At 38.1% G+C, this 72,089-nt stretch overlaps 1 protein-coding gene across 1 annotated transcript; it reads left to right on the top strand.

Moving 5' to 3' along the window:
* Positions 1-31,317: 31,317 nt before the first annotated feature.
* On the top strand, positions 31,318-71,841 carry NOX3 (NADPH oxidase 3). Its single transcript, XM_013958959.2, has 13 exons — positions 31,318-31,362; positions 32,015-32,110; positions 32,319-32,429; positions 34,286-34,370; positions 43,708-43,853; positions 46,890-47,071; positions 49,784-49,913; positions 53,022-53,114; positions 54,315-54,568; positions 58,078-58,240; positions 66,006-66,152; positions 69,310-69,434; positions 71,715-71,841. The coding sequence occupies exons 1-13, from the start codon at positions 31,318-31,320 to the stop codon at positions 71,839-71,841; spliced, it is 1,704 nt and encodes a 567-aa protein (XP_013814413.1).
* The last annotated feature ends 248 nt before the right edge of the window (positions 71,842-72,089 follow it).

Below are 72,089 nucleotides of genomic sequence, written 5' to 3'. Positions count from 1 at the left end.
TAAGTAAGCAAAATCCTCTGCAGGGCCAACAGCAGCCTTCCTTGCTTCCAGCTGTTTGTTCCAATAATTAAGCTTTCAGACTTCTATTAACCCTTCTCTGCTAATGCATCATTAATAGATCTTATGAAAGACCTAATGGACCTAATATGAAAGACTGTCCTGTAAAAAATAAGAAAACAGCTGAAATTAATAGCTGAGGGGAATCAGAGAAGCAAAGAAATGCAGAGAACGGGCTACCAAGACTCAGCTGGGATTCACAAAACCCAAAGTCTTTGGATTTGTGTTTATAAGAAGGGTATGAAATAAATACCATAAGATTGGGAGGAGCATACGGCAGAAGCCATTCACACACCACAACAGAAATTTCAAACACTTGGCAAAGTGGCAGATGTATGATAGAAGTTAGAGGAAGTAATTAGATTGGTCATAAACCACAGCATAACCTGAGAATTATAAAAAAGCCAAACACGCCAGCAGAGTAACAAGGAGCAAAAGCTCTATCCTAAGAAATACACAACTTAAAAGACAGAGCGAAGGATGCTATATTATTGGTTGTGTTACACAACAGGCAACATGACAAAAGGGAAGAAACATACTCTGCCAATCTGTCGCTATCTGCAGAGTATCAAATAATATGTGCGGATAAGTTTTTTAAACAATAAGAAATTTAGGTTTTATTCACAGTGACACATTCAGTGGCTGAAGACATCTATCAGCTAACTACATATTTGCAGAACAGGCAGTATAAAACTCATTATCTTTGGACTCCAACAGCAATCAAAGACACTGATGAGCAAAAGAGCTAACTCCATCAAGTCATCAGTAGACATAATCAACAACCAGAGTCATAGGTTTGGCCATCAAACTGTAAGTGGCAAGAGAAGATAAAGCACCCATTTGTTACAGTAATAATGATCCTGTAGTCAATAACAATGTTTCAAACATATAAAAGTTTAGTTGGATTTCACCAGCCTGCATCTTCCTTAGATATTTTGTTTCTGGATCATATTTAGAAATTTTGACCTTCCCTATTGATTAAACGGCAATTTCATATGGCCAATGATTAAATAATCCAATCTCATCTGCCAAAAGTGATCAACTGTATATGAAATAAAGGGCAGAAGTTGTGGAATTTACAATACAAATGAGCTGGTTCCTGTGGCTTTGATTAAATAAAACAAAAAAATTAAATTAAACAGTGATCAAATTACAAGGGTGGCACTGTAACAATTTTATTTTTTCATGATTCATTTAATTTAAGACAGCACTTAGCTAAAAAAAAAATAAATAAATAAGAAAACCCTTTTTACTCTTTCCTTCTTTGAAGTTAATTAGCCTTACTTAAAACTGTTTCTTGAAATGCCATGGTACAAAACATTGAGAACTAGTTTCAAAGTCATCCAAGTGTCATTTCTATACCATATAAAAGTGCTGACATCATCCTTGGTGACAAATTTAACTTGAGAATAATGCTTCCACACTTTATTAAAGATTTTCTTCAAGCTGCTTCTGTCCGTTCAAGAGAAATTGCTTCCAGCAGAATATCAAAAAGACATCTTCAAAGCATCAGCTCAATTTATTGTGTTCTACAACTCACAGGGGAATTCAGCCCGGAGAACTTAGATCAGCGATACATAAGGTTTATTTAACCTTTTCTGAATGTCCACTTGATCTCCCTGTCAGGGTACAGGAGGACAGCAGCTGCCCCGGGACACCCTAACCCTGGAGCAAGGAGAAGGTAAACATATGCATGGTCATATACATGTGTTATTGCTGGAGATCTCCACCAGGCAATACAGGCAGCACATACTGGTGTTGGCAGCTACGTAAAGCATCAGGAAAGCCATGTCCTCACTGCCACAGGCATTTCTGGAGATGGACAGGCTACAGCTGTGCCTATCAAAGCATGGGAGGGAAACAACATGGACTTGTTTCCCCACAGCATGCACTGTTAGACAGCTTTGTGTGATATAGCTGTTTTCCACAGATATGGGAATGAACATTCCTTGACTAGAGAATTCATATCAAGCTCCTACTCAAAATGAAGCTTTGAGGAGTTCACTCATTTTTAGTAAAAAGCTCAATGCCAAAAAAGTAACAAGGGTGTCACTGTGCCTCTGATACCCAGATTAATATGTAAAATATACAGATGAATACACACATGGTCATTTTTTCGACAAGGTAGAGTCAGAAATAGAGGAAAAAAACAGTTACTGTAAGTATGCCATCAAACCCATACTGTGGACAAACTGGAAGACATGTTCTTTCTGGAAATAATGTCAGTGAAAGTGTGAAAGTGTAAAATGGGATGAAAATAAAAGGAAAATGATTGAGATGTATTTGATACAATCTCTCTCAGTGTTATTTGAGAGATGAAAACAATGGTATAGAGCTAAACAATGGTTTAAAAGCAGCCTATTTAAAAAGAAAACAGCTAAATGGAGGTGGTGAAGATATCACAATTTGATTTAATAATCGGTTTCCATTATAGGAAACATGCTCATTAGAGAATGTGTGTGTGTGTGTGTGTGTGTGTGTGTGTGTGTGTGTGTGTAGGTATGGAGAACGCAAGGTTTTGAGAGGTTGCTTTGTAGTTTTGTTGTTTTACTAACACTGTTCTGCATACCTCCATGTGCAGTACTCTATTCAACCATTCTGAGCCTGAATAATTAAAAACTTTAAATTCTAACTTTCTGAATCCTTGGCTCAGGTGAGCTTCTCCCCTCTTAAACACTTAACTGAGTTTTAGTTGTCCAGGTAAGCTGCTGCATCAAGAAGTGGCATGAATAAGAAGAGAGCTCACTGGTCATTTCTTGAAGTTCTTCTGCAGGTATCTGTTTTGGCAATGAAAGAGAGAAATAATGATTTATATCAGAACAATGTGGAATTGCTTTGGCCTATTAAGCAAATTCTTTTTTTTCCCTTTGGAGTAAATGTTTTTTTAAGTTCCAGCTATAAAATAAATCATTTCTAAAAGCAATCTGTATGCAAGATGGTCAAATTCCATCACAAAATATTTAACTTTTAAGCTGTGTTTCTCGGAAGGAAATGGGTCATAGCAGAATAGGATCTATCTCCCTGCATGCCTCTTTGCGCCATCTCAGTAGCAAAATAGGTCCCTGACAGTCTACACACTATCTTCAAGACAACCTTTGGAGAAAGACCTCCCCACAGGAAAGTATGCTTTTACCAGTGCCAAAATCTTTCCATCATTCTAATTAAGCTGCTTTTTCTCTGACAATGACTAAAGAATTGATGCTGTTGACTCAAACATTATGGGCAATACTGTGTTGCTTTGGTGCCATTGTTTATCTTGGATTGCTACCTCAGAAATAATAGGAATAATATATATTACAGGAATAATATACTATACTCCTAATATATTAGAATAATATATTAGGAAAAGCCTGAGACACTGAGCTATTAGACCTGTATTGTAGGTAAAACTGGACAGATGGCCACCCTATGTGTGTGTGCATAGACAGTGCAAATTTCAAGACCTATTTTTCCTCATTTCTCCATGTCTGCATCAGTGCATTGTCCCCCAGATAAATTTAGGGGCTTTGATACTTTTAGTACCTTAGCAGGTTCTCAGTTACGGGACGCTGCCTTCCTGGCACCAGGAAGGAGACAACAAGGTGGATAAAGATTAATGATAAAAAGTAATTACTCAACACTAAAAAGGAAAGTGTAGCTTTGCCTTATTTGTAACCATTATTCACCTGATGAGCTCTAAAATTTCTGAGCTTTTGAGCACACAGTTGAAATTCAGTAAAGGGATACCACTTAGGTGAGAGGATGGATTTTTTGGGGGTGATACTCCTAAGCACCTATGCAGATTTAGTCAATTTACAATCCTATGAAGTTCCAGTGCTCTGAAGATCCATGAATATAGATGCTCTGAGTAAATTGGATAGTGATCTATGTGATGTCAATACAGTTGCATATAACAGAATTTGTTTTTATAATCACTGTAAATAACGTACAAAAAGAAGAAAATTACAGTCGCAAATTCAAGCACATCAAAGGTGATGCATTCTTAAATCAACTCCCATTTATTATATATCATGATACAGTCTTTAATGGCATGATCACATACCCCCTACCTCATTAGCTGTGTGGAATGTGCTGTGATTAAAGGAAGAATGTTCTACAGCAGGAAAAAAAGCACCTTCTGTTACAGCACATGATGAAAGACCCAGTACGCCGGATGCACCCGTGCTTCTATCACAGACTGCATATATGATGGCTATAAGAAGGCAGATGAAAAAGGGTTTGAAATATGACTGCATGGCCAAACTCACTTCTTATACTTCCTAGTTTCTGAATGCTTGATTTTTCAGAGGTGCTGTTCTCTTAACACCATTCTCTACATGAAATATGAGTTACGTGCAAGCAAACTTCAGCAAAGCTATGAGATGCTCATCAAGTAGTTTTCTGCTGGTGAGGAATTCTTTTTTATTTCAATAACATTAAAATATAACAGCTCTTAGGAATAGTAAGCTAGGAAAAGTCATTTTCACCACAATGTGATTTAAATTCTAATAAAGGACGGCAAACCAATGAGGAAATTAAAACATTCTTGCCATTTTAGCTCATCTGATACAGATTTACTCATTAAGTTATGAAACAAAGGAAGCTTACAGTATTCAAAATACAAATGTGATTAAATATTTGATCTGTCCTGACAATGCTTTTCTGTACAAGGCATTTTGCTGGCACATAGTCCCACTTTACACAAACAAATTTCAATTCTAGACTTAAAAATATCCCGTTACAAATGAAATAGTGCCTCACACAGCTAAGTTGTTGTAGATTTTCTTCAGCCAATTTTTCATTAAAACACTTCTTTTCATGTTTGTTTTCAAAGTATTGCAGAACCCATTTCTGAAAGCCAAGCAGGAGAAGGCATTATTTCAGATGTAAAAGATATTTCTTATACTTAAGAAGCAAGGTAAAGAAGACGTTGAAGAGTAACTAGTGTACCAAATGGTCATAATCATATGTTAAAATGCATAGAAAGTGATAGATGCATCTAACCTGAAAGTTCATTTCATTTTAAAGAAAAATACCTCATTTTATACAGGAATACTTTATATATTTTACAAAATGTTAGCTAAATTGTAATTGGCATTTGAAACAAAAGTTTAGTGAAAATAAAAGTTTTCAGCAACTTCTAGTGATTCACAGTCTGAAGATGAGAACTAGTATGGAAAATATGTAAAATACAATAAAATGCTACAAATAGAGACATTATAAACCAGAAAAATCCATGTGGATTAGAATTACATTTCACCAACAAACTCCTATTGCTTCCCAAAACTTAATATTAGTTCTCAAAGTCACCTCTATTTTTTATGTAAGGTAGACTGTACATAAATACACACACTGTTTACAAATCAGAAAAAAATAGATGTTTTCAAAACCAGAATAGCATGGTTTTTTTGAATGTTGAGGAAATCTTTTTAAATAATACTGTGAAAGGCAAAAATCCAACATGGAAGAAAATTAGAAAAACACACTGGAGTTTGTTTCTGATTTGTCAACTCTTTTGGGGTAATATGATGTATGTATGACCTGTGAGGTGCAATCATTAACGCCCAAAGATATCGATCTACCAGTAAGTATTTTTGATTCCACTTAAAATATCCTGGCTGTTTCTGAGTTTGATACCAGGTTTTAAAACTCATTTGAGAATAATGCTGTGTATTTCAGTTATTTAAGCCTTATTTTATAGCCCTAAATACCTCTGATTATCTTAGGAACTTAATTCTACATAAATAATAATTTAAGTCAACAAGAAGGAAGGAACGCACTTTGAAATGTGGAAAAGAATGTAAAGCTAGTACTCAGCAGATACATTGGTTGTACGCTGTTAATCATTCACCTTACTTTATGTGGACTTCCCAGGGTTAGTAATGTTAACTTAAATGTTGAGTTTTCTGTATTTCTGCAAAATGCAAGGAAGATTTAGCACATCTTACAATATGGATTTTAACATAAGGAACACAAGAAGCTATTCAGTATCAATTTATGGAAGAACTTAAGTGGAAAAAAAAAGGCTAATCTACATTGTTATTTCTATGGAACAGGTTGTTTCCCTGCTCTTAACCATTAGCTAGAACAAGCCAGATTCTCTGTTGTTGCACTAATATCACACTGATTTATCCCCTTTATTTTCCCAGGTTATATAAATTTCAAATTACATTTCATCAGTTATACCATCCTATGATGATTCAAGTTCCTTGATTTAATATTTACAGTGACATGGGAATTCAGGACACTTTCAGAGCTGAAGAGTGCCTGTTAGAAGACAAAAAGCAGTTCATTTTCTGAGGATGGCTGAAAACAGACCAGAGGTTCCAAAAATGTTTTTAATGTATACCTGAGGGGACAGGCTCATATTAAGCATTTTTAATTTGTGGATCAGGAGTTAGGTTCCATGGAGCTATTTCTAGCACTTGTTCCAGCTGCTTGCCCTGCTTGCACAGAAAGCAGAAAGTAGCCAGTTGTAGCCAGCAACTCTCAGCACTCCTTTTCCAGCCCCCTGCAGTAAGTGTTTCCAGGAGAAGGCTACACACTGGAAGGCACCTCTCCCTAGCAGCTGGATGAAGCAACGCAGCCACCACTTGTTTCTGGGTTCTGGGCACAGCAGGAACAGTATATTTGCATCCTCCCCTGTACTCTACATGAACACAGCTGAATCAAATTAGAGAATATAGAGGTATATTGTGCATGTGTGCATCCCAGACACGAGCAATTACTTTGCAATGCAAGATGCAAAAAACGCATGAATAAGTATTGAGAAACAGAATGTATAAAATGAGACTTTGGGAACCCTTCTAGCATTACAATTGTCTTGACTTTCTACAAGGGATTGTTAGCATCACATATTTTTTACTCAGAGAACCCATGCTCATTCCAAAATGACAGGGAGCCCAGTGTTCCTGTCCCAGCATCTGAGGTTGTAGCCTGAACAAGCTAAACAGTAAAAACTATTCATTATTAGGTAGGCTGGTGGGGATCTTGATATTTTTTTCCTTTCCAGGCTTCCTCTTGTACTGAACTGAACATCTGCCAATCTTTAGATGAGCACCTGCATGACAGAAGGTTTCTATCTGAATGCTGAAATTATCCTTAGAAAATGTTTGTTTAAATCTTTCATTTTTAGTAGAGCTAGTTGCTCTTGATTGCTAAATATGTCTATATAGTGACTCTTCACCCAACTTATGCCCAAAAATTCTCACTCTTAAGATTTGACCTATCCAATTTTGAGGATAGATCAAATTTTTTTTACTAAACATTTTAATAACTCTTCTGAGTTCATGCCTCTGTTCAACTCAAACAAGTGAAGTGCTACAGGAGCCCTGATATCAAGAAGCTAACCCATTATATTTCCTGCAAATATGTCAAAACACATAGAGTAATGCCCTTCATTAAGTAAGGTGAAGTCAGGGAACTTTCATACCACTTTTCCTTTAAGGTTACAAAAGTTGGTGCTCATATCCACAGTAACATGTCTGTGTAAATACTGAAATACATACAGAAATTTGCAGTCAAAGGCCATCCAGGTATAAACTAATTCCTAGATCCTCAAAGATAGAAAGTTCCTGAACTTCCATTGATTCACAAAGACTCTAGTGACCTAAACAGCTATGAAGATATGGTTAAAGAGACTTCATATTTTCTTTGTCTTTACCTCAGTCCTCACAAAAAAGTGACTATTAAAATGTGCCTGCCCATAGTGAGGTATTACTGCTCAATGCAAAAAAGAGAGTCTCAGGTGTAAAACTTCATCTCTTAGGGAACCAATGGGAGGAGGGCCATCCCTTGCCTGAATTTGTCACTGAGGTGAGCCCTTAGAGTTAGCAGCAGAGACTGGCTGTAGGGAAACCAAAACTGGATCTTTGCTGCACAACCAAATCTAGATGCATTAATGCCTCTGCTTGTGCAAGTGAGACAAAGTGGCTTTCAGTGTATGCAGAGATCTGAAGCTATTGTTTCCTTATTAAAATAAATATTCCTAAATTAGGGAATGGACATGGTTCCTTGTTAGACAGCCTCATATAACCAAATAAAAACATGTTTAATGGCATTCTGATCTAATGGAAATTCTCTAGGTAACAGAGAAAATTAGGGCAATCAATCTATTTTTATACAAAGGGCAGAAATAACTTAATAGCACATCTAGCGTGTTCTGTATAGAGAAGTCATGATAATTCTTTAAAATAAAATAAATAGGAAAAGCAATCAATAAAACTATGCCTATATTTTGGATAGACTACTACATTATATGCATGAGATCACCTCCTTCTGAGGTACCAGCTACTTCTTTTGACTGATTAACATACAGAGTGTCTCCAGACGGAATACTCAAACAAAATGCCATATTTCAGAAACTCCTAGAAAAAATATTTAGTGAACAAATAAAAAAGTTATGAAGCTATAACTATAAATAGAGCTTAGAACATTTTACTTTTAGCTCCTTTTCAGCGATCAAGCAAAGCAGTTATTAAGTGCAAAGAAATTACTAGTTTTCAAATGCAGTTATTCTGAGTACACTTACCCAGTAATAGCTGTACTACTTAAGTTAGAATGCATACTAGTAAAATGACTATGAATTGGTAATAATTAACAGGAAAAGTATAAAAGTAATCCCTTACCTTTGTTAGTGAGCTGATCATAAATAGTTTTTATATTTCAAATACATGTATTCAGAAACAATTATGAAGCAAATTTTAGGTAAACCAGATTATAGAAAAATGCCAAGAATCAGAAATATGCACCAGTTTAATCCTTTACTTTTTCATTGGACCAACACAGGAATTTGTTTTCACATTAAACATTTTACAGTGTACTGCACACAAGAATATTTTAAATTAAGTGCTGAAAGATGACAGCTAATGATTTAACTTCTCGGATGTGATCTGCATTTAATAAAATTGACAGCAACATCACTAGCAGCATTAGGAGAAGCAAGATTAGACTGCTAGCTACAGGAATCAGATTTCCTCCAATTGCCAGGAAAATTAAGGTCTTAGAAACCTGCATCCAAATCGGCTGAAATTTGTATAGAGCAAGTCCTAACCACCCCATGTCTACATATCTATATGTCTATGGGCAAATCTTGGTTCCAAGTGCAGAATTAGCTCCCAGGTCTCAAAGATTATTTCTTTTTGCTGAAGTAGAATTAGTAATGACTGGAAAATGTGGGAGCTCTGAAAATCTAAACTGATAAGGATATTTTGGAGCAGAAGAGTTCACTTGCCATTTTTCATCTTCCATGAAATTCAAAGAAAGTGAAACAATGGGAAAGATATATTTCCTCTTCCCCATCAAAAGCAATATGCAAGATATTTAGTACTATCTTTCACTGAAATCTGGACAGCTCCCCATTGTAGAAAAATACAGTTTATTCTTTCAAAAACCTCTCAAGAAAGCTTCTCTCCTCAGAGACACTAGTAGCTTTTCTGCCAATGAAAAGACTTATCATTACTAACCCCACAGTAGAATGGTTGCTGGTGCAAAATATTTGGCCCTTCCTTGTTTGCTCATATAGCTCATTACTGTGTTGTAGAAGTACTTGAATTATTTTACCAGTTGCAGAAGCAAAATGGACTTAAATCTACTACTACTCCACTGATTCCAGTGCTTCTTGGCGATGTTCCAAGCATATCCCCAATCTCTGCCCTCTTCTCCATGCAATCCTTCTGCAGAAGCACCAAGACTGTTGACAGAACTGGTTCATCTTTTCTTGACCTTCTTTCCACACAGAAAATTTGCAGAGAAGTAGGATTCCAGTCCGGCATTCTTACACCTAAAATGTCACGCTGCGAATGCATGGTCAATAGATAGATTGGACCTATGACGGAAAGCATCTGAAATGATGCCATGGCAATGTTGTTATGGAAGTGCCTAATGTAGGAAGCCATATGACACATTAATTTTAAACACACCTTGTCTGAGAACTAAAGATGAATTATCAGTTGCATCACCAACAGACATATGGCCTGAAATCTGTTCTGTGAATTAAGACTTTTGCCAATGGAATATATAATTATTTTACAGATTGGATTAGTTATTAAGGTATTATATGTGATTTGTTCATATTTACTTTAAATCCTGGCAAAGAAAACAGCACTATTCAGACTCTAAAGAAACTTGTGGCTTTTCCACAAATCAGCCAAAGTGTGACTTAGAGGTGCTTTGTAACAGCCATTTAAGGAAGTGAGTTGTTATTAACAAGAGGCATTTTGTGAATGCAGTTGCTGGTATCAACTGTCTATGGGATATAGGCTGGCCATTACTGAAGCAAAAGTCACCGTGTGGAACCCAAGATGAGTTACATAAATAATGAAGTATACCTAGGTCACCAGTGTGAGATATATGTTTCCTGTCCACTTTTTCTGAAGTACAGAGGTGGATGGGTGAGAAGAAAGAAGCAGTGGCAACCCTTTCTGAGCTATTAGTAAAAGTAACAAACCTGTTGCTACATGGGGCATATTCATATGTATGTTCTGCAAAAGGGATGAAGTTAGAGGGGAAGGAGGCAGAGACCGTGACTCAACTTATAAGCATTATAGATTATTTGTAATACCACTCATCTATTGTAACTCCTGTCTGGGAGTACTTGAAAAAGGTAAGCAAGGAGCCAGAATAAAGCTCTCTGTAAATCTCAGCAAGATTCTGTCATAACATCAAACCTGATGTCTGAGGGGACCCATTTCTGAAGTGGGAGAAGCAGATGAAATAATTTCTCTCTTCTGAAATGCCAGCCTCTGCATAATGCTGGTCCATGGATCTTATGTTTTTGGTCTTTTATTAGGAAGACACTTGAGAGGTAAAATGTTTCTTTCTAAATGACTGCATGTATAAACATAGAGCACTAAAGGTAGATCTACATTTTTTCAGGCAGTGAAATGTCTCAAGCTTATTCACAAAAGTGTTCTTTGGCATCAAAATTTAACTGTATATACCACAGTTGTCTTTTTTTTTATTTCTGGGTATCAGTGATAGAGAAATTCAAGATTCCTTCTCACTGTATTTGGCATTGATCTTACTCTTAATTTGTAGCATGTGGTGCAAGCTAGAGATGTCATTCTATGATCAGTTGCGTTTTTAACAAATAGATCTAAACTTTATTGTAGACACATTATCAGTAAAAGTAACCATTTAATTCCACTTCACATAGACTTATTCACAGGGGCAGCTTATCATAGCAAATTATCAACTTTTCCAGTTATTGGAAGTGTGAATCATCCAAAAAAACCAGGTATAACCTCTGGATTCCTTCTAGTTTGGGTACACTGTAACTGGCTGCTGTATCCCTCACGGACTATAGACTACAACTAAAAGGAAGCACAAGCTCAGTAGAAAGGTGCTGGGTAGAACTTTACTCTCCTGATCTGCAAATTTCGAGGTACCTATAAAGGCAGCTAAATAGCTTGAATGTCCTGAGTAAGTTTTGAGAAACTCAGAGTAGTTTTACCAGTCAATAAGGATATCTGCAAAGTGTTGCAAGTTTATAATCCTTTTCTTACATCATACTGAAGACAACCTACAGAGTTTGGCATTTTAATAATTTCTCAAAAGCACTGAGTGAACAGCTTAAGGCAGTGAGTTTGATGAAAAGCAAAACTGGATACTGTTCTCATTGTTTTGTATCTTCTTCCATCAGTATCTGGTTTTTCTTTTTAATGGATTCACCTTCATGAGGGAAAAGATCTTGGAGGCTCCCACACAAAACATTTATTCTAGACCTCAAATATAACACGACATCTGACTCACAACCTAAGGCTGCAGAGCCCAGTTCAACACTTACTTTGCAGCAAAGCCCGTATCTGAAAACAACTTCCTCTCGAATTGGTGAACAGTGCTCTGCCAACAAGCAGTCCTTACTTCCTCTCCTGCTCCAGAGGTCAAACCCAATGCTCTCCGACTTCATTCTTTCCCAGACTGATAAAACATCTCATTCTTTTCCCTTCACAAGATATCAGATATCTCAGAACCTCATTTTAGTAACTCCAAACCTTTTCAGAAAGTACAGTCTATTCCTGGAGCCTTTCACAAGCTCCAAACAACCTAGCTTTTTCCCTAGACACAACAGTGTTCCCCTGGAAATTCCCAAAGTGCTTCCATTACTAGAAAACATTTGCAATTAGCACATTTCTATACACTGGGGAAAAAAGTCTGCCTGGACAAATTTTGTCAATCTCCCACTGTTCAATTCAGGGAAACTAATGCCAAGATAGCAAATTGCACATTTAGCCAAAAAGCATACACAGAATTCATTTTAAACTAAATATTTGAATATTATCTTAACTAATTTATTCAGATATTTATACAGATTAACATTACCTTAACATTAATATTAAAGAACAAAGAAAAATGAAGTACATGAATAAATGAAATACTTAGGAATAAGCTCAGTACTTTTATAATCCGAGTCTCCATATTGCATTAAAGTATTAAAGCTATATGTGTATGTTTTGTTGTTTTAGTTAATATTTTCTTTCTATTTCAGCAAGACATTATTTAGTCTAAAGATTTATTATCTTTTGGAATATCAGGAATGCCAGAACCAAAGTATAACATGTGGCACATATAGTATGAAACAGAAAGAACACAGGCATAGCCTTATCTACCAGATTTATTCTGTGAAATAGTATGCAACTGAATTACCTAACTATCAGATTCAAGAGATGCTGTAAAGTACCTTTTAATTTTACTGTGGTTGCCTCTTTTCTTGAAAGAATTTGCAGTTCAGCAATAAAGAGGCTTACAAATATCACTTCTTATATTTTGGCTTTTCTTTATTGCTATTGTTTATAACGAATAGGGAAATTGTTGCTGTTTCATAAGCAATTTCTTTAGCAGCTTCATATAATTCTGCCTCCTCTTAAAGCACAGATACTTTCATAGCAAGTAGCAAGTCGCTGGGTGACATCTTTGCTCTGCTGAAGTTAATGGTAAAGTTACCAGAATTTCAACAACTATCTGTAGGGATGTGCTTCTAAATTCAGTGTTTGTATTCAGTAGCTAGCAGAAATCATAAATTGACCTATTTGTGATACATAAATCATGTGGATAGTGATACAATATTACTCATGTTAATGCAGAGTGTCTCTTGAAGGTCCCTCTGCACAATTAAATTGTTGAAAGGTTGTGAGGCAAGTTCTGCTCTTTTATACTGACAGATACAGCTTCCTAAGTCAAGCTTAAAGTAAGTACCTTGCTCTTTCAAATATACAAAAACTTATTAACTAGACTTTTAGCTTTAACCTAATAATTGAATTCAAGTATTTGGCCCACCATTAACTACAAATTTCTTTTCTTCCTCTTCTGCTTCCTTTCTTCCCCTTCACCACTTCATAATGCAGTTAAATTATGAATGAAAAGGAATGCCTCTGTTCTTTTATTTCAAAAGTCCAGAAAATAAAGCTATCATAATGAAATCAGTTTTGAGTAATTCAGTACCCAAGCTAGATTAAAGTACTGTGAGTGGAGAGCTTGGTGCTAAATTATGCAAACAATTCAAGGTTGATTTGACATCTTTATTGTCACAGTATTTTTCTCCCATTATTTAGAAATTACATCCTGTTTTGTCTGCCAGATAAGAAGTATAGGTCATTTTGATTCTCTCCCATGTAAGCTGTAATGCTAAATTAACAAAACTTAAGCTTACCCACCTAGTTCTGCTGCTTGTCCTTTAGTGGAATTGTACAGGGTAGTATTTCTTCAAAACATTTAGAAGCACTACTACATTGGCACTCAGATGGTACCAAAACCCAGCAAAGTCAGCAGTGTTTATTTGTAGTTAGGCCTTGCAGCTTGTATATTGTTAGGTTCATCAGAGAATGAACAACTATATTTACTATGTGCTCTTTATCACAATGTACAAAGAATGAGAGGTCTTTCTGTGATTATAAAATCAGATTATAGTGTTTACTAAAGAATTTAATTCATGTGGACAAAAACCTGTCAGTTACATGTATAGTAGCACAAATCATAGGCGTGTTCTTTCCCATCTGACTTTAGCCATCTAAGAATTAGATATTTATTTCATGTAGAGAAAAAAACATCTTCATATGTCTAAACTTCTAAAATTGATTAGGCACTTACAATGATCAAAGATCACATTAGATGATTAAACTTAGGCAAAGTGAGTCCTATCTCTAGTGCATGACTGGCTCCAAAGCCCTGAACAAAAATTTTGGTGAAAAGACTTCTTGTTTTACCTTACTTCCACAGATGTAGTGGACTACTGTGTGTAGTAGCAAGAAATTCCATAAGATTCTTTGCTTCCACTTTTGTGGGTTTTATTTGTTTTTAGCTGCAGCAGACTACAAAAACCACCACAACAATACCAGATATTTGTCTCATATCCAGAGCTACATATTCTACTTTTACTTTGTAGAATCCTGGAAAATTGGGTGAAAATATTTAATTTACTAATTTACCAAACATATCATGTGAAAGTTCTGTTTTGATAAAAATCATATATGAGCTCATATATTGTCTATAGATACCCTCAACTGTCCATAGAGCAAAAGTATGAAATACAGAGAGCTGCCTATTATTACTCACTTGAAATGAAAAGAAAGAACATACTGACTTTTAGAGAAATTCACTAAAATAAGATTTTCTTACCATTGTATCTAATTGAAAAATGCAATTACACTTTGTTTTAAGTATAGTTAATGATAAAATAAAAACCTTCTGAATAATTTGATATGTGAGGCTAAAAGAATCAGTTTCCCTATTAGAATTCATTGAAAATAAGAGTTTCAGTGTTGTTCTCAAGCATTATGAGTTCTATAATCTTTTTCTGTGAAAAAGAAAAGTTCATTTAATGGTCATAAAACAGCTTTTTAAAAGTTGCATCAGCAATACTAATTAGAGAACAACTTTGATATCTTTCCATCTTCCGGTGTCTTGCAAGCAAATAATTTCAGCTCTAGTTGCTGTTATGAGCTGAGGAATGCGCCAACAAGTATCCACGGGCCATCATCTCCCACAGAGATAGAGAATATTAGGGGGAAAAAATGAATGATGCAGCAGGCATTTTTAGCAGGTCAAGCTGCTGATGTAGTTTGGTTTCATTAGCTACTTTACAGCTGGGTGGGCTGAACCATTATCCCTCTTGGGGCTTGCTGTTAGACTAAGTTTGGACAGATTTTCTGTTTCCTTTTTATTCTGCACAGCAAACAACTGGGAATAGGGCAATATAATCGTCAGTGGTCACCAAAACAGGAATGAGCTCAGTATTAATGCCATGGCTCTAGAGGAAGCAGGTTCTGCTGACAGAGACGCACTGCTAGAGTGACTTTCCCTTACCAGTACAATCCAGCTGGTTTCTCCTCTTTGTTGGAGGCTACTTTCAAAGATATACAGAGGATATTAACCGTGCTGCTCTGCCTTAAACTAGCTGAATTTATGGTGTAAATATGCTCCGTTACTAGAAGAAACTTCTTCAATTGTACAGTGTTCATTAGTATACAAAGAGTATCCAAATAAAACAAATACATCTTATACAGAACAAATGAAGAAAAAGAAATTTTTCTTTTTAACCTAATAGATCACAAATCAGTAAATAACAGAAATATTTTCTAAGAAGTAAAAATTTAAAACAGAGAAAAATACTGATGCTCCCTATATTTATCATTCAAATAAGCAGTTCAAGATGCCAGCTGACATTATGCAGCTAAATTATTTCCAATTGCTCTTACTTTAGAGTTCTGGAGCCTGGAAATAAACTCAAAGAGGTTCACTTTTCTCATTATCATTCCTCTTGCTTTTTGTGAGAAGGCTATGCCGTCTCAGGATATTTTATTTGTTTTGTGGTATGCTCTAGTCTTTAGCATTTCCCAGAGACACCTGAAATTTCTACAAAGATCCAAACTTTATCATGTCAGTGGTAGTTATGGAGTATTATAGTGCTTCAGCCTTCATTTCTAATCAAGGTAAGTTCACAGGAGAACTTGTGCCCAACCCGTGCTCTGATTCCTCCATCATGCACACTGCCAGCAGGCTACACTGGCACTTCGTCCTCTAATTGTGCCTGGGAGCTACCCTCGAATGAGTCCTGAGACTACCCCTGAGGCTGACAGACCAATTGCACAAAATCTGGGGTGGAGAGGCAAGAAGGAAAAGCTTTCTCAGCCATCATCACTGAATGTACCAGCATGGAAGATCCTTGCCAGTGCAAAGTCAGGCAGGGTAGACTGAGATATTGTTTAACCATTTTTTTGAAGCTTTGGATTTCTTCAAGGAGGAATGTTTTCTGAAACATTTTTCCCCTCTTGTGTCTGGCACCATGAAAAAGAATGATGCTGTTTAGGGTAAGAAAAAAAAAACAAACTTGTAGTTGGGGACAAGGAGAAAGGATTTAAAAATAGCTTGGTTAGGTAGGAGCTTCCTATTGTGTTAGTCATTATTAAAGGAACAAAAGAAGTAAAATAATTAGAAAGATCTGGGGCCACTCAGACAAGAAAATGATTGTACATAAACTTAATGACTTTCCTTTACTGATTACATGAGAATGCTGAAGATATATCACGGGAAAATATTCATAAAATGCAGTTCCATTTACGCACCCAGCATGGACAGTTTTGCAAAATGACTTGTTTGACCAGATTTGGATGTAGGACAAAATTTAATTTCAAGAGCATCTTGGCAAGTAGACCAAGATTTCCAGAAGAGGCCACAACAATTCTAATGTGGGACAGGCTATCAATATTTCTGCATTAAACTATACTGGTTGCAACTAAATTAGGAGAGAGCTTTAAAAGCTTGTTTATTGTATTAAGAGCTTCATGGAAGCCATTAGTAAAAACTGTTTTCCAAAAGTAGTAAGTCATATTTTCATTTCCTCTGCTTGTTTTCATTTAAAAAAAATACTTGTATGAAAATTTCTTTTGCTTAGGAGTACATTTGTTCCATAGGGATTTTGATTTCAAGTCAGAAGAAAGCAGCAGCAGCAGATAAATTCCTATGTGTGCATTTTTATGCCACAACCTCTAGTAATCAGTAGGGAAAAGTGATAAAAAACATATATGCTCTAAAAATGGAATTATTTGTATATGAAATGTTTTCAAAATTTCCCGTGAAAAGACAGTGGTTTTAAAAAGTAAGTTGCAAACACCATTCCTAATCTGAAGAAAAAAAGTATGATAAGTTTTTCACAATATGTTTATGAAAGGCATAGAAATAAAGATTAAAGGATGCATGCACTGTCAACTTTGGAAACGGTTCCCATTGATTATGTGCACATTTCTAGATATTGCACTGAAAATGCCTCTGTGAAAGCATCTGGTTGAGCACTCCTTGTCAGCTATTCACCAGACTACTGGCAGAGTGAGCAGCTACTGCATCACCCAAATATTTTAAGCTTCAAGAGCCTCAACAGAGCCCCAGCACTGGCTGGTGTTTTAGTGGTCCAGGTTCACTCAGGGGATGCTGCCGTGCTCTTTTGGTTCCTCCCCTGAGTTTCCTCTCAAGGGACACTCCTTGTCTTCCTGTCTTGTCCCTTGCACCTTGTCCTTTCTATCATCCATGCACCATAACAGAAATTTGTCTGGTTTGCAGTTCAACTCTCTAGAAGGCACATCATAAACATACTCAGTAAACAGGGAAATAAATAGAGGTAGGTATAGCTGCACCATAGATTGCCCTAATGCATTGCATTTGCTTGCATCATTACTTTTTAGTTAGAAAGAAAAAGCACCCAAGTCATTCAAAAACAAACTTCCAGAAAGCAGTGCCGCTCAAGCTGCTTTATCCTTCTTGATTTAGCCATTCAGGTTTAGAAATATATGCAAGAAACTCATGGTTTTTCTGCTTTGCCTTTGAAGAGACCTGCAGCTTAACAAACACCCTTAAAATTAAAAGAAGGTCAAACCTTCCCTGTATGGTCTGTTCCCCAGTGTGTATTTAGCTAAAATATTTTCTCGTCAAACCCAATAAGTCCTTGGAAAATTCTGGAATCTTTGGAAAGAGAGAAAATAGTAGGCAGAAATTTTAAGACCAATTCAGTATCAATAGGAAAGTAAGCAACACTGGGCACAAATAACCTCTTATTTTGACTTCTTGCACGTACTCATCACATAAAAACAAAAAAAGATAAAATATTCGTAAACTTATTAGACAAAAGCCAAAGTGCTAAACAAACACATAGCTGTGGTTATAGAATCTTTATCAAGAAACTTATTGCATATGTATGCACAGTTTTAGTGAGATATGTCACTTTCATCAAACATATGAAACAATAATTTATTCTTTGAACATAAATAACCTTGTTATTCAGAAAAAGAATCTTCTACTCAATGAAAATATCAAATTGTTAACTTTTTTCTTTTCAAAATTGGGATGAGGAAACAGTTATAATTATATACAATTCCAAAACTGCTTAGGAAAGTCAAATTATTTTATGTATATATAATGTAAGCAGCTGGGTTTGACTATTTCAATCTAATTCTTGATAAGTTTTCTTTTCAAAGAGAAAAAAAAATTAAGTACAAAATTGTAAAAGGTTGTTTTAACATCTTTTAAATATTATACTCCAATGCAAACAGATATTGTCATATTTGGTACCACTTTTTCACTAATGTAGGTGTGACCAAATAGTATTCTCTGATGGAAAATTGAATATCAACAAATTTTCTAATGGCTTTGAGGATCAGAAATTGGATGAAAGAGAATGGAAGTAGAAAAATTACACAAATTGGCATTCAGTGGATGTTCAGACAGTGTAATTTACATATATAGGAGACAGAGGGAAGTCATTAAAGAAAAGCAAATTATGGGATAGTGTAAGTCAAAATCTGTTCCCTTAGAACTTTAATTAGCCACCCTCATCACTGCTTTTCCGTTATATACACTTTTGCCCCATCTCATTCAAACTACACCAGTCTAGTGCATCATCTGAATTCAAGGATAAATTACACAATTTAATAAATGCATCTGATTTCTGACAGGCTCAGTCTACAGCTTGTCACTCTTTATGATGTTGCTAAAGCTAGGCTAGTTTCAATGGAAGATTCACTCACTTACCTCAGCCCTAATTTATTTGTGCTGGAAGCATGATCTGAGACAAGCGCTTTACAATTTGTAGAACTCCAGTGGAAATTTTATGGCTGTAAATATTTATTTTTAAGGAGTATTTTATCTGATTATATACAACAGTGCATACTCTCAGCAGAGCATGATTTATATGGTGTATCTGATATTACATTTATTTTACACTATGCTGTTTCAGCTTTCAATATAAATTATCATTTTTAGGTTTGAGTTAATGGTTCATTAATATGTGTAGGACACTTCATGTTCCTCAGCAATCATCCTGCGATGTCTTTAAGGTCTGGAAAGCATCACTAGATCACTTTACATTTGATTTATATTTTCAAGACTGTCTCCACAACAACAAGGTCTCGGAAAGTTGTTTGTTTGTTTGTCAACCAAAAGCTGAGATTCTTGAGCATTGTTCCTGGGCAAATGGTGAACAAAATTTGAGACTGACTGCATGTAAAGGTTTTTCAGAGGATGGTATTTTCTTCAGCCCTGATCTTTGTGACCATCTTTATCCTTCTCAATTTTTCTACATCATTTTACACACCAGGCCTGGGTGCATTTTCTTATGTCAGTTTTACCAATGCTATAAAAGGAGTCCTATTCCTGCTCCTCCTCAGGACTCCCACAACTATATAGCCATTATCTTGCTCAGCCAACTCACTGTAATGGGAATCCAGAATGAGTCAGTTTTTTTCTCAAACCCACTAAACTTTCTAAAGTCATTGCTTTCCAGGATCCAAACCTCCATTCTGCGTATACAAGCTGCTTCTTTTCCTCCTTAAACATAAAGATCGGCATACAAAGTCCATTTCGTCTGTGAAACGGCCAAGCCTGCAGAGGAAGCTGGACTGCAGTTATGGCGGGTGCATCCTTACCGCGGCTGGGCAGGCGAGGGAGATGTGGTCTACGCTTCAGACACCTAACCCAGGGACAGGGCTGAAGCTCTAGAGCCAGCATCAGCCGTAATGTGAGGACAGTGCTGCTGGGTGAGGTAGCAGTTTCCCATTTAGCAAGCATAATAATATGGGGGGCAGGAGAGACTTTAAAATAAAGATAATGAATTATGCAATAAATCTCTTTCCATGTTTCTTTTTTGCTTCTCACTGCCAGTCTCTCAAGTAATCTATCATATCACAGCAAAAATATTTGGGTTTTGTGATCACATGTTATTATTTTCTCTGCTACAATAACAATTAACATTGTTTATTTTATATTGGTGTTTTAATCTTCTTGTATACAATAGCAAAAACAGTAAAAGTCTGGTGAACTGAAAGTCTGGACAGATGCCTAAAACTTCTTAATTTTAGTCATGGGTCTATTGGCAATTGCTATGCCTCCTTTGGCAAGTCACTTAACCTTCCCTTCTGAATCTCAGCAAGAGCTACCAACAAAATGGCATGTATTATTTTGAATGAAATAATGTTATTTTCCCATATTCATTGAGAATCACAGTACATGAAACAGAACATTTTAACCAAATTGCTGTTAAAACAATTTATAAATCAGCATGATTTATAAAAAGACTACCCTCAAGTTTTTGTTTCTAAAAAATAAACTAGAAATTATGTTATTCAACTTTTTAATTAATAGCACATCATTGCTAGTCCTTTAAGGTCTTTTAGTTTCTTTATTCACAAAACACAGTCAACAGGTAGAACTTAGAGATCTGAAACAACCAGTATCTTTATACAAACCTACTTCAATCTCCTCCATTTTAAATCACTATCCTGGGAAAACCTTCAACAAAATTGAATTAATTAGATTAAGCTGTAACTAAAACATAAACAGGCATATAGTCAATACTTTAATCGCCATGTTCTTGCAGTTAGCATTATGTTCATATTTAAAATAAAAATAAGATACATTTGCAGCTCCATAGAAATCATGGGCAGCACAAAGCCAGAAAATACACGCAACATTTAATCTAAACTCAATGCAAAATGACTGAAGACGCCCTTGGCAGAGCCCTGGTGCTGGCTGGCAGTGGCTCGGGATGATGCCCATGGTGAGCAGGCATGGCCAGGGCGGTGGTGAGGGGCCAGGGCCTTGGGATGGTATTGGTGGCGTTGACGGGTCGGGAGGGACATCAGGGTATCACTGCCTGGGCGGAGGCGGGGAGAAGAGGAAGGAGCCCCCGGCACTTTTCCCAGAGAGGACCGGTAAGAAAAGGGTGGCCTGGCCTGCTGCTGTCTTCTCCTTGTTCAGTCTCTGACCCACTGATCAGGAACTATGCTGCTATAGGTGAGGAAGAGTAAATCTTGGGACTTATTTGAAAGGAATTGCTTGAAATTCAGTTTAGCTTTTGAGGACCAAATTGTGGGAAGTGTCCAACACCTGCAACCACTTGGCCTTTTGGGACACTTCCCACAGCAGGTTTAATCAAAGGTGGTACAGATTTTAAATGAAAAGGCTTTTTCTACCTATGGCACACTATCACTGTGAGATGGTGAAATCTGACATAAAACTAAATAGTTTTAGTTGCAAAAAATTACAGGGCTTTTAGAAATAGGAGTTTGGGTGAGGGGATAGAGATGTGAGGGGAAAAATGTTGAAAGGAGAAACAGCTAGAATCAGGCATAACTTGTAAACCTTTGCTCACAAGGGTCCTATTGCTTAGAATAAGAAAATATTGTTTAAATATCTGTGTCATCCTCCCACTTTCTTTCTTCACCTCTTCTTGGTGAATTTGTTCTTTATTCTCTGCTGCTGCCTGTACCTCTTCATGGCTTGCTCGCACCATAGAGAGACAGTGCCACTGGCTTATTTGAATTTAAGGTAATGGAAGCAAATAACATTTTAGTGGCAGAGAAACGAGTCCAGAACACTTACAGCTTACACTTTTATATATTGCCATACTGCAATGTTAAAAATGATGGCCTGTAATTACTTGAAAATAAAATTTCCACTCTGAACATGCTAGAAAATGCTTTCTACTATGTGAATGCTTAGTGCTTGACCTGTGTTCTCATACGCAGTTTTGAATAGCCATCTGCAAAGGTTGCACTTAATGCTGCTCTTCCTGCATGTGTATATGATAACTGACATCAAGGAGTACCTAGAAATGACCCTTTAATGCTCCTGTGCTGGGCAAACTGTATTTCATTTTTAATTTAATATGGAACAGGATTTAATAACAATCTCAGAATGAATTTGGGAAGTAATATAAAGTCCAAATGAGGGGAAATAATTCACTGTCTGAAAACCATTCAGATAACATAGTTTTATCAACTGTGGTAATTTTACTGCTATGCAAATGAGGAATTTGTGCTATGATATGTTTTTTGGAAAAATGACTTGGAGCCAGGAGTTTTAAAAAGCAGACCTATATACAAGTCCTTCCATTAATTTAATGAAAGTCTTTATTCACGTCGTGGCTACTTCTTTTAAGGGTGTATGTAGTCACCTAAATATCTGTGTTCTCACCTTATCATTATTCTTGATGTACCCAGTGAAAGAATTTAAGACTGTATCAACTAAAATTGCTATAAAATATTCCACTGAAAATATTCAGTGTAGCACTTGAAAATATTTCATCCTCATAAAAGCTGACTGCTAATGGGATCACAAAGTTCTGAATAACAGCCAGAAATAAAATCAGCTTAATCCAATAACTTCTTCCTAAAAATTTTAACAAAGGACAAATTAATTTAGTGAAATTAAGTATGTTCATAGTCTAGGTTAAGAAACCTTCAGAATGCTTAATCCACTTTGTTTTAATAAACTAAGTGGAGATCACAGAATTACAGATATCACAGAGTTGCTGAGGTTGGAAGGGACCTCTGGAGAATGTCTACTCCAACCCCCCCCCCACTCAGAGCACCTAGGGTCACCTAGAACAGGTTGCTCAGGGCCATGTCCAGCTGGTTTTGAATATCTCCAAGGATGGACACTCCACAACCTTTCTGGGAAACCTGTGCTAGTGCTCAACCACCCTCACAGTAAAAAAGGGTTTTCTTATGTTTAAGTGGAATTTCCCGGATTTCAATCTGTGCCCATCGCTTCTTGTCCTGTCACTCAATACCGCTCAGAAAAGTCTGGCTCTCTCTTCTTTTTATTTATATACAGTTCATATTTATCCATCACGTATTTATACACATTGATAAGATCCCCCTGAGCCTTCCCTTCACCAGGCTGAACAATCCAAGCTCTCTCAGCATCTCCTCATATGAGGATGATGCTCCAGTCCCTTTCTGCTGGATTCACTCCAGTATGCCCACATCTCTCTTGTACTGGGCAGCTCAGGACTGGACACAGCACTCCAGATGTGTCCTCACCAGAGCTGAGCAGAGCGGAAGGATCACCTCCCTTGACCTGATGGCCACACTCTGCCTAATGCAGCCCAGAAGGCTGCTGGTCGCCTTTGCTGCAGGGCGGCACTGCTGATTCATGGTCACCTTGCTGTCCACCAGGACTCCTAGGGCCTTTTCTGCAAAGCTACTTTCCAGCCAGTTGGCCCTCAGCCTATACTGCTTCTTGGGGTTTTCCTTCCCAGGTGCAGAACTTTGCACTTCCCTTTGCTGAACTTCAGGAGATTCTTCCTGGCCTATTTTTCCAGCCTGGCAAGGTCCCTCTGAATGGCAGCACAACCATCTGGTGTATCAAACGCTTCCCCCGGTTTTGTATCATCTGCAGACTTGCCAAGGGAGCACTCTGTTCTGTCATCCAGGTCATTAATGAAGATGTTAAACAGTACTGGTCCCAGTCTTGACCCCTGCAGTTCACCACTAGCGACTGGCCTCCAGATGTATTTTGTGCTGCTGATCACAACCCTTTGAGCTCGGCAGTTCGGCCAGGTTTCAATCCACCTCACTGTCCACTTATCTAACCCATACTCATCAGCTTGTCTATGAGGATGTTATAGGAGACAGCGTCAAGAGCCTTGCTAAAGCTGAGATAAACAACTTTCACTGCTCTCCTCCCATCCACCAAGCCAGTCATCTCATGATAGAAGGCTATCAGGTTGTTTAAGCATGATTTCCCCTCCATAATCCACATTGACTACTCCCATTCACCTTCTTGTCCTTCATATGTTTACAGGATTATTTGCTTCATCACCTTCCCAGGGATCAAAGTGAGGCTGACCAGTCTGTTCTCCAGATCTTCTTTCTTGTTCTTCTTGAAGATAGGAGTGGCATTTGCTGTACTCCAGTCCTCAGAAACTTCCCCCGATCACCATAACCAAAGGTAATCGCGAGAGGGCTAATACAGACATCAGCCAGCTCCTGCAGCACTCGTGGGTACTTCCCGTCTGGTCGAGCAGGCTCTTTTTGATTCACTCTTTGCATTTGTAACTGTATGATCTGTCCTGTTGGAATCTGGGACAGTGCGGGGGGTCACCCCTTCCCGGGGAGCAGCATGCAGGCTCAGCTGGGGCTCTCACAGGACAGGGCTGGCCTGGGTAGGGAAAAGAGCAACACCCTTGAAGCAATGGAGAGACCTCATGGAGCAACGAGGAGCTGTGCAGCCAGGCTCAGAGGTGACAAGATGTCTGTCCTCAGTGTCCAAAGGGGACCCTGGAGGGGGAATTGCTAAGAGTTGCTGAGACTTGCAAAGGAAAAGACCTGCCCTGCAAGCACACAGCAAGGAGAGGGGAGATTTCTTTACCCGCTCTTTTTTTGTAACCTTGATGTGGGAACAAGAGAGAATTCAGGGAGAAAGATAAGGGGGCACATGGGAAAAACAGTATGTGGCAGCCAAAGCACACCACCATTTTGCAACATGAGTAACGAACTAGCTGGTGAAGGCCAGGCAGTTTGTTCCAGCTGCACGGCGGAGGAGGGAGCGATATGGAGGTATCAGGGTCCACCCCTGACCACAAAGGGTTGCATACCAAAAAATAATTGCTGCTCACGGACTAACTGTTGACCTGTAGTACCCCCAGCCTCATTATCCCTGATTACCATATTAAAAAACATGCCCTTTGCTTCATAACAATACGTAAATAAGGGGGGCATACCCCCAACAACTGCGCAAATGGCAATCTGGCCAATGAAGTATGTCTGCCGCACTTCCACATCCCACCTTCAGCAACTATAAAACAGAGGACAGCTCACTAAAGTTTTTGGAAGGGAAGAAAACTGAACCCCCGACCTGTTCACTGGAGATTGCTGACGAGCGAGCCTCCTTCTCCCCTCCCCCAAACAGGGACACCACCTCTTTGGTAAGACTTGTGCTTCCGACAAATGTCGGACGTTACCTGGGAAAATATATTATTATTGAAAGCGCTTAATTGTTAGTTTGAGGTCATAGAAAGAAAATTTGTAGCAGCCAGTGCATTTATCAATGGCAATTCCTGAACCTGTTGTATCTGTTGCTTTAATAAAATCTTATTCTTTTTACTTTGCGAAACTGACCCAGGGAAAGTTCTCAAACAGGGGGGCTCTGGCAGGCAAATGTAAATTATAAGATAAGGAAGGGCCTTCTGTCCCTCCCTTTCACGCAACAAACCTGTCACATGCTACTGGCATTTCTTTCATCTCAAAGCTCTGCCCAACTCTTGATCCTGTCACAGGCCCCCAGCATAGGATGCGCTGTGCGTTTGGTCACCCAACAGGGAAAGGCGGGGACAGCCATCTTACCCCTGCCACCATCTCACATGTTGGGGCATAACCTGACTTTCCCCTTACTGCAGGTGACTTGGCAGGCCATGGCTATACCCAGCCTGGTGGAGCCTGCATCCGTAAGGGTGGTGGTGGTGGTGGTGGTGGGGCCATCCTGTCTTTTCAACATAGTTCTGCAAAAAGGTGCCGCCACAGACTGTGGATCAGTGGGCTTAGTAGCTGTGCCTGGTACATGTGACGAATTGCTGGAGGGATGTCACCTTATGCACAAGTTGCTCATGCTGTATTAGGAACATATGAGACAGGGCCAGATGAAAAATATCTCCCATATTATGGAATTTTTCAGGTCTGGTGACACAGAGAAGACATCATGGGTGCTCCTCTCATTCCTTTTCCCTCTTGCTCCTTGTTCTTCTTTCTCATTTCACCAGTGGAGGCACTTTTAACTTGTTTTCCACAGCTTACTACCTACAAAGCTGCTAAAAGGAAAACCCAACTGGTAACCTGTGGGAACATCTATTTGTACAATATTTTAGCTGCTTTGGAGTTTTTTGTTTTTTTTTTTAAGATGGAAAACAGCTAGTGTGAAAAACAGCATTTTGCATATGTAATTAGGAAGGTAGGATACAAAGACTCTATTTCTAGAGATGCACAGTTAAGAGTTGGGAGGTTTTGGCACTTATTGAAACAAATAGCTTTTGAAGGTCTGAAATTGCTCCTGAATATATTTTGATTACAGCGTGAGCATAGTAATAAAGGAGTCCCTTGAGAGATAAAAGATTTGGATTCAAATATTAATATCGTTTGGCTGGGTACTGATTATCTCCCCAGCTAAAGCTGTTAAACTCTTTCTCAATTGATAAACTCTTTCTGTCTGCTTGTGGAAACAGTTGGAGCTGGGGTTGGCTCTGCAAACAGAGTGCAGAGCCCTACTTCAGACAGAATCAACTGTTGTTTCCACATTGGTCAGTAATGTAAACCTCTTTTTGTTACCACAGTTTCCCTTTTAGCCTCCAACAAGATTATTCATTTTGATCCCAGACCCCTTGTGTTTCACCGTCCTTTTGACTCCCATTCTTGACTCCTCTTGATCCCTGGTGTATGCTGTGGTTCCAGACTGTCCATCAGTTGAAATATCCTTGACACTAGTGTCAGGTCTGCTAACACAGAAAAAGGAATTCAGCCTGTGTCTGCTTCATTCCACTGGCTTCTGGAGTTCAAGAGGAGCTGGAACTACAGGCAACATTTGTTGTTGGAGTTAAATTTTATTCTTTCTTTTCTGGATAGAGATAGAAGTCTTTCTCTCCATTTTGTGCATTATGGTCAATGACTAAGCTTGCAGACATAATGCTTGCATACAGATGCGAATTTCTTTCAGCTGTTATCCAAAAAAAACAAGTTTCAAAAATTAAGAAGTTCTTGGTGCCCCATTCCAGGCAACTGACCATAGAGTACAGAGGAGAATAGAAGCCAATACTTACTATACCATTGCTAATACTGGCAACTGTATCACAAGTATTTTGATAACTGCATAATTTTTTGTTCAAGCCCACTTCCTGCAGCCAAGATTTTTAATAGAATTCATGCCTTTTATTAAAAAATAAACACATGGTTAGAGAGAAAAGCTGGAAATGAGGGGCCAGATGCCCTTGAAGTCTCAGTGCTCAGTCAGCAACCCCTGCCAACCATACACTTTTGTTTTTAATTTTAAAAATTTTAGAACAATCTGATTTTTGAATCTTTGGCACTGACAATGCTAATATTACATTAATCTTTCAGAGCTTTAGGGATTTTTTGAATGTTCTCAAACTGCAAAACAGTTCCCCCATCTGTAATGTGAGTACAGTTCATTAAAAAAATCCATTAACATTAATGAGGTACTTAAATAAAAAAAAACTGTAAGAAAATCTCTAAAAATGATATAGCTGTTTTTCTGCTACTAGTCATTCAGTCACTGTTTATAGAAATTCAATAAGTTTCTTTTACAAAGCTAGAATCAACCAATGCTGAACCTTGACCTCTGTTTCTTCAGAATTATCTTTAAAATAAAAAGGAAAACAGAAGAAAAAAAAGTTTGCAATCTAATCAGCGTCAGCAGCTTCTCTCTCCATGAAAGTTGAATGGTTTATCAAATACATTGTGCAATTTCTTCATCCATTCAACACAGACAAATCTTCCACTCACTTCTTAAATATTATAGGGATATAATATAAAAATGGCAGAATACAGCAGCTCCACCATTTTGTATAGTCTGATACAAAGTGTACACTCTGATACAACAAGCAAGTAAATGGCTGTCAGATGATCAGCAAAACTAAAGCACCTTGATCCTCTGGATCACTTTTTACCTCCATCCATCTGTATGTGTAGCATGGAGGCATATTGAATTCATCCAGGTTACTAAGACATAAAGTCAAACACACACACAAGAACTATAAGAGGACCCAGGCAGAGTTCAGAGTCAATTGAAATGATTTTGTCTTTGAGAAACAAAGCATAAATATCTAATATTAGCATTAGGATGGACTAGCAAAAGCTATATTTATATGTATATATCTATGCATGTATGTATATGCCATCTAAAGTTAATAATTAATTTGTCTTGTAAAGGGTAAGCGCTGTGGAAAGTACTTTAAAACATGAGACAGACCTCAGAGATTGCCATCAAACAGAACTAACTGCAATAGGGATCTGCAGCTGTAATTGATAGAAACATTGATATTAATGCAGAGATACTTACATGGAAGAATTCAGCACCTCATAAACCTCTTTCCATGCAAAAAGTGACCTTTTAAGCTAATGACAGAGTTGCCTATCTCTTACAGGGGAACTCAGCATGCTCAGCACTGCTTTTTCCCAAGCCACCAGAACAAATCCCTTTTCATCCTTATTCGCATCCTTTTTAGGACAGTTGCATCTCACGATAATGATAAAACAATAACAAAATGAAATACAGTTAGTTCTTTAATCAATAAAATATCCTTCCCTGAGTCTTGTCTGAATAGTTTGTGCTAGAAATTGGCTGAGATCACTGCAAATCAGTATAATAAAATGATGATCAGTCTCTTTGTAGAAAATGAAGCTATAAAGAGCTTTTGTGTTAGCTTTATGTTTTTATTGATAGATACCATATTGAAGACCACACACGTTATCGTTATATATAAGAAAAAACATAGCTGTTTCAACAGACAAAAAATAAAGTGCATTTGATTCATCGGCTCCTTTAAGAGCACTGGCATCTGGACCACATGCACTTCAAAGTCAAATGCTGTACTGAGATGTGCTGCTTTGAAGTACAGCTGCTGATCCAGACAAATTTTGGAGCCTAAACCAGCACATGAATCTGCTGTACTCTGAAAAAAAATCTATTTCAGATGCCAGTTTTGACTCATTTTAGAAAATTGCTGTCTGGATTGCTGAACTTCAAAGCAGAACATCTCAGTGCAGCTTTTCCCTTTGAAGTGCAGCTAATCCAGATACTGGGTCCTCCCCTGCCCCCCCCACCCCCCGCCTTTCTTTAACATAGTTAAAATTGGCATCTGACTTTACCAATATTTCTCCTCACCCTTTGCACATTCCTCTTCCCTTCTCCCTTATTTCCTCTTCTTTTGACCTCTCTGAAAAATACAGCAATAGTCACTATCTTGCTAGCTCCCGCATTATCAAGAGCTGCTATAAAGAAAATGGTTGTGGCAATAGCCTATATCAAGTCACATAATGGACAATGGCCAATTATTGCACTAGGCTTGTTACTGAGTTTGTTAATAAAAAATGTTTAAATCTTACCGTCTAAGAAAAACAAAGCTCAAAATAAATCTCTTGTAAATGCTTGTATTCAGAACATTCACAGCCACATCTCTGTGGTTCTGGTAATGCATGTTAATGGTCATTGGTCCTTGTTTAAAAAGTATCTGAGTTTAACAAGCATTTCAAATCTCAGTATTATTTCCTGTGGTTCCTTGTATTTTAGAAATGCAAGAATTTATTAGACTTATATTTGAGGACATTTTCTCTAGCAACATCTAGAAAGATGTTTGCTATTTTGTCAGAGAAATGTCTCCTTCAGGGTCAAGCTGAGGAAGGCCTTTAGAAAATGGTTTTACTGGGGAAGGAATGAGATCACCATTGGCAGAGTTCGCACAGCTCCTGGCAGAAGGGGGCCAAGGATAAATCAAGAGTGCTCATCAGGAAGGGCAAAAGAGGAGCTAAGACTTGGTCAGCTGGGAAGACCTTCCTGCAGTGACTTCTGAGCAGCCTTGGTGAGAGACTTCAGCCTCCTTCCCCCAGGAAGATCAATTGCTACCAGTTCCGCAGTTTAAGTGAGGCAAAGGAGAAAGGATTTCCCTTTAGAGAGTGCAGAAAAGTCAATAAATTATTCTTCTCTCTTAGTAAAAGAAAATCAGAAAATGTGTTCTTCGCATTGTATATCACCATGGTGCTGGCTGTTCAAATAACTACCTACTAAGGAAGGTCTTAAATAGACTAACAGCATTCTCTGGTAAACTGACCTGTCAAAATGTTTTGATCTTGCTGAGTGGTACCGAATCCTGCTGACTCATTTTTGCAGGTGGCTCGTTAAATCATCACTGGAATAAACCTCCAAAGAAGGAAATAGGCTGAACAGTCCTCAGAACAAACTCTGAGGAACAGGCACATCTGCTTCTATAAATTAAAAAAAATTCCCCCCAAATGGGTAAGCTCTGGCCCTGGACAGTTTTCATGGATTGTATTTGCAAGAAGCTTATATTTCTTGAGTACTATAAGTGCTGCTGACACAGTGTCCCTGCCCCAGAGGAAGGGTGGGAGCTGTGTCAGGAACACGTGGGGGGCCACAGAGTCCTGAGCACCTCCAAACGCTGCTGGATCCATGCTCACCATTAATGGACTCATCTTTTCCATAATCTCTCTGGGCTTCCATTCCTTACCTGTGAAATGGGCACCCTCCCCTCCCAGATCTGAGATGAAGGTAGCTAATGTTTGTGAGGCCTGAAACAGAAGCCCGTAAGGAAATCAGTTGCTACCTCTCTCTTCCAGCCAGGCAGAGGAGACAGTAGGATGAGTAGCTTTACACTGAATGGTGTGGACATGAAAAGGAGAAAATGACTGCTTATTTTATGACTGCAGTGAATTATGGAAAACTATCCTGCATTTTAAGGTTGCCATAATCCACAATCATGAGAAATCCAGATAAATATTATGCCCACAGCCTTTAGTCTGGTGATTTCTGACTTCTGACTGAGTGACTTTGCCACTCCCAAGTTCTTTTAACAATGCTCCTGTCTTATATACACATAAAGGATGCTCCCATTTGCTATTACATTAAAAGCCAAATCATGAAGAATTGTTATACTCTGTTCAACTGCAAAGTGGAAGCAAAAAAAACCCAAAACAAACGCAAGGACAATTTAATGAAAGTATCTCTCATTTGCTGAGAAATAACTTTGGAAAGAGGAAGCACTGGACAACTACCAGCATTTTATTTGCCCAGGTCATAAGATATGTCTGTTAGGTGATCTGTTCTTGTCAGGGAGTCCTTAATTAGAAAATTCCTAGAGAGAGCTCCCACTAGGTGCTTATTAAGATCTAAAGACAAAAGAGTTAGTAGAAAAGCCTGAGGAATGGCCAGAGACCTCAGGTTACACTGGAAGGCAAGAGTGAGCTGCTGCTACCATAGGAAGAGGCACTCAAGATGGGATGCTGGATTTTGAATGAAAAACTGTCAGTCCTGTTATTAGTGAGTATTTTTAGCATTAAAAAAACCTAATTGGACATATATAAATATTTTAAGCTTGTTTAAAAGAGATTTTATGGTTTGCTTACAGTAATACTCCCAAGCTAAATATAAAACTTGCTATAAAATATTCAGCAGCCTCTTTATAACTAGTCTTAAAAACAATTTAAAGTCTTACTGTTTTATTTTTAATTATTTTTAAGTCCATGTACTTTAGTCCTCAGATATAGGGAACAGGGGTTTGGAATTGTATTTCAAATTGTATTCTGAATTATTTTCAGAGGCTTTGGTGAATTGGGGTGGGGAGCAGACCTCCCCAGCTCTTCAGCTCCTAACTCCATTTCTGAAATTCTTTAATTTTAGATTCTACTGGCTTTTTAGAGTCTAAGCTAAGTCCTGTGTCTAAGATCAAGTTTGCCATCACACAGTAAATGTCATCTACATCCTCTATGGGATGGGGGGATATAATCCCGCATTTTCTAAAAGTTAGCCTCATTCCAGCAAGCATTTATGATTTCTATCATCTGTGATCAAGAGCTGCATTGCACACTGATTTTTCAAGTATCTCTCAGATTCTTTTAAAACTATAACCATAAGCATTTTTATCTGCAGTAAAAATACTGCAAGTGTCATTAATCTGTGGCCTGTTTTGGAGGTGGTGTGGCTGGGATTGAATTTATATTTGTTTATCGATACCTTCCACTGGTATGAAGATGAAGATGCTTACCTTTATACACGGATTATGTTGGGAGTAAGTACAAGTTTGATTGTTAAAGGGATCCACAGGGAGAATGTATGCATAGTTTGATTTTATTCACATCTTTCATGATAATAATTTTCCTGATGCTTCAACAGTAATTTTCCCATATAAGAGTATTATGTTAATATGGTATTTCCTTTCTTTTGTTCTTGCTATACCAAACTTGTAATCTAATTTCCTTATATTGCTATATGTACAGTCAGCACTGGCTTGGGCGAGAGCTTCTGCAACATGCCTTAATTTTAACTGCATGCTAATCCTGTTACCAGTCAGTAGAAACCTTATTTCATTCTTACGAGGAGCAAGCACTGTAAGTACCACTTCTCAAATAGCCATATTATCCTTCTCTTTCTATTTCTACAGTTCAGCAATATTTTCCATATCAAACATTTTCAAAGGAATTTTAATTTTTGACAGAGAAGTCTGTACCCTATTGCCTAGTTATTACTGTTTAAATTGTCAGATATTCATGACTGAAGAGAAGCAAGTGGCTTGTTTAACACAGTACTCTAAATGCAACATTGATTTTGGCAGCCGCTGCATAGCACGGTGTCATGAAGTGAAAAGTGAGTTGCTACAAAAAGGGAACATAAGAATGCAACCTAGCCAAATGGAGAAAATACGTATCCATCATGAGTATCCTGTGTAGTTGCATAGTGAAAACCAGAGTGAGGAAATGTATAGATAAAAGTGCTGTAAGGATGAAAAGGAACATGTTTAAACACTTGTTTCTAAGTGGCCACCTTTCAGCTCCTTCCTTCTTGTAAAAACGTGTTTTTGTAATTGAGTGGTCATCTGTTCAGAGGCATTTGTGTTAACCTCGGCATCACACATAGGAAGTGCTTCAGGCTTTAACTCTAATGCTTAGCTAAGGCTTCAGCTGACTGGGAATTATTACAGTCAGAGCAATTCCAATTCCACATGTTTGGAGAAAAAATCGCCAGTCACTTCATAACTCAAAATACGACAGGAATTTTAAAATCATAATATGAATTTATTTTATTGTAATCTGGTTATTGTTTTCAGTTTTGCTTTTCTCTCTTTAGACTTAGAGTGCTGTCACATGTCAAACAGTCCTCAGGAATCAACACTGTTTTACAACAGGTTGAATTCAGGAGCTGACAATTTAAGGAAAGAAACCTTGTTGGACTTGTGAATCAATTCATAAATTAACAATAAGTATTTGTATACACAGTTATGTGTTGTGTAAGAACTTAGAGAACTGGATGTTTTCTTGAAGACAATCAGTATTTTGTCTTTCTGGACAATATTGTCACCTTGAAGAGCATGGTAGAGAGGAACTTGAGTGGCTGCAAGGCGGCTGGGGCAGAGCTGGACCCACCGCCCTCCTGGGAGGCACGGTGTCTCAGGACTGCACCCACCTGTGCTCACATGCTGGGAAGATTTATTAGCTAGGAAGCAGCGTGGATAAACACAGGGATCTTTGGCATGGCGCTGTGCCAGGCCAAGTGAGCGACTCAGACGCCCAGAACGCAGTTCAGGGACTGAAGCAGCTCAGCAAGAGCTGTCGCGGTGCCAGCAACGTGTGTTAGCTTTGGCTCCTTGCAGTTCATAACGGCCCCGGGCTGGCTCGGTGCGGAGCCACACAGCTGTCTCCCAGCGTACTGCCGTCGCGCACTTCCAACAAGGGGAAGACGATTCAGTAACACGTAAGCGTGCAGCCACCTGAGGTCTAGACAGGCTTACTCTCTTGGGGTTTGCATTTCGTGAAAGCAGCTAGAATGTTTTCATTGAGAGCTGCCTTTGCCAGCAGTTTAGCTGTGTTCGTGCAACTAAACCTGAGCCTGCATGCACTGCTGGTCCAGCCTGGCTTTGTATGTAACCAGCTCCGGTGTCGGTACATCAGCAAACGAGCTAATCCCCAGCCCAGATAAACCACTCACAAACTACAGCTGAATGTAGCAGAGTTTTATCAAATCTGTTTTTGAATCCCCACTTAGGCTGAATAGCTTTAAGAAATCCTGGAGTGTTGCTATGCTGAAAATAGTTACCCTGGTCCCAAAATGAAGGCTAAACCAAAATTTTCACTGAATTCCTTCAACAGTTCATTTTTAAACGTACTGAACTCCTCTTCTCTCCTATCCAAAGTGCGAGTTGTAAATAGTAAAGGGAATGATATAAAACAAATTTTGCTTTTTCACCAAGCGCTGTGGAGGAGCACTGAGGAGACAGCTTGACAAAAACATCGTATTTCACAAGATGGTTGCCTATGGAATAGCTGTAAATGCAAGTAAGCTTTCAGTTTTTTTCTTCTTTGCCTTTGAACTGTTTTGAATTTCACAGTGATTCTGCCTAATGCTGTAATCCCCATCAGCTCTGACACATGTGCTACTTTAGTGCGATCATTTGCTGACTGCAACTTTAAATAGGTGTAGAGGTCCCATCTGATTAATCATTCGTGACCTTTTTTTCAACAGTTGATAAACTTTCTGCTTGGGTAGTAACTACTAGTTGCCCTTTTGTTAACTTGACCAACTTGTGCCCTCTTAACATCTAGTACAAATAACTTCTACTAAATCCCTGGGAGTAAATGTTTGGAGAGAAGACGCATCATTGTAGTCTGATCTTTTTAAGGAAATTATGCTTATGAGTCATGCTGCTCATCTGTCCACCCCTACATCCCCTTCTCCAATAACTTTTCAACCAGATAATAAATTTCACCCAAATTTGAAACAAGTAGCTGTCTCAAAAACATCAAGGTCTTAAAAATTTTGGAAAAATAGGTGAAGGGTACAGGGAGCTAATGGCCCCCTAGAGTGAAAAACTGCAGCTTGAGATCAAAAGTTACCTGTTTGGTTTGTCCTGCAGACTTACTGAGCTAGAGGTGTTCGCTGGCCTGGCTGGGAACAAGGCATGGCACCCTCCTGTTCCCAAGTGGTTAAAGGACCTGGAGAGGACTGAAGTTAGGAGGAATTTAGATGGCATGAGGGGAAGAGGAGATATGATGGGGAAGGGGGGGATGTGCAGAGAAGGAAGAACGAAGGCTAATTGGAGGACATAAGCACGTAAAGATGGAGAGGTATCTGGGAGAGGGGACATTGTTCTCTTTGGAAATTAGATCTCATGAAGTCCACTGCTCTTAGGACAATTTGACATTAGACTGTGGTCCCAGCCTGCATTTCTGAAAACATCTATTTCATGTTGGACATCTTCAGATGCTTAGGGAAGTCCCATATTTTATAGTCATTCTGTGACCAAAGATCTCAAAGGGAGTTAGCCAACTTTTTAAAAGGAAAAGGAGATAAAGGAGTTTATCAGAGTTATTTACAAGCCTAATACATTGTAACATAAAAATTCTACCCCCAGGCTGTCAGGATGGACCTTGATTCCAATATTCTTTTCTCTGTATACAAGGCAGCGGCTTTTCTTTGCATGTATATGACAGTAGTGTCCCCACATAGTTAGACAAGTATATGGAATCAGGAATGTCATTGGGATCTAACAACTAAAATTTGTCCTTTCTATATAATGGTAAAGTTTTTGGAGGGGAAGGCAGGGGGATGAGAATGTGCATCTTATAATGTATTACAATGATTTGCTTATCTGTCATGTCCATTCATTTATCAGAGTTCAGTTTCAGCATAAAGCAGATTCCTACAGAATGGAACATTGCTTCTTTAATTAACAAATCAACCCAGGAATGTAAATTAACCAGCTTCTACTTGGTGTATAATTTGTCATGCTCCAAAAAGAAAGCAAAACTGCACAGTCAAACCTTTTATGTTTTGGGGTTTTACATTCATATAAAATGTTTGCTAGTGCATTAAGGTGGACAGTTTGGGAAGTGCAAGTTTATCAGAAAAGTGATTACTTTGTGGCTTCAGCAATTCCAAAGACAAAGACACAGGGCTGATGTCAAATGACAGAAAGCACCATTATTTAATTCTGTCATTCTCGAGTGAAAAAATGAAGGTTTGGGTTTTTCTAGAATATAAAATGGACAAATAGCTGATGAGATTATTGATGAAGAAAACAAAATACAGGGAAGTCTGATGAACAAAACATGACAACTTATGAACTCATGCTTTCCTAACAGATAAGTGAGAAACAAATATCTTGTTTGGGAAAACACTACATCATTTTATAGTCAGCCTTGGGTAAAGAAGGGCCAGAAATTCAGCTGTCTGAAATTAAATTTAAAATGCATAAAAAACATTCAGTCTTCATAACACACTGTGTGAAAAAAACACAGTTCCCTCTTCTCACAGTAAAGAGGTACCCACAATCATATTGAGTTCCTTATTATAAAATTTAACAATGTTAAAATGATGTGTAAATAGAAAGATGCCATTTTCCACTCATCTGACACATTATTTATACAAGTACTACCTGTACTGCCTTTTGTTACACAAAAGCATAGTCAGCTCCTATTAGACTATTGCAATTTAGTCGTTCTTAGTTAAGTTAGAGCTCTCTCCTTATATGATCAATAGCCTAAATGTGGCAGCAAGAAGTTAAACCAATTTGCAGATCATATCACTAAGCTTATCCTCACAATATAAAATTGTAGACTCCTTTATTATTAAAGTAACATGTTTTCATCCCAGCTTGCCAGGTGGTGTTATTCCAGCGTATTTATTTAATAGCATACTAAAAATAGTGTGACATTAGTATTGTCTGGCTTCTAATAACTAGCTCAGCTGAGGTGTGTGTGACTTTGGATAAAGTACATCTGTAGCTTTAATTTTTCATCAGCTCTAATACAAATTCAAATGCAGGCTTTAATTGGTCAGGTCATAAAGGGATATAATTAGAGACTAGTGGAAGAAGGGAAGCTGGAGGAAAGAGAGAGTAAACAATGCTATCTATAATCAAGTGCATCATTGAAAATTCAGTAAAGGGAATTCTGCTTAGTTTGGCTTCCTGAGTTCTGCATGCCTGTCTATGATAAGAGCTGTCTGAGAGTTATTCACCCACTAATAAATCTTCCTTATAGACCTGTAACTCTGCTAGAATAAAATCATAGTTTCACGCACTCTCAGTTTGATCAATGCAAATCATTCTAGACTTTCTAATTCAAAGGGACTTTTTAGTTGAGAGGCAGTACATTGAACCTAAAGATATCTGTAAGAGATAAGTATGTTTTGTACAGCACATTTCTCTTACTGTGTTGTTTTTACCATAATGAGAAAGCAAATCCATGCATTTTCTAAAGTGAGGAGTGTTTGGGGGGATTCTTTTGTTTTTACTTTGGCATGTCTTGAAGAACTAATCGCTTCTTGTGTTCTGATGTTTGCAGAAGGTTATACAGATACATAGCTCCAACAGTCTTTGAGTTATGATATGAATAAAGCTCAAGCAATTAAGGGAAAGGAGGGGATGGAAAGAGAAATCTTTTGGAGTTAATCTGTTTGAAATGGTGTTTCCCTCTCCTTAAAATTTCCAATAGTGCATATTCCTTTAAAAACATGCAAAACAAAGACAGAAGTATAGTGATGCCAGATATGCTTGGCTTCTGCCTAGCATTGAAAATGCTATAGCTAAAAAATTAAAAAATCTTTCTATTTTCAACCACATTTTGTTAATGGCTGGAATACAGAAGTAGCTATGTGAAGGGGTCTGGTGACTAAAGTAGCATTTTTGTGTAAACTGTGAAGCTTTCAGGAAAGCAGGTGCTTATCTTAAAAAGTGGTTTAGTTGAAATCTGAGTTTTGTATTTCCAGAATTTGCAGAAAATTTTCCATCTAATTTCCATGGAACTGCATTTTTTCAGTCAGATTGTCTAACTCTTGGATTTCCTAGCAAGTACTAAGAAGAAAATTATATTAAATTAAAGATTATAAACCTCCAACTAGAATAAAAAATGGCCCACGGCAAGTTCTTGTTTGATGCTGATAACCATTTTAAAAAACCTAACGCAAGTTGTGTGTGGTGACTATTGCCCTAATTTTAACATCATCTCTGCTTTTTCAGTTCACAAAGACAATATGAAGCCGAATGAAGGGTTCCACGTAACTAGAAGTGTCACAAGGTAGCGGGTGGCACCAGAATTCAGACTGGGTTAGTGCAGAATTCCCAGCGCTTTGCTGAGATTCCTGTGAAGCCGCTCTCTTCACTGTGGGCAGAAAGGCCAAGATTTGACCCTTTGATTTTCTCATGATAGGTCAGTTAACCAAAACATTTAACTCCTAGCAGCAAACACCGATTTGATTATTATCCTGTACAGGCATGCAGAAAAGAGAGAGGGAAATCTTGCCCTTAGATAAACACATGCAATTTCTGTTTAGTTCAATGAGAGTTGTGCATGCTTCACTAAAGGCACAATTGGCTGAATAAGACTAGCTAAATTGACCAGACTTTCAAGATAATTCAATTACATCTCTTTGTATTTAAGAACATGTACAGTAAACACCATGCTCTAATAGCAAACCTTTTTCTCCCTCCCTCCTTCCAATAAAACCTTTTATTTGATCTCAGAGGTGGACTAGATAGAACATCTCAGGGTCAAACACAAATTAATACATGTTAAGTGCTTTAAAGGTTCCAAATGTTGTTAAAAACAACAGCCTGAATCCTTCAGTCTTCATGAATTGATATCAAAAAGAGCTTTGCTTTAAAGATTGCATGATTTATCCTATAATTTATATTTAGTCATGCAGAATGAGGAAAACATTGAATAGAAAATGCTGAGATGTAGTACCTTAAGCTTTGCATTCATGGTTAACTTATATTAGTGATATGTATATATGTGTGTGTGTGTACGTGTACATATACATATATATATATATATATATATAAAAATGTAGTAAGCTCAGATTTCAGAAATTTGCATATTAATTTTGGAAATGCTTAGTAAATTCTGTACACTGCAGATGCAGAGGACCTTCAGAAAATGCACTTCAGGGATGTAAAATATTTTAGCTAATGGCAATGTATCCAGTGCCAGACTTTTTAGCCTGCTACAACTATTGTGCATTAAATGAACCACACGGAAAATGGAATTAGATCTTTGCATTACTCCTACCATCTAGCTATAATTCACTTTTAGATTGCATCATTTATTCCTAGTGGCACACAAGAAACCCATCAAAAGTATTAATCTAATAACACTCAGGGCTATATTTAAGATCATGGGAGATCCAGGTAAACCAACATACTTGATGCATTAGTTTGAATGTTAATATTTTTCTGTATATCATTATACTCTGTATGTTAACAGCTGCCACAGAGTAGCTTGCAGAAAAGACCTATCTTAGTCATTCTGGCAGAATTCTACGCTTGTAATACCCTCTACCTAGCTAGTTGAAAGTTGGAATGAATGTTGCCCAGGAGGGAAGAAGAGGTAAATCCCAAAGAAGAGAATATGACGATGTTTCCATTGACAGTAATACTTAGAATAAAGTGGAATAAAATGCTGTTGGACAAAACAGTGTCTTTTAAAAGCCTGCAGACTAGGTTAAGTTGCAGAAGCTTACTAGGTTAAGTTGCAGAAATCTGATGTAATCTTCTAGAAAAAAATTGCAACATGATTACCCCTAATTAAATTTTATGCTAAAGCACTTCTTGGGAAGATACATCTATTCAACCCATAGTTTTTTCTATTCAAATGCAAATACATTGTTAGGGTACATAGATTTCTGTCAGTCTGGAAGGAATTACTAACTCATCTCATTCTCAACACTCAGCATATACCAGCTAGCACTAGGTTTCCTGTCACTGCTGACCTGGCTGGAATTTGTACACATCACAGACAATCTTGCACTTTGAGGAAAGTGCAAGACTTCATAGCCTTCTAAACAACAGAAATCTCATCATTTTGCACTAGAACTTCACAGTGTGCAGTATTTATTTTCTAAAATCTGTGTATTTCAATGATGAAAAGAGACAACGTGTGTTCTGCTATGAAAACAGATTCAAAATTCCATTGCTAGACAATGTTGCTATTTTAAATGAACAGAAATAGTCCAAAACCTGCAGCTTATACATTGCAGGGAACCTTTGGTAAAACAATGGTAAAACTGTGTTAAATTCATCTAGTCCAAGGCTATGGTGACTATTTGCCTCATTTAAGAATTATAAAGAACTCATGCATGTATAGAAGACAAGAGGCCCAAGTGCCATTATTGATTTTGCCACTAATCAGTAGCAGATGGCAGGATAAAACTGCTCAGCATAAGTCCACTCCAAGATTCATTGTCAGGTCTTCCAGTCTTGGAAACTTTTCTCTCCTCTTTGCCATGGTCAGGTTCTGGACTGCATGCAGCATGCAGCCCCAAAACCTACCGCAGCCACCCCTCACCCCCATCCTCGGAGCAAGCTCTTTCAGATGTCAGAGAAATCAGGTCCTCATCAAGCAGCAACTTGGTTCCCATCCAGCTGGATCTGATAACACCCTCGCCAGGCCAAAACATCTGTTCTGAAAGAAGCTCCATGTAGGAACAGCTCCCCCCCTTCCCACTCAGCACTTAAAAGTGCTGTTACACTTAAATACATAAACAGTGTTTATATACTGTTTATCCATCAGTTGTACTCTCAGGAACAGATTGCCACAGCCCCCACACAGCTGCCACCTAACCCTACAGCTCAGAGCCTCTCAGGCATTTGGGTTTTGACAATCTGAATCTGCGTGTCTCACTCTCTGCTTGTGGTCTTGTGCAACGTTTCCAATGTCCCGGCGTTGCCAAGTCACTGGGAGCCCTGTCTCATAGGCAAGCTCCAGGAAGGCGCTCAAGTCTGGTGCTGGCCAGATTGTTTCACATACAGAACCTAATCCATAAAAACATACACAGGACATTCCAGGTCACTGAATCTGATATCTTCTAATGCTGACAGTCACATCACATATGCTATTTCATAAAACTGACCAACCTTCAGCCTAAAGCCACTTAGATTGCTTGATCCCATTATCCCGTTTATTGAAAGGTTATTTTAGAATCTCATTCCTCTGATGGCCTGAATCTGTCTTCTAATTTCCAGGCTCATTTTATCTCTGTGCAGCTCATACCCATTTGGATTCAGTCTCCATCCTGCTGAGGCTATTCCAGTTTGTATAAATAATTTATTATTCATTGGGCCAAAGATTCAGAAAAAATGGGAACTTGATTTTGCAGTGTGGGTGCTCAGGACTTGGAATATTCACTTGTGATACCTGTGCCAATAAATATTTGATTATTTTTATTAAAGGTTACATCAGGAATCAGCTGACAAGAGAATAATCAGTCAGCCTGGTGCCTAGGGCTTGTGCCTTGATTTAAGTCCCTACTTTAAATCATGTATAAAGAGGATTTTAAAATAGGTCTCTTATGTCCCAGTGAGTACCTAAGTATGGGGCAATGAGGTAAAACAGGTGTAAAGCAATGGTGCGGGGGGGGGGGCCTAAGCTAACACTATCTTTTGCATGAGGTGCAATCTGAGAGCCATTCACAGTGCATGCCTGCCACATCGCCTTGTTCAGCTCTACAAGGATCACGTTAGGAGAACAGAGTGAAAATAACCCCTCACCAGCCAGGATAGACAGGCTAAACTATTCTTGAGAGGCTGAATGTAATCTTCCACCTTTTCACACTGGCTGCTTTGAGCACTTGCACGGTCAGTGTCTGGCTTTAAATCACATTCTCCTGCACAGAGCTCTCTCCAGGCATTGTATAGGAGCTCCCCTCTCACGTAGGGCAATGGAGCTCACTAAGTGGATAGGCACCCAAAGAACTTTGCAATACTGAAGTCCTTATGCATTTAACCCTGTGTTTTCATTTATGGTATGACTAGTTGACTATGACTAGTTCAACACAGCATTATTTTTGTGCAAATAGACAATTACAGAATCACAGAATCACAGAATGGTTGAGGTTGGAAGGGACCTCTGGAGATCATCTAGTCCAACCCCCCTGCTCAAGCAGGGTCACCTAGAGCACATTGCACAGGATTGCATCCAGGCGCGTTTTGAATATCTCCAGAGAAGGAGACTCCACCACCTCTCTGGGCAACCTGTTCCAGTGCTCTGTCACCCTCACAGTGAAAAAGTTTTTCCTCATGTTCAGATGGAAGTGTCTGTGTTTCAGTTTGTGCCCGTTGCCTCGCGTCCTGTCGCTGGGCACCACTGAAAAGAGTCTGGTCCCATCCTCTTGACACCCTCCCTTAAGATACTTGTACACATTGATAAGATCCCCCCTCAACCTTCTCTTCTCCAGGCTAAACAGGCCCAGCTCTCTCAGTCTTTCCTCATGAGAGAGACGCTCCAGTCCCCTAATCATCTTTGTAGCCCTTCGCTGGACTTGCTCCAGTAGTGCCACATCCCTCTTGTCCTGGGGAGCCCAGAACTGGACGCAGTACTCCAGATGGGGCCTCACCAGGGCTGAGTAGAGGGGGAGGATCACCTCCCTCGACTTGCTGGCAACACTCTTCCTAATGCATCCCAGGATACCATTATTAAAAACAAGAAAAAAGAAAAAGAAATCTTCTTCTGAGAGAACATTATTGTTCAGGGAAGCAGATCATATTTGTTTTACCTCAATCACTGCACTTTAGAAAGTTTAGAGGTTTTTTTAATGGTCAGGCACAGGAACAGATAAACACTGAAAGAGAGATGTTGATGGGAAGCTAATTATAAAAACTAGAAACAGTGCATCCTAATAGCTGTACTGTAAACATTTAATCATTTTCATTGTTGTTTTCCATCCTGAAGTATTTAATATTTTGCATTAATGACAACTGTCCTGTAATGGATTTGAGAATCTCTCATATTTAAAATTGTGAAACTCTGCATCTAGCATGATTATGACTTTATGTCAGCTAATAATGAAGCAAAGTCTTTCTCTCTTTTGAAATTAAGATCTTTCCTTTCAGGAAAAGGATTATGGGGGTGTTCTTACTTCACTCTTAGGTGTTTTTCTAAACTAACCATCTTGTATACCTTTTAGGAACAAGCCAGAAGCAGAGATGGTGTATAACCATCAGGGCAAACCAGAACTAACACCAGAGTGTTAGTGATTCAGACCTTTTCCTTAAAATCATAGTTTCTCTGGCTTTCCCTCACTGAAGTAAAGATTGTCGTGGCGCATAATGGGCCCTTCCTCATTCATATGAAACTCGCCAGTTCAACTGGCATGAAGTGATGTTATATCAATTTGTTCATATGGGAAGATTTTGGATGCCTCTCTTAAATCTCCTCTGGTTTAAGTTGCAAGCTGGTCAGTGCCAGAATGGACATATTAATGTCCTGTGTAGCAACATTAGTTTAGGACACATCCTAATTTTTAACAAAATCTAGGGATTTTAATTAGTTACCTCATTTGGAACTATATAAATCAGGGGCAAGTGCTTTTATCTCATCTCTCAAGAGGTCCTCCTTCCATGACACTGAAGACTGCAGGGCACTCGACAGTAAACATGGGAGATCACACTGGAGCTGTTCTTCCTCTCTGCAATTCGAAGCAGTTGCTACGCATTAGACACCAATAAAATTTTCCTGTTGTTGCTAGTTTACTGTGTGAAGCTCTCAATTAACTCTTAATTTACCCTTAATTTAACTCTTTTTGAATAGTTCATAGTGTGCTTAATGATATTCCTTCTGGCATTGCGGACACATACAAGTGCATCTTCAATTTTACACCATTCTTCCTCTCATGCAGCCATCCATATTGTTGCCCACTTGATCAACATAGAGAGGTATCATAGAAGCCAGTCGAAGGAAGCAGGGGAGTTACAGAATAAACTTTCTGCCCTTGGCAAGAACTCACATGAAAGCTACTTGAACCCAATCAGGACCTATGAAACAGTAAGTTGTCACTTTTTGGTTTTCCTCATCTAAAAAGTTTTCCTCTGCGGATTCTTTTGTCAGTAAAACTGTATTTCAAAGCCTTTTAACCAGAGCAAGAAGGTGCTGCCAGAGGTTAACCTCAATTTCAGCTGAAAATACTTACTCAGAGCTGCAATTTTCAGGTTACTAAGCTCAAAGAAATGTCTATGGTATTTTAATTAGTTTGTCAGGAAGCAGCTGGGGTGGGGGAGGATCAGGAGTGTTATGAATAGGAGACAATGAAACAAAGCTGCAAAGAATTTTTGTAAACTAAATTCAGCTATCAATATATGGAACAAACACAGCAACTTCTTTCCAGAAAGAAAAAAACCCCAATAATATCACACAAAGATATTGCTTTCACAGCTGCTATTTGGCTATCCCCATGGTTTTGCAATGTCTTCCTAATTTGGGGGTTGAGTCTGCTCTGTTACATGTAGAGCTTGGCTACACAGGGAACTAACTGCATGTGAAAAATCACCCAGCCGCATGCTGCTTGTAGGAAGCAGTTCACCAGGAAGCTAATGCAGGTGTGTGTTCTTCAGAGCCAAGCAAGGCTATGGGCACCTTACTCCTGCTAATAAATGGCTCTGCTTGGTCTGGGGAAAAAAAAGTTGTGCTTCCTATTCACTCCCCAGGTTATCTCACAATAGCATGGATAGAACTCTTCTTTCTGCTATTCATAACATACAGAAAAACTGACCTTTTTCTGCAATGCATGCACATAGAAGAAATGCAGAAGCTGATTAGCTTTTTCTTTTTATTCCATTATACCATACATCACATAGATGTTATTTACTTGCTTGTGTATACTGTTGCATACTCTGGGCTTGAAAAAGAAGGTCTGAAGCACTGTTGAGACTCTCCCGTGTATTGTGTCCGCTCTTCAGAAAATTCCCACATACCCAGCATGCAATAAAGGCCATTCAAACACCAAGAAGCAGGCTCTTTCAGTCACTGGTGTGCTCCACTGAAAGAAGAAACAGTGAGATGATGGCTGGACAGCCATCAGTACAACTTCATAGTATTTTTCAATTGTGAAGCATTTTGTCCTGTTTTTTCTCAGTTCTTTTTCAGTTTAGATAATGTGATTTTGCATCTTTCCCAACAAAGTAACCAAATCTTAAGTTTGAAGAAAAACAAGCAAATGAATGGTTTCAGCAGTAGGAACACATAGGTCCTGATGCTAATGTTGACAAACAAGTCAGGTTTATCAGAACAGGATAGCAAGCAAGGACTAAATGCACAGCCCTTTCTGAATACCCTGTGCTCACTCTCACCGCATGCATGTGACACATTCCCCAAGAAGAAAATAGAGCTTACACTGCAGAATGGCAACCTACCATCTTTCAGTGGTTACTTGCATGCATTTTTTCTCCACTAAGCATTCCCACAGTGATATAATTGGGCAGTAGACCTCTAATTAACATTAAGATCCTAAATACCCTTTAGGAAGGAGGCTAGCATTTTCTGAAATCCTTTCCCAGACTTCTCACAGTAATACACCCCACAATTACATGCCAATTTACAGCCTAGATTATAGTCTAACCTCTAATATTTTTATTTCTTTTATTGCCCACTTGTATCTTAGTAGGTACACTCAGAATTCATAAATTATGAGGGAAAGCAAATAAAAGATTGCTCCTACCTTCAAAGAAGAAAGTTCTGAGAGAAACGATTCAGGTTTTCTTTTAGGTTTCGTTGTACCCCTGTAGTAGCAACGTACTAAGTGTCTGACATTTTTCCTTGTTTCATCTCAAGATGCAAACTAGCCACTGTAGTGAAAATGTTCAAAACATCACCTAGATCAATCCTGTTAATATGTAATAGGATCTGAACATACTCTTCACAGGCACCAATTTAAAAATACACTGTGTGCTCTCAAGTGTGAACTTTTGAAAAAATGATTTTACTGTAAAAAATGGCTGTAAAAATAGCAAGGTGGAATTTTATCATCTCTAGGATTTCCATATCAAATGAGTGCACTTTACAAGTACAATATCGTTTTTTTTGTTCCTCACTTAATAAGCTGCAGATCCAGCTCAGGCTGCAGATCCAGCTCAGGCTCCAGAAGGCATGCTGAATCCCTTCATTCCTGTGCATCAGCACCAGCAACACAGATGTCCTTTGCAGGCCAAATGGGGACTTCATTTACACTCTGCCAGAATATTTAGCTTGAGTCTCTTCTCATGTGTGTGATTTTTACTGCCATTCCTCCTGATTTTCACTTTATAACTGATATCAGCATCTGACTGCTGTGTTCAAAATACATCTTCATTCTCACTTCAGTTGATTTTGATGGGTTTAGACAGAAGTAGGTAACAGACCTGTGCTGAGGTCTGCTAGTCATTCTGTCATAATCCAAGATATTAATGTTTCAGCACCTACAACCATAAAAAATGTAAATATAAATAGATATTTTTAAACATAAAAATAAGCATTCTCCAGTACATTTCTATGTAAGTGTAAGGAACAGGTAAGTGAAATATGCCATTTAGGTAAATGAGAACATGTCATTTTTATACACCATTTCAGGGATGTAAGAAAACCACACACTTTGAGGTAAAATAAGCATGAAGGACTCCCACACTTTTTATGGTTGCAGGTGCGTTAGCACCTCGTTTTTATCACCCTCACATGAATAGGCAGGTTTGTAATGCTGTTTTGGTTATTACACCTCTGGGTTTAATCTTCTCATTTCTCTAATCATTTTCCTTTTTTTCTGAGACACTTTTATAAAAGAAAAATAGATAAAAATACTACTGAAATTGTGTAATTTCCTCCTTTCAACTCCCCAAACAACTAAATGGTGGCAAACACTTACATATCTGTCTGGGGTAAGCCTAAGTGGAAATAGAACAGAGCAATGTTTTCCCATGCTACATAAAAAGGATGTTTGCCTTGCCTGTGTTTCTTGTTCTGGTTTTGTTCCTATGCTGAAAATACAAGTTGGATTTCAGCATCACATGTAATAATAATAATAATAATAACTAATATTTTTTTTTCTTATTCTAGAACACAACAGAAGAGGTTCTAACTACCATAGCTGGAGTAACTGGAGTTGTGATTACTGTGGCTTTAATTCTGATCATGACTTCATCCACAGAGCTCATCAGAAGGTCATCCTATGAGGTGTTCTGGTACACCCATCACCTCTTTGTGGTTTTTTTTATTGGTTTAATATTTCATGGTATGGGGTAAGTATCTGCATGAACTACATAAGGTGTATGTACACAGTCTGAGTTGAAACATGATTCAAATCTATAATACTGTGTCCTTCTGTTAATAAGCTGCTGGGATCCTTGCTTAGAGACAGATTGCAAAATGAAAGCACTTTGAAATTTAAACACACCATTTTTATGAGGACTGAAAGTGTGTTTTGGTTCTTTCAAACCCTTCTCACAACCTGCACCTTATCAATAGATCAGAATGAATGAATGAATGAACTTCCACTGCTGGGAACTGGGGCCATTCCAGATTAGGAATCAAACCGTTGTGGGTTCAATTTAATAAGAGACAGACCTTTTCCTCAGTCCTTTGGACACGCAAAGAAGACCCAGTGAGCCACGAGAGCTTTCAGCATGTCAGCTACTCAGTGGTGAATGTCCCTGTGGACATTCTCCTGTGTATCCATAAAAGTAAAGTGGTTTTGTCCCTCTTTCGCTATGGGAAAAAGAACTGCAGATTTCCTCACCATAAGGAAGCAGTATGCAGTAGTGGTGGGCACTATATTGTGAACCATGTCAGTTCTCCAGGTCTAAATGACTGTAGTAGCAAACATCTCAAGTTTAGCACTAGCCTAATTAGGTGGCTTTTAGGGAGAGGAGTGCCGGGTCACTGATTCTCTCCCTGTTATTCGTCACAAGAGAAAAATCTGTACTGTTGGTACAGGGCTCCTGTTTGAAGGGAATCTGCTTAAGAAGCTCAGGGGGCAATAAATCCCCTGCCTATTCCGTGTGAGAGCAAGGAGGCACCTGTTGGTGGAAAAAGTTTCTATCTTCTGTTTCCAGCTCCACCAACTTCTCCTTCCTTTCCCTTGTTCACTTCCCTCCTTTTCCCACTGTCATTTATAATAGCATTATTATGAATCTCCTGCAGTGCATCTATATTAGCATTTTAATTCAGATAGGGAGTACAGTTTTGAAGCACATCTCCTGGTCCTCCTCACTTACTATGCTTTTGTTCATACCAGGGAGCAGTCTCAGAGTGCATGACCTGGATTGCTTTTGGATGAAACTCTGCTGAAAGATTAGTCTCTGGGAATACTACCATGTGGTCCAAGTACTAACAAGTGATTAGTTCATGGGACCAAACTAGAGCTAATCCAAAGTAACCCCCTGAACGTATGCAATGCAAAGCCCTCAGCAAATAGTGCTTTGCTCTATAGATCTTCTGTTGACTACCTAGAGAGTGCATAGCTTCGAGCTGTTGTAATGCTTTTCAGATCTATGGACAGAGTCACTTCATGTTATCATAATGTGCTTCTTGTGTCTGTTTTGTAAAACATTCAGATGATATTGCCCACCTCTAAAGTACATACAGACAATTATTCTCTGATGCACAGGAACTTCTTAGCCAACAGCAGTGTGTGCATGTGTCTGTTCCCTTGAGGTGCACGGAGTCACCACAGGGCAAATAACAGGCTTGTACAATGTTTTGTGGTGTGTTACTATTCTCACCTCCTCCCTTGTGATTTGAGAGTTGTCACATTTAGTTTGGCTTTGAGTGTGCCTGAAATTGGCCCAGTTAATTAGTCCTACGCTTCAGAGGCACAGCTGCAAACAAATGCAGTAAACTGTATTCTGGCCTGATTAAAAAGGCCTGTCTCTCTCTTTCAAATCTTTTCAAACAACTATAATGAACCCTTTAAACTTTCAGCTTTGGAAGGTCCATCTACATAGCCAACTGATTGACACTCCTCAGCAAGTGATTTCTCTGAAAAGGGGACACTTATTTAACACCAATATCAATAGCATTAAACAAGCATGACAGTTGCTCCAGGCTGGGGGTAGACTGCAACAGAACAGCCCCCTGCTGCCCCAACACATCTCTGCCACTACTGCTTATAAAAAGGAGTGAGCCAAAAATCAAGGTTTCATTCACTTTCCATCTCTTCCTCCTTCTCAGGTGGCTGAACAAAAGCAACTGCCCCCTGGAGCCTGCCTCTTTTTCTATCTAGGAGGTGGCAGTTCACGACACAGCCACATAAAAGAAGGCAGTTCTTCTTATCCTCTACTTTCTCATAACACAAGTGCAGGGCAGGCTAAAGTTGTAGAGCCAAAGTAAGCATGGAAGGGAAAAAGAGAGAAACAATACGAAACAGACAGGATTTCCTGTAAAAATCTTCCTTCTCTACCCATAATCAACACCAGCTGAAGCCCATTTAAACTGACTAGTCAGGATTGATGTGTCTGGGAAAACTCACATCGTTAACATTTTCTGAAGTAAGGAAGCTAGAATTTAATGTTTAGAAAGCACACATCTCATTACAGTCCTCCAATTTTATTTTCAGCTTTCAAAAATGCATTTAGAAAGCAGCAAAGGAAAGAGAAGGCCTGTCACTATTAAGTATTATAATTTTTCTAAACAATACGAGAGTCTCATATATAGAAGAGGTCAAAGCATCTGCTCCAAAGAACTTACATTGAAATTTTGCTACAGACGGTATGTGATCTGTGCAAGGACTCTCCATCTTCAGATGCATTTACATATACCACTCCTTCACTTGGTAGAAAAATCATGGCAAACCTAAAGGATACGTGATTTGAACAAGAGAGCAGAACAGGCTTGAGAGAGCCAACTGTTGAACATTCAGCTGAATGCATATCTGCATTCAAGTAGTAGTACAAAACCTACAGATACTTAGAAAAATTGCAAAGCATATCACTGATGAATATTTTTGTTTTAAGTCAGCTTGTTCGAGGTCAGACACCTCAGAGTCTGCTGCTTCACAATGTCACTTACTGTAAAGATCACTATTTGGAATGGGAGAAAGCCACTCAGTGTCCCCTGCCACAGTTTTCAGGCAACAGACCTGTGGTAAGAGTGATGTTTGTCTTCTGTTCTTAACTTAATGCTCTTCCTTAAAAGACCAAATGTCTTAGCAAATAGGTAGCTGGAGTGTATGCTGCTATTAACTGGCACTTAGCATAATGTTTTGAGAGTTATGTTACATTTCTGTTCCATGACCTCTCCCTGTACAGTAGGAAGATAGTGATCCCTACCTTACAAATATATACAGATAAAGGGTGCTATGTAAAATTTTGGTGTTATAAATAATTATTATTTCTGGAAGATCCTTTAGTTAGGCAAAACTCACATTGAAAGGTATGGATTTCAGAATTGGTCTCTCGCTATTTAAATCTGTTGTGTACACTTATTTTTTATTATTCAGTATCACCAATATCCTTGATGTGTTTGTTGCACAAATATAGTCTCTAGGTGAAAATCTTATAAGGGTAGAGATACAGAAAATACAATGGAACAGAAAATCTAGGGATGCAAATTATTATTATTATAACTAATAATGCTTTAATATGGATATTCTAAATATCAAGGGAGAGTAAGTCGGAGATAAAATTATGCCCTTGCTTTGGGGCACATACTTATCATCCAGCCTTGAGATCTTAAGTTAGGTAAAAAGGAGAGAATTTGAAAATGAGAATTATGAAAGGGAAAGGAGAAAGGCAAGAAAAACGTCCCACGGAAGGGTGGTTTTGCTGCAACAAGATTGCAAATCCACAGGGGGTAATTAAGTAGCAGACTTGTACAGTATGTCAGATGTCTAGCATCTAAACAAAATCATTTAACATTTACAACTAAAGATTTAGATTGCTCATATGCAAGTTTTTGTTATTCCTTCCAAAAAGAGAAAGAATACCAAAAGAAATCTTAAAGGGGAATAATTAGCATTCAGTATCTTGTAGCTCTTTTAATGGCTGACATAGATTTTTCTTAAACTAAGCTATTGTTAGCCACTATCCAACCCGCATATTAATGAGAAAGTGAATTCCTCTCTAAAAATTTCAGCTACAATGTCGCCATAAAAATCAATACCTGACTACGCACTGTGAATACAGACACAAGCTTGCTTCCAACAGCACGTCTTGACATTCATTATCATAAAGCTAACCGATAGAACTTTCACTTCTCTGTGTTAAACCTAGTATGCCACACTTTCCTGCATACCCAAGGCCATACTTGCAAAGTCACATTAAATGAATTGTGATATCACCATATGGCACATAGAGCATGTATAAGAACGGTACTTTGCTGGATGGGTAATGCACTGTGGTCTGATACCTGATGGACACTTGGTTAGCAAAATTCATTCAGAAAATAAAAATCCATGGTGAGATCTCTGCAGTGCCCACAGGGACAGATGCAGATGTGACTGAGGCAGGGAGGGGACAGCTCTGTGCACAGCTGTGACCACATTTGGGGGCACCAGACTGGCCCTGCTGGCCATTGCTCCTGGGGGAGGCTAATGAGACCAAGCCCATCTCTCAGTAATGCCACACCTGCTCCCTGCTCCGTATTTCAGCCCATGGGAGCCTGATCTGGCTCCCACTGGGGATGCTGAAGCACTTTGGTCGTAGCCGGGGCATGTGGACTTCTGTTCTTGTGTTTTCTCCTGAGTCATCGCTGCCCCATCAGCAAATTCTCGTTACAGGAGGAAATCGCCAGTTGGGCGAGAATACGGATGTCCTGATTATCCAGCTAGGAGCTGTGTTGCTTAGCAGCCCACCCTTCCCAGTCGATGCCCTGTTGTCCTAAACCAACCAAAAGACATTTCAAATTGAATGTTCTGTTGTGCTGGAGCAACGGCACAGTTGAAACCTGAACTGAGCTCCTATCTCATAGGATAGCCTTAACATTCCTGTCACGTGCTTTTATTTACAGGTAGCACAAATAGAAGGGAGAAAAAACAGGTTTCATCATTACTGTGGCTTGATATATGCTAATATATTCAAGATATGTGAGATTACCCACTGTGCAGAGACACCTGTAGTATTTAGGGACAACGGATGAGTTGAATTTCTGCTTTAACTCAGAATCTTCTGGCTTATGCTGGCTTCTTCCCATTATTAAATCATGCATTTTTTAAATTTAATTTTCAAGATTTAACCTTGGGAAATTGCCACTCCATCCTCTTAGCACTTTCTAAGGAAGCCACATAATTTTATGGCTTGCCTCTCATAAATGATACTTTACAACCTGTGTTACTCAGCTTGCAGAGCAAAGTCAATGTTTCAGCAAGTAAAGTTACTCTTTGGAGATTTTAAAAACCACTTGGAGTCTTCAGTTAGCTCGAATGATCTATGTGTGTAGTTAGACTGGAAATAAAACAGTATCTTCTATAGACAAAAAGAATTGAAATTTTTAATCCTGAAGATTGAATTATATCTAATTATCTAAGCTGTCATAGTACAACAGAATAAAATCATCAGCTAGTATACTTGAATAGCCAAGTACCTTTGATTGTTAAAGTGATCAGTACATGAGTGATCAGCAAGTACAAGTACAGCAATCATCTACAATACTTAAAGTACAATCAGCTTAGTATCCTAGATCAACAAAACACATTTACTGATACAGAGCAGACTAATGGATTAAATGGAAATATATCCCATTCCTTTAATTGAATATTTGGGACTTAATGTTTTTTCATGCAGCATCAGAAAATTCACAGCTGACAATGAGAGCTACTCCCATCTGACCCTTCTGAAATATTTTCAACTCTAAAGAGCAACAAAATAGTAAGGCCATGGGCAATATTGTATAAATGTATGCATCTATACTTCCTTGTGTCCAATGACATCTCTATACAACTCCTAAATAAATTAATCTTTTTGACTGTTAGTAGGAATAGATTTTAAAGGCTGGTTCTTGGCCAGAATACAGATGGTTGTTAGCACTGCTTTTGGAGTGTGTCCGTGAAGGAGTCCCATATGTCTGCTCCAAGAGAAAGCCAGAATTGTTACCATAACACAAGAAATACTGTCTTGAGAAAGGTGGAGCAAAAATCACAGAAGAGAATTCAAATCATCTTCTTTTAGGCTAACTGCTGTTTTATGCCAGAAATGCAATATATTTTTGTAGAAATTAAAATAAATTTGTGGATTTTTAACATGCAACTTTCTACAGGCTTGGAAGTGGATTTTAAGTCCTGTGGTGTTGTATATCTGTGAAAGAATCATTAGATTTTGGAGATTTCGACAGGAGGTGGTCATTACTAAGGTATGCAATGTAGCTTGCATAACTGCATAAAAAGAACCGAATGCCAATGATTTTTTTTTTTTATCGATAATTTCTCTATATTATGATCTTCTTTTTTGCTTCTAGTTTCAGCAGCTCTTCCATGAGTACCATGGTTTCAACCAAGTACTGATTTTATGTTTTGCATTTATTCCAGTAGCAAATCTATAAGTACATTCCATATGAGATCAAACTTGACTGACAAAGTACCAGACTTATGAGACTCTACCACCATAACACAGACCTCTCTGGTCAGAGAATATCTTTTTTTTTCTGAAGTGAAACCCACATACTACTGCAGTAAATGGCACAGAAACCATCGACTTCAGTAGGATACAGTTTTTGCTTTCAAATCTGGAGTCTTCCAGGAGATTAAGGGATGTATTATCAATTAGCATAAATGGTCAAAGATTCATTAACATCAGTACAACTGTGACAATTTATCCCAGCTGTAAATATCTTTATGTACTTAGGGCCTATTTAATACACAGCAGAATGAATCAGGAATGCTGCTCTTGAAGCAGCCCAGTCCTCACATATCTAGCCAGTGATCAGAACCAAGCTTATCTTGTATGAAGGAAAAAGCATGCTGGATAAATCTTGTTGCTGATTTCACAAAGTGGCTGTGATCTGAGAATCTCAGTATAGTATGTGTGACATGTATAGAACTGGCTGCTTAACTGAGATGAGCTCTTAATAAAAGTATATTAGAACTGAACTTACTGGGCTTGAGTCTTTCTGCAAAATCAACAATAACCCCATATCGGTCAATTGTGTTACTTGACGGTAAAACTGGAAAATCATTCCAGTCAATTAAAGAATACTTTTGCCTAGGCTCTACTATGATAGAAAGTTGTCAAAGTTTTGATTTGTTACAGCCTTTACTCTGCTTCCTAGACTCATAATTCAAGTTGTCACATGTTACATACTGTAAGTGCTCTCAAGCTGTCAGGCAGCAACAGCACTACAACATATAGAATAGATCATTATCTACAAGACTTTTAAAACTTACTATGCATCCCAATTTCTATTAACTTTTGGCTGAAATGAAGTAGAAATGATTATAAAGTCATCTGTAGCTGAATGGAAATAAACAATTACCTTTCTAATAGGCCCTTTTTTATTGTTTAGTGCCCTTTTTATAGGATCTATTTTAATATAGGCCCTTTTATTATTGTTTAGGTGGTGATGCATTCCTCTGGAGTCCTTGAACTTCATATGAAGAAAAGTGGCTTTAAAATGGAACCCGGTCAATACATCTTTCTGCAGTGCTCATCTGTCTCACAGCTGGAGTGGCATCCTTTCACACTCACTTCAGCTCCAGAGGAAGAATTCTTCAGTGTTCACATAAGAGTTGCTGGGGACTGGACCGCAGCCCTCTTCAAGGCCTTTGAAGCAGAGGAAAAAGCTTTCAGGGAGCTGTGGATGTTACCAAGGTTTGAATAATAAACAATACATTTCAAAATGTTAATTTTACTTTTTAAAATAAATTTTAACATTTTAATTTTAATTAATTATGTGTGTATTCTTTGTGACACAGTATTATATCACAGTCCTAGATCCATAAATATGTCATTTTACTAAAGAGCTATAAGCAAACATAGTCATGAACTTAGGCCAATGGCTATCAGGAAGACCTGACGACTAATCCAAGATTTAAAGTCCATCTGTGCTTATATCTATATTTATATCTATCTATATATGTATCATCTATATTTGTATCATCTATATCTGTAGATATCCATTTCGATAGGTGGGTATTTATGAATTAAATTAAAATGACATTAGAAGCTATCTGCTAGCTATTTGCCTGAACGTATTCTCCTGATGGCACCCATCACCTGCTATTCAAATGTCCAGTTTTTACCTTAGATATTCTGTGGCCCTAGAAACTTCTTCCAGAACCTTACTTTTTTCCAGCAGTCTCTCTCAACTCTGTTGCTGGTGTCCAAAATCTGTCCAATTTACAAAGGTTATCAGCGTTCAAATTCTGTGTCCTTGGCAAACTAACGCAAACAGGTTGATTCTTCATTGGTACAAGTCAACAGGGCTCCACTGAAGTTAATGGACCCACCTTGCCTTACAATAGCTAAATATCTGGACATATATGTAATGAATTTAACTATTTGCTGCTGTGGTGGAGATTCTAGGGAAAGAAAATGGCCCAGCACAGGATAATTTGAATTCTAGTGGAGTGTGTAGGGCCCAGACATGAAAAGGCTATTTTTCCCCCTTGAAAATTGGTTTTGATGAGGGAGTTCTAGTAAAGCTGAGAGCAAAGAGCACTTGTTTAACTACATTTATATAATTTAATGGGATCTGGATGCTAAAGAACATTCCCCTAAAAAGCTTATAGATGCCATCAAGCTACACAGGCGTACTAGAATGTGGGGGCAGAGAAGAAAGCCTGGTCCAGATCTTGCATTGTATCAGTTAATAAGAATTAGAAATGAAAGTTGTGCCTTTGTTAAAGGCAATTGGAATGAGAAGTATGCCATTTCAGCAGAACTGGGACAGAAATGGTCTGAAGTGATTGACAGCCAGTGTGAAGAATGAGAAAGAGAAAAATGTTATCAAATGTTGCTGGCCACAATACAGGTTGAAATTAATGTGCTGTCATATATGAAGACTCTTCTTTTTAATCTTGTTAGGGTGCCTAATGCCATCACTCCGTTGCTTTCTTGCAATCTATTAAAAAGAATATTTCAATAGTTAAGCTAGCAATAAAGCAAAAAGTTTTTTCATAGGTACCAATATCTAAAAATAATAACCAAATCAGTGACTATATTAAAAAATAACATACAGCAAAAACTGAGCAGAAGACAGAAGACATTTAGCAACTTAATTGTAAGGTAAGGTTCTAAAAATAAAAAAAATATATTGTAATTAATAAAGGAGGATTAAAATAAAATATACATACATTTATATACATAGAAAAGACTGTTAGTTGTATTTTCTGGTTAATTTGAGAGATAAGACCATAGAACAGACTATTACTATAAAAATCATTAAATTCCATCTTATGTTTCTTAGGTTTTTTTGGCTCTCATTATTGCCAATTAAGCACATTGTCCCAGAATTTTACTCCTCTTAGGGTCAGGAGTACTACAAATTTCTGCTGATCAGGATGTTTAAGTTTCAAAAATAACACAAGAATCCTCTAATGTCACTTTTTCAAACTAAACAGTTTCCCTGCCTTCCCCAAACATACAGTACATCTTTCTAATGAAACTGTGTAGATAGACATAAAGAATGTGGACAACTCAAACCATAGTTAGAAACTTTTTACATCCCTATTTTCTAGTCCTCTCTTGGCATATGCAGAAGTAATTTTTTTGCCACTTTATTTACTGTCCTCCTACCTTCCTCCATGCTCTCTAGATCAAATGAATGGGTTGTATAGGTTGGTTTTATGTTTTCCCTCTTTCTCCTCCCTACTTCTCTGAGTCTTTGTATTAGTCTAAGCTTTCTAGCTATGGGAACCGCAAGGTGTCCAAATAGATTATGAAATCTCTGCCATTGGAGAGTTTAGGAGCAGACTGACTAGACAAATATCTGTAAAGAATGATTTAGATAAAATTGATCCTGTCTTGTAGCATGGAGACAGATTCAAGAATCTCTTGAAATTCCTTCTAGATCAATTTTTCTCAATCTGTTAACAATAGTGAGAATTGCTACCAAGCTCGCATTGAACTATATAGAACGTTCACCTGAAAGCAGTTCTTAGACACTGAGTTCTTAGATATCTGAAGCCAAATCTTCAAAAGTTATCCTTGAGTAGCTGTTTCAGTTTGCACTTACAGACCATTTGAAATATTGAAATAAAAACAAACCTTGCAACAAGTACAACTGAAAGAGAAAATGCTAAGACTTTAGGTACACTTAAGGAAAGCAACAGTAGGGCTTCAGATACACTGCATCCCTATATATGTGTATATCATTGCTTGGTGCTCCCCCTTTCTTTTCTTGTTAAAACACTTCATTTTTCTTATGTCTGCATATTTGTTTGTACTATTTAAACTGAATTTTTAAGATAATTCATGCAATAATGAGCACAAAGCAAGAAGAAATCTGGAAGAGAGGAAACTCGTTTTTTCTGAAAATGGGTGTTAGATTGTGAAACAATCTTCCAGAGAAGGGAATGGAAACTTTCTCATTTATGTTATTTAAAGACAGACTGGACAGAGCACTCAGAAGTATAGTGTATATTTACATTCCATGTTTCTAGGGGAATGGATCTGATTATTTAATACTCTTTTTCATCTCTAATTTTGACCAAAATGAATGCTTTAACACAGGAGTAAGTAACATAAACAAGTGGTTCTGCTCACAAATTTCCCCTTTATGCCAGTTACTAAGTACAATATTATTGCCAAAAATATATTTTTGGAATTCTGGTTTCTCTGAAAGAGCTGAGAAAATAGTAGTTTCCTTGCATATGATGACTTCCTTCTTGCTTTCTCTTTTATTACTTTTATACATATAGAGAACTTTTCAAAATGATTAATATAATCTGTTCCTCTCTGCTTTGATATATACAGTATAGAAAATAAAGCTCTAAAAACAGGATGCTTTTCAGTAATTCATAATTAAATATGCAAATTCCACAGCTAAATTTGGACATGCATTAATATGACTAATCACATTCCAGAAAGCCAGAAAATTGCAATTGCATGCTTAAATAGATGGCCAGACCCCAAAACCACATGGGTGCTCTTGTTCTCTCATTTCAGGAAAAACAGTTGCTTTGCTATTAAATGGCACCCTCTGAAAATTAAACGCATTTGTATGTGTAATTCATGTGCCAGCTTAGACATGTCTTTCTCTCTTTCATTTTAACACATTCAAAAGAAGCCCAATTTTTAAAAATGTAGCCCAACAGATTTTAACTTTTACATCCCTTTGACATGTTGCTGACTCTTAACTAAATGTCTTGCTGCTGTAGATTGGCCGTGGATGGACCATATGGAGCTGCAACTACAGATGTTTTTCACTACCAAGTGAGCGTATGCATTGCAGCAGGAATAGGAGTCACACCATTTGCCTCTATTCTAAAATCCATTTGGTACAAATGCTGCAATCCTAGCACAGTACTGACACTGCAGAAGGTAGGTGTGAAAGTTTATCACTCTGTTAAAAAGTTCCACAAATGAGCTTATTTTGCCAAAGTTGAAGAGGCAGTTCAGAGTTAGAGACTCACTTGAGTGCTCTAACTCACCCCCAGAAGTAGTCACTCGCAAGGCACTGAAAAATGGAAAAACTAGCTTCCTCATTTAGGCTGTTAAGGCTGGTACCTCACGTGAGGTGGTGTGAATAACCTCTTCCGCTCCTCCATTTGCAGGCGCATTTGCACAAGTCCCCTCTCTCTCCTTCCTTTTCCTACACCTCTCCTTTGCTGGCTCTGCTCTTGTCTGACCTCTCAGGGAGCCTGTCTGGATTACTAACCCAGGCAATACTCGGTTGATCCATTTCTGCCAGTGCAGGGAGCAGAATCTGCTAGCAGACAATCAAGCAAGTCCCAGAGCTGCCCCACAAGGAGGTAGAGCTCGGGCCGGGGGGCTCCAAGAGGAGAGAAGAACCAGCCTTGTTACACTGGTAAACCCCGGCTTGCCTATCTACACCCTCAACTACTTTTTCCTACTGCAGTTTTTCTACCTCCTTTCTGCTTTCCAGCTGTTTCAGTTGCTGTTGCATGGTGGGGCCTCCTGAATTCACTGTCATTTCCAGATGGAAGAAGGTAGCCTTTATTGAAATATTTTTTTATTAAAAGTTACGGAATCAGTTTTTCAGTAGTAATTGGAAACAAACAGGGAATCTCTTGCAAATAGATAGGTAGGTAGGCAGGTAGGTAGAGAGCTAAAAATTTGTCCTCTTTCCTACAGAAAAATCCTGTAAGTTCATCTCAGACAGTCCTGAAGGGCAGAATATGCTCCTTGCCCAGCTGCAGGTTTCATGAGTGCCCTTTGGCTGAGTGTTCCATCCAGAATGCAGCGTTAGGCAACTATTAGCTGCTTTTGTCATGTTGGAAAATCAGAAGGCTATTAATCAGTATAAAAGGAATACAAAAAGGCCTTTTAAATGTGGAATGAGATGCGTATATCAAGATGCATATTACTGCCTGCAAACAACTTTATTTAATTCATAGAAAAAATATATTGGGGGCTATAAGGCATGGATGGTACCAATTAAGTTAACATACTCTTGATTTGCTAACCTATTATATGTTTTTTGCTAAAGATACATGAGGCAGCACTGGGTGAGGAGAGGTGAAGAAGAGATAATGGTGAGGTAGGGCGAGGGATAAGAAAGTAATGGAAAAAAAATCAGAGTTAAATGTCCTATTCTCTATCCATAGCGGCAAGTGGTAGCTTGTGGCTTCTTTTAGCTCATTTTCCAATGTAAAAGCTGAACTGGGAACTGTTTAACATTTCACATTTAAGGACAGATGTTGCAATTGCATTTGAGTGGACAGATCTCTGAGAGGGTCAGTGCATATGGAGCTGATTGCAGGACCAAGGGGCTGATCTTTATAAATGAAAGAGTGTTACAACAGGCATCTTAATGACAAGCTGCCACTGAAAAAACATCTGGGATTTTAATAACTGAGGAGTTTGAGAAGAGGTTCAAATTGCCAGGGGGGATCTTTGAGGTAGAGAAAGCATTGCGAAGGAAGTGAAATAAAAATGAAAATATGTACTAGATGTGAAAAGAAGTATGCCTGCAAACATTCTCATTGCACCAGGTTTTTTCCCATTAGAAGGAGAGTGACATGTATGTATATATGTATATATATGTATATATGTTATATATGTATATGCTGTATATTATATATGTATACATGTAAAATTGTTATTATTATCATTGCTGTTGTTATCTTAAGGGGAAAACAAGCTGAATTTAACTATGCATTGAGAGTATAGTTCACCTCAGGGTGTTCATCCGTAGATTAGGGAGAATCCTGGGTAGGTGCACCTACAGAGCTAAATGCATGGTGCATCCTACCAGAGTTTTTTTGCTGTAAAGAGCTCACTCTCTCTGAATTCCTGTGAAATACAAATATATAATGATTTCTATATATTCTTTCTCCATATGTTGGCTTCTTTATTGGTGCAGTGGGAATAGTGATGCTTATTTTTCACAGGTGTTATGAGGCTAAACTTCGTCAGTGTTTGTAAAATATTTTGAAATCCTGGATGAAAGGTGCTGGGGAAGTTCACAGTCTTATTTTAAAAATTTAGCAGTCATTTTAGCGAGAACGATTAATCTCAGGGTAGTGCCACATTTTTTTTCCATTGGTTAAAAGCTTCCACTTGTGGTATAATTACAAATAATTTAATCTTCCTCAAAGTATTCAGCACTCTCTTTCTGCCATGATGAGTACCATAGAAATGTCTATTAAGGAAATAAATAAGAGGTTTTTCTTTTTTTAACAACTTCATTTTGATTTGAGTACAGCTATCATTATGCTTATTGAACTAATATTTCTTAGTGTTGCCTACATACAGTTGAGATATAAATACTCATAGCTTCCATAATGTCTGCAGCTGTATAATTTAAAAAACGTAGCAAATCAAAAGGAGTACACATTTATCTAATTGATTCTTCACAATTAAATAACCTTAGAACCTTCATTTCCCTATCATTTTTTGAGATGAGAAAGGGAGCTACTACTAGTCATGGCTGGATTGTTTCTACTGGCTTTAGTTATGCATACACTGATCTTTTCCTCACATTAGCGGGTGTCATTTTTCAGATCAATTGCTGTTGAAACTGATGAAATTGGACTGATCCATCAGATGCCAATATTAGCAAATGTCTACTTTCTCTTTTACCCTATGTAAGGACTTAAGAATGGTTGTACTGGGTCTTACCAAAGATCCATCTAGCTCAATATCCTGTCTCCCACAGTGGCTGTTCATGAATGCCTAGGGAAAAGTATACAGACTGGAAAATCATATAGTGATATTTCTTTGGTGAATACTTTCTCACCTTTGAGCAACCTGCAGTTCAGTAATGTCTTGATACAAGAGCTGCATCTTTGTGTTTAATAACCCTTAGTAGATTTTTCTCCCATGAATTTGTCTAATTGCTTTTGGAACCCATGTAGACCTTTGACAACCACAGCATATTGTGGCAATAATTTCTAAAGTTCACCTACATATTGTGTGGAAAACAAGAATGCTCTCTTATTTGCTTTCAACCTGGCCATTTCCTACCAGAGGTAAAGCTCTACTTCGAGTTGCACCCCATCCCACAGGCTTTTCAGCAAAACATTTTTGTCTGAAAAGCTAAAAATTCTGGGCTCTTTATGCTGTTAAATGTAATTATATTTTTCTGAGCTGTCTTTGAAAAGCAGCCTTTGCCTCGACAGGATTGACTGCTAGTTGCTGGCTGGTCTTGCCAGCCTTCCTAATCTCCCGAGAATACTTCCTAGAAAAGGATATCAAGGCAGAATAGTGTAGGCCTCTTGCTACACATTCAGGGTGTGAATTTGAACCTTGTCCTGCATTTATATGAAAGGCTGCCTGCTGTCACCACAGCTCTAAATTAGCGCCTTGTTGTTCAGGCTGCCAAATCCCACTCCCCAGCATACCCTTGGCTACAGGCACTGCTGTGACTTCACTGTACTGGCCCAGTGGATCAGTTAAGTGAAGGCAAGTCTCTGACCTCTTTTGGTAAACTTCAGCCCATGGGTTGTGTGGTATATTCAGGAGCAGGCAGAACTGTGGTTTTGCAGGGAGGTGTCCAACTGTAGCTGTAAGAGGGTAGCAGGGAGCAGCTTTGTGTCCAAGGGGGAGCAGCAAGAGCCAGCGATGAAGGTTCTTCCCTGGGCATTCCCCTGTTCATCACCTTTTACACCTCTTTGCTGAAGAGCTGGCTTTGCTCAGAGGCAGAGCTCCACTTCTGTCTCCAGGGAGGGGGGAGAAATGGATGGATGGTCATCAACAGATAATTATTAATGACTTTCCATATGAAGCTGATTTACAAAGTATTTTCTTTCACGTTACAGGAAAGATGCATCAAAGCTCTTGCTCTTGTCTGCTGTACAAAATTCAGGATGGGGGAAAACAGATGATAAATATGCACACACCACAAGGGAGTAGAGTAGTACAGAAATAAGCGACTACTCAAAACCCTGCAGTATGATCTGATTAATAGCAATACTGCATCTAACTCAATTTGCAAAAAGAGCACTTGGAAAATTTAAGACAGTTTACTTGGGCAAGCCATCAAGCTGATGAATGTAGCTGATGGAGGTAGGGTGGGTGGAAACTAATGAAACATAAATCTAAAACAGATTTTTAAGGGTCTTAAATAATTGCACAGTCAGTTAATAGTATGAGGCTTACAAGAAAGAATATAGGATTCAGAGTAATTGTTTAATTATAGAAATGTACTGATGCTGGCTTTATTCTACAGTGTTAATAAGGATGAATTTTATTGTGTGTTTATTGTATTTTAATTATATATGTCATATGTTGTGCTATGCTATGGACGCTCAGTGGAGAGAAAGGAAAAGCCCTTTGTAAACAGCATTTATTTTAACATGTTATACTAGAAGTCCTCCTTGGTCTAAGGCAAGAGGATACTTCTTCCCCATAGGCCAGCCTTCTTCACTAGCTTTTTTCTTTAAGACTATAATCATGGCCAAAAATACTTCTTGTAATGATGGTCTTTATTCATTACCAAATGCTCTCAACTTCTAACATGTGAAAATTACAGGCAGTGCACTAGGTATAGCTTCAGCAGAATTGCACCAGGGATGAGCTTAAGGAATTTCTGTGGCTTTGGAAAGATATACCCTTTCTCAGGAGAACTGTGCTGGAGGCAATTTGACCTGATTTGGTTGGTCTGGCTGCTATCATGACAGCTAGGTCTGGAACCAGTTGGTTAGAACTACTCCTTCAAGCTCCATACCCGTATTCTTGTTCTTGTTCTTACTCTTGTTCCCCATTTCCAAGACCCATATTGCCACAGCTCATCATCTGGCTTTTCTTCTTCCTTCCCTGAATGTACTTGGCTCCTAATCCCGCCCACATGCTCCCAGTTGCTACCCTTAGCACTACTCATTATTCATTTAGGAGCACACGCCTCCTCTCCACACACATGTACTAAATATACACTTCCATAAAATGAACTGCTGAAAAGGCTCGAGAAATAAGATGATCAAATAGAGGTTGGGGAAGAAATTTCTCACTACAAATCAACAGCCACTGTGCAATGCAGACTGACAGCACTCTGTGGCCTGATCTTCAAGGTGCTGAGGACTTGGGACAAGCAAGGACTTCAGAATTCAGATACAAAACCTACATAAAGTTTAAGGCTGTAAATCTTATGTAATTCAGGTAATTTAGAATAATGCTGTTGTTAGTTACAAAAATGAAAGGCTATAAAATCAGTAGGATTGCTTTTCCTCATAACCTATGCCAGTGAAAATCAGCAGCAATCCCCTGTGAAGCAATGAGATTATATTTAAGGTGAAATGTTGAAACAGAGTGGAAAAAAACAAACCGGCAATATGGTTGGCATTAAAGTTCTGCAGATACTCCTATTCCTGGCCTATAAAAATACCCTGCTTTACCCAGAATTTTATATTTCTATTTCCTAGAATCATACCTTATCGATATTTCTCGTAGAAACCACAGATGGTCCCTTACAGTACATTCAGATCTAAGAAACATCTCACATTACTGTTAGTCTTTTTCACCAAATCTCCAGTGAAGCATGGTGTTACCATGTTTCCCTTCTATCACCTTACCAGAAGTCTGACAACCTAGCATATTAAATCTTCTGGAAATTTCCTTACAGCTTGCTGGTGTCTGTCTTCTCTGTTTTTTTCCTTTGGAATTGTCTAATATGCATCTTCTTCTCATTGATCCTATGGGAAAGGGCTGCAAATTCCAAATCACCAGAGCTCCCAGAAGGCTTGCCTTGGGATCAGACCTTCCACGTTACTTTTGATATTGAGGTATAATAAAAGACAAGGGGCCTGGTGAGCACAAATAGAGATGACCTGGAGAAAAATTAAGGGATTTTCTAACAAAATAAAAAAGCATAGTCAAAATAAAAAATGCTCCAACTGTCCATCAGGTATGGGTTTATATGTTGTCCTCCATGCCATTCCTTTTTCATCTGAAATTGTGTAGTTTTAGGCTTCCTCCATGTTTGTGAAGTATATAAGTTATAAGAATGGAAATCAAATTTGTCTTATAGTTATAATTGTGTTGCAGCAGGGTATCAGGGTTGTGTCTGGGAACACACCCAATGCTCAGTAGACATTCATTCCCTAGGTGGCCCAGGAGCTCTCTATCTAGTCCTCTACACAGATGGACTGGTTTGAGATGGTGGACTGACTTAAAACCCGGTGATTGACTGAACTCCCAGCCATCTTCACAGCAAAGCATTTGACTAATTGGTGGAGGAGGTTTCCAGGTGGGAATTTCTGACTATCCTGAAGATTCTCCGAGGCAGCTGCTGCTCTGCCTAGGCCAACTGCATGTTTCAGTGTGTTAATTAAGATACTGGGTGGGTAATCTAGCCAATCCAGAGACTCCACGGGCGGTTCTGGCTGCAAAATTGATCAACTTGTGCATAGATAAGACACGTGTAAATGATCAGTAGAAACTGTTTCTGCAGAAATGGTCACATTGAACAGTCTTTTGTACATAGTTAAGTAGTTAGAAGATGCTTTGTATGTAGTTAAGATAATCAATCACAATATATCATGCATGTGCTGGAGTGGTCACAGAGGTCCCTGGGCCAGCTAGATGTAAGATTTGAGCAGAACACAGGTGTTGGGGATTCTCACCTGATCCCATGTAAGGACTCTTACAATAAAGACTTTCACCAGCATATGGAGAGTGACCAAACAACTTGTCTGAAAGATCTGATTCCCTATGCAAGCATTACCCTATGTCAAGATCCCAAGAAATAAGCATTTTTTAACAAACACTCTGTTTATGAGTGTCTGTGCAACAGATGAGGAAGATTCAGAGAAAAGCCACAAAAATGATTAAAGGATGGAAAATGTGCCTCACAGTGACAGATCCCAGGAATGTTTGGTTTTCCATAGAGAGGATTATAGGGTGACTGGAGCCCAGTCTCTAATTTCTACCTGGGGAACAAAGCTTTAATAATGGGCTCTCCAATCCAACAGACAACAGTAAAATAAGATCCAGCAGATGGAAGATGAAGCTAGAGAAATCTGGATGAGAAATACAGTGCACTTTTTTTCATAGAGAGGAGGTTTTTAACCATTAGAACACCAAATCATGGCATAGTGGTTGATTTTTCCTCTTTGGCAATTTTAAAATCATAGTTTCATGTTTCTTTAGAAATTATATGCTCTAATTTAAACAAGAAATTAAAAAAGAACTAGGGACAACCTGTGGCCTGTTTTATATATGGTATTTGAGTTGAAGAACATAATCATACCTTCTGACTACATCAATTGTTAACCTGTGGCATAAGGTCTTGAGAAAATAGAATTCCTTGCTGCAGTGCTAGATGAAACTAATTCCCTTTTCAGTGTAACTGAAAATCAATCCAAATTTTCAAAAAGTAATCATGTTATTTGCAAGAAATGAAGGATTAGGTATTATAAATTAAAGTTAAGATGCACTGGCAGAGGGACATGGGAAACTTGTACTTTGACTATCTTTATTAACACATTAATATAGTCACTCAATCTTTAAGATGAAAAAGAAATTGTTTAAAAGATAGAAACTCTGCATCATCAAAATGACATGTGATTATGTTTAAGTTTACAGTCGAGAAGAGTAGCACACTATACGGTTGATGATTTGACTCAGTCATTAAGAAGTTTTATTGAAAGTTTGCTTCTTTTTAAATCTCTCTACTTTCATCTGACAGGTTTATTTTTACTGGATTTGTCGAGACCCATCAGCATTTGAGTGGTTTGCTGATCTGCTATCCTTTTTGGAAGCAAAAATGGCTGAAAAAGGGAAAAATGATTTTCTAAGTTATCATATATTTCTTACTGGTTGGGATGAAAGTCAGGTAATAATGAAGCTCTTATGAGTCTGAGTTAATGTACCTTGCTTTTCCAGTATGGTAACATATGGAACAGGAACAGTAGAATGAATGATGGATGAAGCAGAGACACAAAGAACTGTAAATATAAAGACACCAGGCTGCCTGTTTCCATCTCGTATTCAGGAAAATAGGAACAGAGAGATCAAGCCAGTGATCCTTCCACTCCTGTACCTTGTTCTGGGCAGTGCTGATTACCAGATATTTTAGAGGAAAGTGCAGAAGGTCTTTCAGAAGTTTGCGAAGGGACATTTTGTCCACACATCTTTCTTTAAGTAGGTCCTGGCATTTTGCTTTGAAATATGAAGAGTTGTATAAAAAGTGTTGGCTTTATTTACTCTTAATATTTATTATAACTTTTGTTGTTCATATATATGTCCAGTTTGAACCCTGCTGCACTCAGAACATTATGGCAATGAATTTTATGGACTAATTCACGTTGTTTAAAAAGATATTTTCATAGCTTGGCTTTAAAATTAACATCTTGTAATTTCATTGGATCATCCCACCTTAAGGCACTTAAATCTTAGACTGGGTGGATTTTTTTCAACTTCTTTAGTCTTTATCTAGACCCAAATGAGTTGATTTTCTTTCTTTTTTTAACCGATCACTCAGAGCACACTGCAAATAGACTTAGGCACCTACCAGAAAAACTCTCATAGGAGACTCCTTGCTCTAGTGTTTTATTTCCTGCTGTTTCTATTGAATGAAAGGACTGCCTAGCAGAGATAGAAAATAGAAGATGTCATAGAGCATTTCCCTTCCTGCCTCCCCTGCCAAAAATACATTGTTTCTTTCTGCTTTCCTTAGGGTTTATGTCAGGTAATGAGATATGTGCATAAAACTGTATTCACGCTTTTTATACAACTAGTACCTAAGGGAGTGTATAAAAACATCCTTTGAAATGAAAAATCTACTCCCATTGTGAAGTATATGGCACTTTTACCATTGTTATACAAGCCATGACCCTGTGTTAACAGTATCACAGGGTATTACCTAATACCTGTTTTGAAAGAAGCTATTCAAGAACCTAACAGGACACAAAGCTGCCAACATCTTTCAGCTGTCAGTATCCCACTTCCTTCTTGGACAAATGTCAGTTCAGAAGTTGGGTAGGGAGACAACACTTCTTGCTGGGATGTCTTTTCAAAGTGCCACTACCTTCTCCCCAAACCCGTTCATCCAGTCTCCTATGAGTCTGCGGAAGCACTTCTGGAGTTGGGCCAGTCCACCCCAACCCCGGACCTGCCCTTGCTTCTGAAGACCCCAAGTATAAAATATTGTTATCCCACTTCTAAAAGGTTGCAGGTGAAGAGGAGCACTTTTGAAAGGTTGCTTCTCCTACTCAGACCAAGTTCAGGGAACTGTACTTGGCAACTGGCCCGCTACTTTCTGAGATCCACAAAACTCCCTTATCTTATAGGTCTTTCCTACTTATCTTTAGGAAATCCCAGTTCATCACTCCTCTCAATGAGAGCTTCAACACCAGTAATATTTGAAAGATGCTCAACTACTACCACTACTACTTCTCCTTTAGTAAGCAACAAAACCAGCATTCTCTCCTAGCCATCTCTCCATTTAGATGACTAGTAGTTAGATGAAGCTGAACCAAAGCAGGAGGGACAATTTACATCTAGTACATCTTCCATTGTTGCGAGGGTGTTTACTTTTCAGTCATAGTGTTTATTCAATGCTTCAAGCTCTTTGTGGATTCCCTATTGGCATTGGATGGACAGATGTCAGATGTCTGTCTCTGCTTAGTCAAGAAATCATGCTCCTTGTAATGTCCTTGAGACTCCTAGGCATCAGTAACACAGTAAGTTGTATGTAGGACTGACACCAACAATCCTAAAAAAAGTCCCACTTGATGTGAATGGAAATAGCCCATCTACTGAGTGGCACAATTTTGCCATAAAAAATTCACAAATCCCACCCCCTGCACACCACTCACTAAATACATTTCAAGTTCTTTCTTACACTATTCTAAGTCCTCCATGACATTGGCCCAAACCAAGAAAAAAACTTCTAGAAACATGACCTCTTGTGACAGCTGTGCTTGACCGGAATAATTAAGTTGTCAAGCAACAGAAAAGACTCATTAGCACAGGAGCACATTCCTAGAAAACAGATAAAAATTTTGGCAACCACTTCTGCAAGAGATGCCTAGTTCATGCTATGGCCTGAATGCAAAACCCTTTTTAACATAGCTTTCCTCCAGTAATTTCTTGACAATGATAGTAATGATGATAGTCTGTAATGAAAACAAGCATATTCATCCTACCCAATAGCAGTACAATTAGGAGAGAGAGAGAGGTTTTGTTTTCAAGCGCACCTGGAAAGTAGTCAGAAATCTTGGTTATGGGTGCGGCAGAGGATCTATGAGAAACAGTAAATGCCCATGAAAATCAGGATTTTGTTTCTTGGCACCAGGAGCTATGTAACTTACTTAATTCAGTGCTCAAACTCAGCTGATCTACTCCCTGCCTCTCCCTCCACCTGACAAGAAGAGACAAAACAGTCAGGGTTTTACCCTTGAAAACTTAGTACATGTGCTATTATCTTCTCCATGAGCAGCAGAAAAAGCTCTGGACATACCTAGAGTTCCTAAGGTGCACATAATTTCTAATATTTGTCATCAAACATGATTGCATTGAACTTTCTTCCCTTTCCTAAACTTCAGCTCAGCCATAGAATGGTTGCTGTCTCTTCAGTATCTTCAATAAAGGAAATGTAGGGTGTGATATTCAAAAGCTGCTTAGAGGTTTAGGAATCTAAGACCTGCCTGTGAAAGTGATTTAGGCACTTAGGCCAATGCCAGTAAAGATAAGTATTTAATTCCAACTTCTTTCAAACATTTCATCTTAAGCAATTGAACACCTTTGAGGTCCTGGGCCTAAGTCACTTTTGGAAGTGCTTTTTATGCTTTTAGTCATTTTATACAATCTTCAGAGTGTACCTCTCCTTCTCCCTCTATGCTGGAGTGCAGCCATTTGATAATTATGCAATTTTCTTTCCCTAATTCATATGTCTATCTTTCATTCAGAGATAGTATTATTGTTTTCTCCTTTTCCTTGGAATATACATTGTTGATTCTAAAATGATTACCTTGTAAATGTGCCTTTAGGCTACTCACATAGCCCTACATTATGATGACAAGATGGATGTAATTACTGGTTTGAGACAGAAGACCTTCTATGGAAGGCCAAACTGGGACACTGAGTTCAAGCAACTAGCTGAAAATCATCCTAGGTAAGGCAGGTTAGCTTCTAACCTTGTTATGTAACTCTTCTCTCAGCATAAACAGTGGGAGGAAGGGAGGGTGAACCTTTTTAAATGACCCTTTTAAAATAATTTAGTTTTTTGCTGCGTGGAAAGAAGATTTATACCTAATGAAGCTTTTAATGAAGAAATCTCGGAAAGAGAATGACAATAAAATCTAATTTTTGGACAAGAAAATCTAATATTTAGAAGTATTTCAATATCCTGGCCTTTGTCCAGATATAATTGAAACACACAATCCAATTACTGTTCTGCACAAAGGACAAAGTAGCATTAATTTCCCTTGAAGATGGTTATTAAAGAGATAAACTGTGATTTTTTTCTTATGATGTCAAGGATATGTTTGTTCCCCTAACATATTTGGCTACTCTTGCAAGACTATGCTGTTCTGTTATTAGTTCATCTCTGCTGGCAAAGACAGTTCATTTGAACTTGGTGGATTTGCTAGTGGTCTGTGAAAAGCCTCTTTGTTCCTGAAAGCCTTTGAAGGAAGAATCTGAAATATTTTGTGTTCAGCAGTAGAAAATTCCAGAATCTTTGTAACTCTTTATTATTTCCAAACATTTACCTTTTAATACAAAATAAAGGCCTGCACTTGGGAGACAACGATACAAAAAGAAAAGGAAGAAAACACTTTTTTAAGGATGAAAAAGACCCAAGAAAAAGCTGAAGCGGGGGGAGGGTGATCAAAGAGAATACAGTAAGCTACAAGAATACCATAAAATTGCAAAAATAATAGTAATAGAGAAACCACTTGATAGTGGTCAAAGAGAATACAATCAGGAAATAAGAAAGATTAAAAATAGAAAAAGGCCAACAGTAAAAAATATGATTTTTGAAAGACCTTTTAAAATGACTCTATTGCAATAACAAAGCTTTTATAGTTGAAACATTATTGTTTTGTTATTTTTCTTAAATGCAACTGAGAAAAATCTGGTTTTCTGATGCTCAGGGAAGAAGATGGGCATTAACTTTCCATACTGACTATTGTGATATTTCCTTAGAAAGCCAGCATTAAAGTTATAGCAAAACTTGTATTTATAGTTACATATTGTATTTATATTTGTAGAATAGAACTTGTATTTATAGTTACAGAAAAACTTGTATTTGCTTCTAAGTCAAGATGCACATATTTATGGTCAACTTTGAACGTATTAAAGAAAACACTGCATGAAATAAACATTTCTTGGGCTCCTAACGCATCCTGAAGAACAAATACCCAAACTTTTCTTGGTTTGAGTTACAGAAGGTTAAAGATGCAGAGAACCTTGAGAGTTTCTATTGTGTGAAGGAACAATCAGCTCTTATGAACTGACTAAATTTTGAGTCCCTGCATCTAGGTCCAGGGGGTCTCTCTTGGCTGCAACAGTGTCTTTTTGCAGATTAGCAGGAATATACCACTCTAGGTTAAACCTAGTGCAATAGAGCACTAGAGCAATACTAGAGCACTACTTCTGGGGACAATAGCTTTGGCACCAAAATCAGATCTACAGCCACTCCTTTACAGGAGCAAGCTTTTTGAAACTCATGCTGTCACTTGTCTCTTGCACGTTGTTTAACTAGTTTCAGCTTTCCTCAGTAGCTCAGGAAGTGTGTGTTTCCATGTGTGCATACATATGTTTTCCAGGAAGATGTGCTGCGTATCTGTTCTTAAAAGCTAACCCTTTAAGGCACTTAGCAGTAAAGAGCCAGGGTTCCAGTTGCTTGTAACAGGCACGAACACAGTTGTTTATTTCATTGGAAATGTTCTTATTATTTTATGAGAACTATCTATAGGCAAAATTAAAAAAGAAATCAGCCATTTAAAAGTTGTCCATAGGTAGAAAAGGGTAAAATGAAAAAAAAAATTAGGAAAACTCAGAAAAAACTGAGACTTCTGTCCATTTTTTTAGGAAAAAAAAATAGCTGGAGAAAAAGCATAGAAAAATTTCAGTCCAAGGAGTGTGTTGTTTGCCCTTGTCTTTATTTCTCTGTCTTAAAAAAAAACCTAGGAGGATCAAAACTAACAACAACCATTTAAAATAATATGTGACCTCCAAAATGGCAATCTAAATAAATAATGTAATAAGAGACAATAAACACTGAAGTATTACAAGAGTTATACAATAATCCTTTGTGACAATAACACAAGACTTTTCAAATGCATTTCTCAAAAAGCCATTTCAAAATTAGCAAAGCTGGAGACTGCTAAAAGGTGTATTTTTCTGTTAGCTATGCTACTTTTATGTTTCATTGTTATTGTGATTACAGCAACAGTATTGGAGTATTTTTCTGTGGACCCAAGACTCTCTCCAAGATCCTTCAAAAGATGTGCAATTCATATTCATCGGCTGATCCAAGAGGGGTTCAGTTTCACTACAACAAAGAAAGTTTCTAGGCTGTACTTCTTAACTGTATAATAGATATTACCAAATAGTGTCTTTTCCTCACCTTCTCCAGTCCTCTACTCATTCTGCTGCATTCAGGCCAGATATTAGCAGTTGTAAAATGAAGTAGCTGCATTGACTTCAGTGGAAAAATTTTATCCTATGCCAACTAAAGATTTGGACCCCATCTTTAGTCTTTCCTTTGAAGAACTGAAGGGCTGATTCTCCATTGCTTACTCTGCTATGTTGTGAATCCATC

This window comes from Apteryx mantelli, chromosome 3 (genome assembly GCF_036417845.1).
Source record: "Apteryx mantelli isolate bAptMan1 chromosome 3, bAptMan1.hap1, whole genome shotgun sequence".
Taxonomy (NCBI): Eukaryota; Metazoa; Chordata; class Aves; order Apterygiformes; family Apterygidae; genus Apteryx; species Apteryx mantelli.
This window is presented reverse-complemented; position numbering and strand designations above follow the sequence as displayed.

What these genes read in the sequence shown, in the direction of transcription:
- NOX3 (XM_013958959.2), top strand. Translation starts at nt 31,318, where the DNA reads ATGGGATGCTGGATTTTGAATGAAAAACTGTCAGTCCTGTTATTA. An exon ending in TTTCAGGCAACAGACCTGTG is followed by an intron (nt 49,914 to 53,021) that starts GTAAGAGTGATG and finishes AACTTTCTACAG; the next exon opens with GCTTGGAAGTGGATTTTAAG. An exon ending in GAGCTGTGGATGTTACCAAG is followed by an intron (nt 54,569 to 58,077) that starts GTTTGAATAATA and finishes TTGCTGCTGTAG; the next exon opens with ATTGGCCGTGGATGGACCAT.